This window comes from Rhincodon typus, chromosome 14 (assembly GCF_021869965.1).
Source record: "Rhincodon typus isolate 14 chromosome 14, sRhiTyp1.1, whole genome shotgun sequence".
Taxonomy (NCBI): Eukaryota; Metazoa; Chordata; class Chondrichthyes; order Orectolobiformes; family Rhincodontidae; genus Rhincodon; species Rhincodon typus.
In genome coordinates this window covers 56,211,788-56,283,876 of record NC_063345.1, presented here as the reverse complement: position 1 = coordinate 56,283,876, position 72,089 = coordinate 56,211,788, and positions in this window count along the sequence as shown.

The window sequence follows — 72,089 nt, the reverse complement described above, 5'->3', positions numbered from 1 at the left end:
TTTTTTCTTGCCCCGGTCTGTACCCGTATGTATGGTATGTATAAGAGGCAGCTTATAAAGGGGGTAAGAGTTTTAATTAGTAGAGTTACACATCAAAGGTTTATAATTGTTTGCCTGTAGCTAGACTGTATTTGTTTGTTATTCTTATTAAGTCCTGAAATGTGTTCTTCCGTCCACGTGGGTCTAATAGATGGATAAAATGGGGAATTTTGCATATTTTAAATAATTTTTTAATGACGCTGGGAATACCAGGGCTTGATTTCCACACACTAACCCGGTGAGGCGTAACATGCGAGAAACAAGCTAACGTTTTGAATCTGATATGAACAGAGGTTCTGAATGTGAGCCACTCCTGTTTATTTATAATTCTTTATGTACAGCTTGAGGGTAACATAAGAAGGCAGGTCTTCAGGAGCTGCCATATCTGATACTGTAATTGAATCTGTGCTGTTAGCTTTATTCTGTACCACATTCATGTCATCTATGCTACAGAACTAACTGCAACCCATATTGGTCTGAAGGCTATTGGGAGATTCGTGAATATGGATCTTGATACTACCAGACACTAAGATGCAATCAACCCACATTATCATAATATCATAAGACTGGACAAATCTTAATGTTGTCTCTACCATTGATCCTTCAGGACCATTAACTTAAACAACAAAGGGAGTATTTCCCCCTAACATAAAAACAGAAAGTACTGGAGAACTCAGCAGGTCTGGCAGCATCTGTAGAGAGAAACAGATTTGGTGACAGTCACTGAGGAAGGTGATATGGCTGTGAAAGTGAGTTTTGGCAAACACCTTATCAGACAATAGGAGGGAGAATGAAGGTGAACAAGCCAAAAGATTGAAATGGAAATCCTGTTGCAGTGAAGAGCAGAATTACTTCAAAATGGGCACCTGAAAGAGAAGTACGGCACATTTTCAGATCAGCGACTATAGTGGTGTTTATTCACTCAAAGTGCTTTGTTTAGTAAAGCAGCCACAACTAAACTAGATACCAGAGGATTCCTAGTGGATATTGGTTATCCAACTAATCTGAATTTTATATCATTTACATGTGTCAGAAAATCCTAATAATTTCAAGCTTGAAATGGTTGTGAATGCCATTGACATTTCAGATCAATATCTTGGCGGAGAAAAACAAAACGTTACTGCCGACAAAGATGATAAGAATGGAAATCATGTCCACCAGTCTTGTAAAGTCTATGGCGTTTTCTGTTAACAGTGTGAAACAAACCTCTTTTGTCAACACAAGTAAGCTCAAGTAAGCTCAACATGTTCCAGGTGGATTAGCTTGCAAGATTAAATGTATGCTCCAAGTAAGTTGCAACACAAAGAGAGTACAAAATGTGAAAATGTTTATGCAATTTGCAACCAACATTTCTCACTTTTGATCCTGAATACATGCCTTTACCTCAAGGCCCTTGTGGTTACAGAAAGATTTTGACTAGTTCCAGGAGAACAACTGGTTCAGAAACAAATCATTGTCGTCCACTCAGTCAACTACAACTGGTGGGAGATATCATTAAGCATCCCGGTGTGATGGCAGAACCCAAAAAGAAGAACCTATTGACTTATGTTGACAAAAGAGAATTGTTTCACACTGTTAACAGAAAGAACGCCATAGCCTTTACAAGACTGGTGGACATGATTTCCATTCTTATCATCATGGAAGAACACTCAGAAAACAAGGTTTCCCAGAAGAAGCATATAAGGAGAACAAAAAGGAATAGCACAACCAACTTGAGCTCAATGCTGAATCTTAGCCTGGAGTTGTTCATCAGCAAGACATTATACTGAACAAATTGATACAGCGGGTTTGACCTTGATGCTGGCTGATGAGTGAACACTAGTTCAAGAGCAACATTTCAATTCTTCATCTTTCAAAGAAGAGTTATCAGTACCAGTGCCAAAAATAAACCAAAGTCAGCAGCAGTCCTCCAATAACACAAATAAGGATGTGAAAATGTATAGATCATTAGGAGAACATCTACAGTGGGCAAATAAAAAACGTTCAACCTACACAAGTTGAATTAAAGAGTTAACAAACATCAATCCAGATATATCAACAGATAAATAGTAAAGATTTGTTTGAACAGAGTGGAACTGACCTGCATACATCTCCATGAAAGCCAGACCAATGATCTCAAAATCAAGACATAGTCAAAAAGAATGAATGGGCAGCACGGTGGCTCAGTGATTAGCATTGCTGCCTCAATGTGCCCGGGACCTGAGTTTGATTCTAGCCTTGGGCCACTGTCTGTGTGGAGTTTGCACATTCACACCATGTCTGCATGAGTTTCCTCCAGATGCTCTGGTTTCCTCCCACAGCCCAAAGATGCAGAGGTTAAGATGGATTGCCATGCTAAATTGCCCATTTGCAGGAATTACATCCTCTGTGAAGGACATCCGAGAAATAAAATATCCTACAGGAGAGAAGTGGTTTACAGACTAAGGCCAGGATCGGAATCAAATTCAACACTCAATAAGCAAAAAATTCCCAATCTTCTAAGTCCAAATAGAATGTGTTCTGCAAGAATTATGCAGGTTGCAGACCACCTGAAGTTGTGGAGACAGAGAGATGGGGCGAGTTGACAAAATGCTAAATGTGAACTATAGATAAAATAAGCCCTCAGATTCAGTTTAAAAAGGATTGGAAGCAGCACTCTACCTCAGAGACAAGTGGTTCATACTGTAATGTAGTCAGCGCCAGGGACCCGGGTTCGATTCCATCCTTGGGTGCAGTCTGTGTGGAATGTGCACATTCTTCCCATGTCTACCTGGGTTTCTTCTAGGAGCTCCAGTTTGGGGGTGGCACAGTGTCTAAGTGGTTAGCACAGCTGTCTCACAACACCAGGGGCCCAGGTTTGATTCCACCCTTAGGCGACTGTCTGTGTGGAGTTTGCACATTCTCCCCGTTTCTGTGCAGGTTTCCTCTGGGTAGCCTGGTTTCCTCCCGCAGTCCAAATATGTGCAGGCTCGGTGGATTGGCCATGCTAAATTGCCCATAGTGTTCAGGGATGTGTAAATTAGGTGGGCTGTAGGGGGGTTGGGTCTGGGTGGGATGCTCTGAGGGTCGGTGTGGACTTGTCGGTCTGAAGGGCCTGTTTCCACACTGTAGGGATTCTAAGATTACCTCTCCCTGCTGAACCTCCCTCATCAGACCTCTAGCCCTGTGTCCAAGAATCTGTATGGCCTCTCATTTGGTTCTCATGCCAATTCTGTGTATTAATATTTGATGTTTGTGTTGGCATCTTTAAACAAGTTCAAATAATGATAATTAATAATTCAAACCAAAGTAGAGAGCAAAATCGAGACTTTCAGACAGGCATTTCACCTTAGCATTGCACCAATTCAGCAACTTTCACCCTTGCATTGAAAGTCTTATCATGGGAATTACAGAGGAAATCCACTATGATCTAAACTTATTAAATTTCTTAAAAGGGAGACAAACTCAAAATACTTATGTTGTTGATGATACAATTTGAAATAAAATATTTTTAAAGCTTTAGGGAGGAAACTTTACATCCAATTGTGAAAATATAAGCACCTTCGGAAATCATTTCTAAACTTTCTGACATAACTATAAGATCTGGCATGTTTGTACATGTTTTACATATGTATAACCATAACTTTCATACCTCTAGGTATTATTCTCTTTCAATCCTGGCATACCAGCATTATAAGCTGTCTTTGTTCTCATTTTCAGGTCATGTCTCAAGGACCTTATGTATTGCTTAGATTTTATAATTTTGCAAATCAGGAATTCTCCTGTTTCACGTGTAGGTTCGAGATCATTTCTATTTATAGACACACAAAGATAGCAGTCTCCAGGTATACTGCCAAACCCACCCGCTGATTTTTTAAAATGAAATCAAGGCTTGGATCAGGAATGGGTTTGCTACAAGTTGGTGTTACCAACCTTTATCCTGACTTCCAGTCATGATCCTGACCCTGAGCTTTCACAGAGAGGCCAGCTCAGGTTTCCATTGGCTACCTGCCACTTGCTACTAATTGATTGTAATTATTGCTGAAAAGAATATTTACTGTTGAAGCTTTTCATCTTGAGTTCATTTGGACAGACACAAGAATAACAAATTCCAAAAGGAACAATTTATACTGCAGGAGAGAAAGGGCATTGATTGGTTGGCTCGTTTTTGAGTTCCGACATTTCCATGGAGAATGCACCAGGGAACAGTTAACCCCCAAAATTTTGCTTCAATTCAATAAAAGGCAAGACAGCTCTGATTGATCTAGGTGATGCTGTTTGCCATTCTAACCTTCCTTCCGATCAATTGAAAATTTTAATTTTAATTTAGTGAATTAAACTGTCAATAAACAAACTGCCATCGGTAAAAATGACTAAGAACTGATCAGATTATTATAAAAACACAACTGTTCAGTCAGGCATGGAAACCTGCCATTCAGACCAGACCTGGCATCAATGTGGCGTCAGTCCTATATAAGGTGGTTGATTCTTCAAATCTGCAAATTGCACTCTGACCATTCTAACTTAAAGCATCGGTTGCAATCTTTAAAAAAGGACCCATAGCCTGTAAGAGACACCAAGCGTCAGGCCTATTTACAATACCACTGACTCGGTTAATGGGGCGGTTTGGCTATTGACCCCATTTTTAAGTTGTTAATGCCTCATGGGATATATTCAGCTCTTAAGGGACGTTCCACAGTCGCACAGAGACTGGACTGGAAGATAATGAAGGTATTGGAGACTAATTATGAGTGTCACTTGGCCTTAATTACAACTGCAAAAAAATCTAATCTTCTGAGGCAGAAATAAAGGGCAAGCTGAAAAGATATATAGTGATGTGATAGGAAGCGTGCAGCATTACAATTCCCGTTGCCAGTGGTGATAAGCTTTTTACTGCACAAGTAAGAAAAATGCTGTGATGGTCTAACTGTAGCGATTGTAATGGGGTCAGCCAGTTTTGCCTCATAGAATATGAGTTCCCTAATTGGGACTGTTAATCTGGTTCAATCAGGGGACCCTGGCTGACAGATATAAACAGGAGTGTTCACTCTAAGAGCTGGCTCTGAGGGAGCCGGGTCAGTGTCAATCACTATCCATGTGAAAATAAAGGCTGACTTGGTAATGGGATACCAGCCTTTGTAGACTTACTTCAGTGGTGACAAGAGGAAAGCATAGTCTTGAAGAAATTTGCTCGCACCAATCGTCTTTGAGTTGGGGTAAGCATTTCTGGGCCCAGCTTTTGGAAAGAATGTGTTATTTTTGTCAGGCAAATGACGTTGGGGCTGACGTAAAGGAACGAATAATTCTCCTGACAGCTTGTAGACCTGCAGCTTTTTTGGTTATTAGAAGGATTATGTTTCCTGAAGCAGCAGATACTAAAACCTTTCAAGAGTTGATGGGTTTAGTTAAGGAATATAACGACCCCAAGCCTCCTTTAATTCTGAGGCGCTATGATTTTTACTCAGTAATTCAAGAACCAGGGAAATCCATGTCAGCATTTTTGACAAGGATAAGACGACTGGCGTGTGATTTGGTTTAACCCTTAATGAAATGCTGAGAGATCGTTTAGTATGTGGAATTAATAATGTAACCATGCAAAACACCTACTGGCTAAAGCCAACTGGACTTCAAACAAGCACTACAACTGCTTTATCATTGGAAAATGCTGCAAGTGGAGCATATGAGCTGGAGGGTTTGCTGATGGAAGCGGCCTCCCTCATAGAATTACAGAATCCCTGCAGCGTGGAAACAGGCCCTTTGGCCTAACAAATCCACACCGACCCTCAGAGCATCCCACTCAGACCCATCCCCATATAACCCACCTGATCGACACATCCCTGAACACTGTGGTCAATTTAGCATAGCCAATCCACCTAGCCTGCACATCTTTGGACTGTGGGAGGAAACCGGAGCACCCGGAGGAAATCCACGCAGACACGGGGAGAATGTGCAAACTCCACACAGACAGTCATCTGAGGGTGGAATCAAACCTGGTTTCCTGGTGCTGTGAGGCAGCAGCGCTAACCACTGAGCCACCATGCCGCCCCTGGCACTGTGCCTCGCCAGGCTGACTGAGGTTGGGGAACACCACTTGAGTGAAGGCAATTGCATAGCCTCACTCAGGACATATCCTGAACAGTGGGACTCTAGGCCAGCCCACAGCAAAACCCCAAAACAAAGACAGGCCTCGGCGAAATGGTTAAAACTTTCTTCAGGATCCAGGCCGACAAGCCATTGTAGTTGTTGCTGGTATGTGGACTTGAGACAGAAAAGGAATCCCACCACATCCAAATGGAGTAAAATAACACTTGGGTTGGTACTCGGGACAGTGCGCACCCTGGAAAGTCCACCTACATCTAGTTTGGAACAGTTAAATTGCTTAGCAACATTCAAACCAGAATCACATATCTCAGATATTAATTAATCAGTCATCTAAGATTAAAAAGAGATCTTGATGAATTAGGTCAATAGGATGAGGAGTGGCAAATGGAGTTTAATTTGGATAAAAATGATTCATTGCATTTTGTTAAAACAAATAAGGGCAGGGCTTACACAATTAAAAGTAGGGCCTTGGGTAGGGTTGTAGTACAGAGAGACTAGGGGTTCACCTTCATAATTCTTTGAAGTTTGCATCACATGTAGACAGGGTGGTTAAGAAGGCATTTAGCACACTGGCCTTCATTGCTCAGACCTTTGAGTTTAGGAATTTGTGACATCATGTTGAGGTTGTACGGTACGTTAGTGAGGCCTCTTCTGGAGTACCGTGCCCAATTCTGGTTGCTTGTTATAGGAAGGATAATACTCAGACGGAGAGGGTTCAGAAGAGATTTTCCAGGATATTGCCAGGAATGGAAGGTTTGAGCTATAAGGGGAGTCCGGATAGGCTTTCACCAGAGTGTCGGAGGTTGAGGAGTGACCTTATAGTGGTTTATAAAATCATGAAGGGTATTGATAAGACGAATGGCAGGTGTCTTTTCCCTAGGGTGAGAGATTTCAAAAGAAGAGGGCATATTTTTAAAGTGAGAGGGGAAAAATTTTAAAAAGACATGAAGGGCAATTTTTTTTACACAGAGAGTGGCTTGTGTGTGGAATGAACTTAGAGAAGAAGTGGTGGATGTGGGTGCAGTTACAAAGCTTAAAATACATTTGGTTAAGTTCATGAACAGTGAAGGTTTGGAGGGATATGGGCCAAGCACTGACAGGTGAGACTAGCTTAGTTTGGGATTATGGTCGGCATGGACTGGTCGGACCGAAGGGTTTGTTTACATGCTGTATGAATCTATGATTCCATAATCAAAATAAACATCTGGTTAAATGGTCACCCAGTTCTAATGGAAGTCAATACCAGAGCTGCCGTTTCAGTGATCGCAGAACCAGTCCTAAACAAAATTTGCTCTGGACTCCAACCCTTAGATTTGCACAATACCTTGGCTGGACTGAGAACCTATACTGGGGATTCTTTACAGAGTAAGGCTCCAACTGTGGTTCTGGTCTCTTCGGAGATGAAGCTGGTTCAGTTATCACCGGTTGTAGCAAAAGGCTCAGCCCAAGCTTGATGGATCAAAAATGGTTGAGAAAGATTTGTCTAGATTGAGTCAATATTTTTCGATTAGAAAATGGCTGCCTGAGTGAAGTCCTAATTAAATACCTGGAAGTTTTCCAGGAAGTTCTAAGAACAATCAAAGGCCATCTTCCATGTTGACCAGGAAGCAACTCCACGATTCTACAAGGCTCACTCAGTGCCATTTGCCTTATCGGCAAATGTAGAGGCAGAAACCAGAAGGCTGGATAGTGAAGGAAGCATTAAACCAGTCCAGTTTGCAGAATGGACAGCACTGGTCATTCCGATTGTGAAACCCAACGGGTCTGTTCGCCTTTGTGGGGATGTTAAATAAATGGTAAATTGCTTTTTGCAGCTGGATAATTACCCAAGCCCTTGCATAGAGGATTTTTATGGAAAGCTGACCGGGGGTGGGGCGGGTGCGGGGTGCTGTCCTTCACGAAGCTGAACATAAGCCATGCGTATTTGCAATTCGGTTGGATGTGGATTCTGAGACATATGCTACAATGATTACCCATAAGGCTTTGTACCAATAAACAAGGACTGCCATTTGTGGTATCGTCAGTCTGTGTAATTTTTTAGCGGACGTTGGACGATTTTATAAGGCCTACCACAGTTCGCCATTTATCTAGATGATGTGCTCACAACAGGGAAGACCAATATGAAGCACAGAGAGAACTTGGGCATAGTCCTTAAACATTTCTCCCAGGTGGGCAAATGCCTTAGAAGGGAAAAATGTGTGTTCCAGACACCCAAGTGACCTACCTGGGCTACAAAGTCAACAAGACCGGGTTATACCATTGGAAGATAAAGTAAGGGCGATCGAAGGGGCCCCGGCTCCCACTTCTGTACTGGAGCTTGGGTCTTTCCTTGGGCCAGTACATTATTACAGAACATTCATACATAACCTGGCCTCCATCTAGCACCTTTGCATCAACTCCTGAAGAAGGGCCAGCCTTGGAAATGGTTGTGTTGCCAAACCATAGCCTTCAGGGAGGTGAAGAAACAGCTATCATCCTCTCAGTTGTTGGCACACTATGATCTCAAGCAAGATCTGGCACTGATATGAAATGCCACCTCATACAGCATCAGGGTAGTACTAGCTCATTGGTGGCCCAATGAAGAGGAATGCCCAATATCCTAAGCATCCATGACTCTGTCAAATGCAGAGCACACAAAGAGAAGGCTTGGTATAATTATAAGTTGAAACGCTGTCCAGGACACCGAGTAGTGAATGCGGATGCACTGAGCTGTGCCCCACTGGCAGACACACAATCACTGATACTGCCACTGGAAGAGTCTGCAATGGTTTAAAATTTTCTGGACACACTTCCAGTCAGTGCCGACAACATCAGGCTTTAGATGCAGAAAGATTCGATCCTGGCAAAACTAAAACTGAAACAAAAAACTAAAAAATGAAACAGCTAGTGGTGATGGAGGAAGCCAAAGGGCTGCCATAACCAGAACTGAAACTTCTTTGGACTCAGAGAGGCTAGATCATGGTAGGGAATGGCATATTATGATGGGGAACAACAGTGGTTGTCCCGAGCAAACGTTGCTGCTGAATGCTGGCTGAACTCTACGAGGGTCATCCAGGGGTTTCCAAAATGAAGATGTGGCCAGGATTAGATGCAGACATAGCTGCGTTAGTGCCAACAGGGTGACAACAAGGACAGAAATTACAGCTAGCAGCTTCCCCACATTCGTGGGAATGGTTTAGACTTGGTTACACCTCAGCTACACAGGTTCTTTCATGGGCTCATTGATCTTACTCATTGTGGATGCACACGGAAAGTGGACAGATGTGCACAGAGTTCAAATATCAAACATGGGGACAATGACAGAGAAACTGCACGCATCTTTTGCAATACATGGATTCCCAGAAGTGCTGGGCAAAGGTAACGGGCCATAATGGCCTGGTATGGCAACTGCTCTGAAGTTATACCATAAGAAACTACAGAAGGTGGTGTGCACAGTCCAGACCATCACAGAAGCCAACCTTCCACCCACGGACTCTATTTACACTGTTTGCTGCCGTGGAAAGGCGGCCAACATCATCAAAGACCCATCACACCCTGGTAATGATCTCCTATAACCTCTTCTGTCAGGCAGAAGATACAGAAGCTTGAACACACGCACAAGCAGGTTCAGAACAGCTTCTTTCCGGCTGTTATTAGACTGTTGGATGGACTCTAGCCACAAATAACGTAACCTGAATGCCTCTAAGTCTTTTTGACCTGTACATCCTTTGCTTGCCTGTACCGCTCATAAACAAAGCTTTTCACTGTATTTCAGTGCATGTGACAATAAAATCAATTTACCTCAGGAAATTTGAGTATTGCCTAAACTCAAATGGCATTTGACATATAAGGACAACTTTATACTATCCACTATCCAATCATCTGGCAGAAAGAGCAGTCCAAACTTTGAAGGCAGAACTTTAAAGAAATAGCCGACACTTCACGAGATACCAAACTGTCCTGGTTCCTACTTGATTGTAGGACCACGCCTAATGCAACTTCAGGGATAGCTCCAGCAGGATTAGTAAAAAGGAAACAACTCTACACCAGGTTAAATCTGATCTTCCTGGACCTAGTGGGGAGGGTGAAAATGCCTCAGGAACGCCACAAGACTCTGCAAAGCAAAAGAGACAGTTTACTTCAAGGGATGAAGTTTGGTGTAGGAATCATGGGAATGGCCCTGTATGCATGAGAGGCATGGTCGATGTGACCAGGTCCAGTGACCTATAAAGTTTGTTTAGGCGCGAAGGTCCTGAACAAGACTGTGGGCCATGTGAAAGCTGCAAACGCTCAAATGGTGCAGGAGCAAATTGTTCCCATCTCCTTGACAGCCTTTCCGACTGTTCCAGACCCATGGGTTCTCCCTCTCCGTCAAGCGTTAAACATACCTCATGATCTGAGATGGACGCAGGGTATTTCGCTGCCTCAATGCCTTTGCCAAATAAAGAAGAGAATGAATTTCATTTGAGATGCTGTGGGTGCAAGAAGCGAGCTACTGTACGTTACATGCCGCCCGTATCACAGGCAGAGTTGGAGGAACCTGACACTGTGCTAAAATGCCCTAGGCGAAGCTAGAAAAAGAAAAGAACTGGCCTATGTCCCCAGACCTGGAGGTGGAGGGGTGTAATGATTGTAACAAAGTCAGCCAGGTGGGCCTTATACAATATTGGGGCTGTTAATCTGGTATAATCAGGGAGCCCTGGCTGACAGATAAGAACAGGCGTGTCAAAGGTTCTGTTTACTCTGAGAGCTGACTCTGAGGGAGCTGCATTAGTATCAAGGTCTCTCCATGTGTAAGTAAAGGGTAACTTGGTGATGGGATACTGGCCTCTGTGGAGTTATTTTTGCAACAATGAAAATTAAACAGTCTAACAGCTCAACATGTTAACATGTCTAACTCAGATTTCCTTCTATCATTAACTGAAGCAAAATAATTCACTGAGCCCAAAAGAGGTGAAACGTATATTTTAGAAATCTTGAAGCTGATTTTACTATGTTTCTTCTTGTGCTTACAGAGCAATAACAGCTTTAAACTATAGCCAATAGCTTTAAAATCCCATTAGTTCTGTTGCTCTTTAGGATAATTGTATTGTGCTCTCTACTTGCCAGTTTGATGTAAATGAAGTCAACTCCTCAAATGAGGTCAACTCCTCAAATGTGAGACTCTATCATTGGTACAGAAACAGACAATTAGCCAAAGATTCTGTCAGTTACTTGCCAAAAGTCAAAATCAATTCACTTGAGTTTTGCAGTTATATGATAGAATTCATGAAATGAAAATTGGATGAATCAAAAAGCCATTGCTCAGAACAGAGATACAGCTAAACCAACATATATCTCAAAAAATAATATAATAACATTTGACAGAAGCAAAAAATGCAGAGGGCTAGAGCTAATGGCTCAATGATTACTGAGGTTTGGATCTTACTAAAAAGTTAACAAGTGTGATCAAAGGTGGTGCTGCAATTTCATAAAAATACTAATTCCCGCAAGGTGATCTTCCATTCCATGAGTGAGAAAACAACTCATCCAGCAACTCCACACAAGCTGAGTTTTACTTTTTGCACTGATTATTATTTCATGCCTTTCACTGAATAAAAATATCAAACATGCCTGAAGGATAGCTTTTGTTCTACAAGCATGCCAATTTATTTTGCTGTATGACTATTGCACATGATGAAGGTTGCTGCCACCATCCTCTTTAAGTCTGGGAAACTACACAGACTACTTGATCCAGTGCAGTCAAAGAAATCACTTCCTGGCCTGACCTAACAAGAAGAGTCGTTTGTAGTTGTCAAGGTCTAATTTATCGCATGTTGACGACGAGTTACTGGTTCCATCGATATGCTAAACATTGTTGCAGAAACTTTGAGGAGGACCACTCTTTCAAAACCTTCAGCTTTGGCGTTTAATGGCAATTCACAATATGAACAGTTCAGCCCCTTTCAGACCCATAAGCAACATTTTCTTTCAAGTAAACACATCTGTGAAGAGAGAAGTAGAACTAATGTTTCAAGTCCATTATAAATCTTCTCCCCTCAATCTCTTTTCCTTATTTTTTGTGTATATTTTCCATTACAGCCTCTCCACTCAAGTCTAATCAACAAATCTGGGTGACTTGGTGAATTCATTTTTCTCCTGGAGCACATTTCCTTTGGACTTGGTGAACTGAAGGTTTGCTGGGTGGCACACCAGTTTCTTTGCTTTTCTTGCTGGCAGTCTGAAGTCTTTAGATCCCTTTAAATTGAAGATATTTCATGTCTTATGTACACTTACAGAGAGTGTCTTTCCTGTTGAAAAAAAAGGCAATTACTTATTTACAATGGCCTAAATCTTCAAAACTGACAATTTTGTCCTTGAAGTAATTTGAATCATTGGACATTGGTTATCTCTTCTCAGTAGTGATTCTACTGAGTTGTAAGCACTACCTATTCAATCTGCCTGTAGCTCTTAGCTGAGACATGTAGACATTTCACTTAACATGGTGATTGCTTTGGACTCTCTTGTGCTCTCAGTGATTGTATTTATTGGAGAAACCAACATATTCACTTCCTCAGTTGTGCTATTTGAGGATTACTTTTGGCTTGGCATGGTCTCTGACAGGGTAACTGGAGATTCTTCTGAATAAGGAGGTAAAGTAAAGGAGTCAATATTCTGCTGGAACTTATCTCTTCAGTCACCTCAGCTTCAAATGTCAGACTTGAATCTATTTGTTCACCAAGCTGTGTTGCACTCCAGGTTACATCAGTTGCAGATTCATCAGTTGGTTCAATCGGCTCATTAGCTATCTCATTGCTTGTTTTCTTTGCAAACCTCTTTGACTTTTGCAGGCTGAGTTCTCTTCAATGTTGATAATTGTTTCAATCACTCGTGCCAATCCAATATAGTCATTGACCGTATGAAACAAAGTTCTTATGCCATCAAAACTAATCTCAATGAATTCTGGCTTTTTTAGGTTTCACCATGCGTCTAGGACACCCCACGAACTCTTCTACTAGCTGTCCTTTGACTGGTTGTTCCTGGACAGCTGTTCCTTAGTAACTATTCCAATATGAGACATTCCTTACTTCTGTATGGTGTAACTCTGTCCATAGTTTGAAGATTAAGGTCAAGGCATGACTTACGACTCAGGAGCGAGAATACTTGGTTATGAGGTACATATATATTTACTAATATTTGGTGTCCCTGTATTAGAGAGCTGCTTGTAGGATACGTTTAACCTTGAGTGCTATACCTCCTGAACTAAATAGATTCTGGCTGTGCACCATGTCACTATCTGATAATAGAATAACATTGACCTTAGTGTCTAACTTGAAATTCATCAGATAATCATTGGCATAAATATCAGCTTGACAAAATGTCAATGATAAAATGGATTACTCCCTTCATCTATGAACAACTTAGATTTCTTTTCTCTGCTCCATTTTTTTGGCCTCTTTGTATGGTAGCTATTTGATCATCATTTTCTGAAACTGAGTCTTACTTGTGCACATTTTCGGTAAATGGCCTAATGTGTGACAGATGAAGCATTCACTTTTGAAGGATGAATACTTTCTGTGTCTGTGAGGTTTCTTTTCTACAGCAGGTTGACAATAATGTTTAGTATCTAGTGCCTAATCTACATGTTTCTCAAATGTTCTTGAATAAAATTAATACTTCCAAACTTGCAGCAGCAGATTCTATATCTTTGTTAAGATCCAGTTAAAAGGAGTGGGCTGATTCCTTTCCTTGTTCCACTCGCACACTGGCCTCAGTTTGACTCTTAAAAGGGAGGTGATGTAGCAAATGATATAACACTGCATTTAGATCAATGTCAGAAACAAGTCAGCCAGATTCCTTTAGTTAACAGCCAAAGAAATAAATTATTTTAAAAATAAATATGTAAAAATGATCCAAGGATTATTAACAAAATGTTTAAAATGTATAGGGTCAGCACAGTGGTAGAGTGGTTAGCACTGCTGCCTCACAGTGCCAGGGACCGAGGCTCAATTCCAGACAACAGCAATTGTCTGTGTGAAGTTTGCACATTCTCCCCGTTTCTGGATGGGATTCCCCCCGCAATCCAAAGATGTGCAGGTCCGGTGGATTGGCCATGCTAAATTGCCCCATATTGTTCAGGGATGTGCAGGCTAGGCAGATTAACTATGTTAAGATGTGAGGTTAGAGGGATAGGGTGAGATGCACTTTAAAGGATCAGTACAGACTTGATGGGCTGAATGGCCAGTATCTGCACTGTATAGATTCAAAACTATGTTTCATAGATATACTTCTTGAAAAATAACACGAGCACACACATACACAAATAAATGAAACTGCCGAGTATTATCTTAAAAATACTTTTGTCAAGTAAAAATTTAATTTTGGGAAAAAGATTCAGTCACAAGTTGTCCAAATCCTGGTCTGTAGCCAAAGTCACTTGTCACACAAACTGTTGACAATGTGGTTTCTTCCTGGATCAGTCATGAATTGTCAAAATCTCTTTCGCTGGAGACAGTGGGATAGGTTCAGATTTCTTTAAGAACCTTCCACATTCAGTGAAGTCTTCCAGTGGATCTTAAAATCATTTGAATAGAAGGGTTTCAGAGAAAGGAAGAGCAAAAGCTGTTTGCCCTATGATGAGTTCTCTCTGTGTTCAATATCAATATATTTATTTACACCACAAGCTGTCATGTCACCTCTCTCTCAGAGTTGCAGACTTCATGCCTCTATCCAAGCAGGTTGTTCTTTATAAATGTAACATTGTTACAGTCAACATCCGTTGCTTTGCAGAGAGTTAATTCCAAAAGATTCAAAATCTATTTAACTATATTATGGACTATATTATGGACATTACACATCTTCATACAGTAGAAATTCTTTACCAACACCCTGAGACCAAGAATGCTGTAGCATAGCGAGAAACAGCAATATTAAGCAGAAGCAGCAAGTGAATGAATTGCAACTTAGAAGAAAACAGCAAAATGGAAAAATAATTGCCCCCTTACCAGAGCGCTTCTAGAAAAGTGCAGGTGTAAGGTGAGGTGTGCCTGATATTTTGAAAAAGATTTATGAGGCACCCTACCACATCAGATCCTGCTGCAAAATTAAGCAGCAGACAGTTCAGTACACTGCTGCAAGCTCATAGTCATTGTGCAGACAATATCCTAGTCAGGCGAGGGATTGACAGGGAAAATGCTCCACATGACAAAGCTTTAATAATATTCAATGTCTATTTCAGCCTCCAGAAAAATACCATTGTTGAGCAGGCAAAGTTTAATATGTAGACCTGGAGTCAGAGGGAAATTGTTCATACATTTATCAATTATCTGCACAGGCTGGCAGAAAATTGGACACGGCAGCTTAAAAGCATAACTAATCAGGAACAGGTTTGTTGTCAGACAAAACATGATCAGACCTTTTGCATTCGAAGGATGACGACATTAACCAACGCCATTTATTTGAGCCGGCAGGTTGAGTTTAGTGATTCAGAATGATAAAGAAACGCATATTTTAAGAAAGGAGCAATTCAATGGATTTTAGTTTAAAAGCAAATGACTATCCAGAAATAGGGAAGTGTTAAGAGAGTTTACCAACTACTCCTGCTAGCTGCTATTGGCAAGGCGAGGAAAGGCAACAACACGAAAGTCATACTGACGAAACAGCAGAATGCCAATTTTGTAAGGCACTTTAAAGTGACAACTGGGAGATTATACTGTGCAAGCAAAGGGAGAAACACTCAGATGATAGCAAGATCCATGAAATAAAAGATACGATTGATATAGAGACACTATTTGTGAGCAAGCTTAAAAGATTGAGTGAAAGTTAGTGGAGTGCTGAAATCTTAGTCCATGGACATAAGACATGCTTTAAATTAGATACTGGCAGAGTAGTTTTGGTTCTTTCTGATGCTGAACCGTGGTAAGAGAAAAATTCTCCCAAGCCATCATGAATAAAACTACACTGACCAGGAGGCATGGATTTATAGTCATGGAAAAAATTGCAGAAATATTATATGTGGTCTAGAACCAGAGGTGATCACTTTTAAGTGGAAAGCTTGCATCAATTGATAGCTAATATACAAAGTAGAGCAATTGGAATGCTAAGAACTTCCACAGCTGTTCACAGGATTAGGGAAGCTGAGAAAAGCTTATCACATTGCTTTGCTTCCTGAAATGAAGCCAGTGTGTTTGTTTACACCCACAATCATTCCTCACTCAGTTTGCCAAGGTAAAGCAGGAAATTGATTCAATGTCAAGGTAACAAGTAAGTTCACCTGTAATGAAAAGCTGGTGCCCAGGATGGTCCAAGTCCCAAAGCCTAATGGGTCGATGAGAATCTGCACAGAACTTACACTGCTGAACAATGCAAATTAACACACTATTCATCCTATTTCATCTGTGGATGAGAGTTTAGCAAGGTTGGTAAAGAGTGCAATGATTACAAAGCTGGAAATTAATAGTGGGTTTTGACAGCTACCTCTTGATGAAGAGTCTAATTTGCTCACAATCTTCATCATGCTATATGGGAGATTTTGTTTCAATAGATTCATCTTCAGAATCACATCACTGCCAGGAATTTTCCAGAGGCAATTTGATCAATCCTCAAAGGTTTGGATAGATTCAAATGTCAATGGATAATGTCCTGATCCATGGATTCACTCAAACATGACATGGTACTAGAGTGTGAGCTGTACTACAATATCCTCAGGAAGCAAGTGTTATATTCAATAATAAATCAGTGTTCTCACACCCAGCTAGCAAGTTTCCTTGGCATGTTGTAGGTACATATGGTGTCAGATCCACAAAAGAGCATCAAAAAATTTCTAACTCCTCAGGACAGCACAGCACTTCAGAGATTTAAAGGCATGTTGAACCAAGTTGGAAATTTTATTGTTAACGAGACATTGCATCTGTTGTAACAACAAGGTTGTGTATAGTGCTGGGAAGAAAGAAAAACAAATCCATGTTAATATTACCTGATATATTAACTCATTATGATTCAGAAGGAACTGCTATCATCACTGCACATGCATCTTCAACTGGATTAGAAGGTATACTTCAGTATAAATGGGACGGACACAGGAGACCAGGTTTCTATGCAACTCATTCACTGACATACATGAAACAAAGGTATGTAGTAGTTGCTGCATAGGCTTGTGAAAAGTTCATATGCTATATCTTTGGACTTCCCTTCTTGAATGAGACAGTTCATAAATGTTTAGTTAATTGCATTAATGCAAAGGTATTAGCAAAAATGCTGCTAAGAGTACAATGTTTCCAGCTGATAAGATTTGATGCAAAGACTAAGCATGTGCAAGGAAAACAACATAATTAAGGAGATGCTTAAACTCATATCCCTGTGGTAAGGCCTGAGCAAATGGATATAAGGTGGTCTGGAAGGTGACCTCCCTGATTTGATTTATTTGAGTTGATTTATTGTCACATGTACCTAAGTACAGTGAAAGGATTTGTCTGCGAGCAGTACGGGCAGATCATAGTAAGCAAGGACATTCAGATCATATTGTGAAAAAAACTTGGGCAGACTGAGGCATACAGGTTATACCACACAGGACAAGCACGAGGCAAGATCAACATTAACAAGATCAACATTATTTGAAGTTAGAGAGTCCAGTCATCTTTTTAATAATGGTAGCATAGAAGGTGTTCTTGAGCCTGCTGGCGTGTGTGTTCAAGCTTCTGTATCTTCTGCTCGAAGGAAGAGATTGTAGGAGGGTGTTACCAAGGTGGGATAGGTCTTTGAATTGTCCACCTCCTGGTGGACCATCTTATTAAGCACTGCAAACAGCTTCCTGAGGTGCAAGCTACAACTAAAGAGCCCACAGCAAGGGGAGACAGTGGCACCAATGGTAGAGCTGGTCACTGCTAAGGCAGGAAAGCAAAATGAGTGATGTTACATCAACTCATGAATATCATATTGTCTGCTGTTGTTGTCTAATAATATTCTTGGTCGTTAGTTGTTGCCAAAGAATTACTACAGAGTCTGATGAGGTGAGTGAAAAAACTTTTTGACCCAGATGTTCCGAGAGTTATTGGAGTGGCGTAGATTAGGAGTTGCACATCAAGCCTACATGTTAATCCCGACATAGCTGAATCTGACAGAATTGCCTGGGAATTGAAACTCCTCCTAATCTAATTATATTCCTAATCTACGCTGCTCCCATAACTCTCAGAACATCTGGGCTAATGAGTTTTTTTTTTAACAGACATCAGACTCTGTAGCTATCCTTTAACAATAACTAATGACCAAATAATGACATCACACACAGATCAGAACGTGCATGTGCTTCTGATGTTAGGAACCTTTGCTTGCCAGAAGATGAGGAATTCTGTTTCTCTCCACATGGATGCTGCCAGACATGCTTAATATTGCCAGTATTTTCTGAGTCTGTTTAGACATAAGGGAGAGTATATTTAATGCCCTCCTTGGCTTTTCCTTGTTTGATTTTAGATTAAAGTAATGGGGCCAGGTTGAGCTCAGAAAAAGCTACAAACGGAGAAAAGCCAACCGTGAACTGTCAATTAGGAAATTCAACAGGTGCTAAGCAACAAGATAGGGGTCAATGGGTGAATGGAGGGAATTGGAAGAATCTACCATAATCCTATCCAACTGGGATTAGAGTTTGTGAAGTAATTTTCCTAAAATCTAACCAACATCAATCAAAATTCCCCTGTTCTGACAGATAGCCTTGCATTATACATAATTTTATGAGGATCACATATTAAAAAATGAAATAAGAAAATCACCCAAGGATTATGTACTACTTTATTTCAGAACTTCACAGAATCATAAAGTTGTTGCAGAACAGAAGAAAACCATCCAGCACATCATGAATGCACCAACTCTCCAATTGACCAATTTATTAACTGTTATTCTTCCATCTTCTTCCCTTCACTGGAAAACATACTCCTCATCCTCATGACCTCATCCTCACCAATCTGTCTGCCACAGGTGCATTTGTCCATCACAGTATCAGTAAGAGCGAGCTCTGCACTGTCCTAGTGGAGACGACATCCCATCTTCACATTGAGAATACCCTCCATCATGTCATGTGGCACTATCACCGTGCTAAATGGGATAGACTCTGAACAGATACAACAACTCAAGACTGGGCAGCCATGACCATGTTGTGGGCCATCAGCTGTAGCAGAGTTGTACTCTAAAATCTCATGGCCCATTTTTCCCTCCACTCAAATGTTACCATCAAACCAGGCGGTCAACCCCGCTTCAACGGAGAGTGCAGGAGGGCATGCTGGGACGTCAGGCATTGCTAAAAGTAAGGCAGCAACCTGGTGAAGCTACAAAACAGATCTACTTGCATGCTTAACAGCAGAAGCAACAAGTGATGGACAGAGTAAAGTGATTTCCCCAGCCAAAGCAGCAGATCTAATTTTTGCAGTCCCTTCACATTTAGTCATGATTTGTTATGGATAATTAAAGAACCCATGGTAGGAGGACGCTCCACAGACTTTTCATCTTCAAAAATGAGAGAGCTCAGCAAAACGTAAACATGAGCATTCACAGGTATCTTCAGCCGGAAGTGCCAAGTGGATGTCAACCTCCCCCAAAGGGTGCCAGCATCATTGATGCCAGTCTTCAACAAACTCACTTTACTCCATGTCTTTTAAATGTTGTAACTATATCTGCATCCACCACTTCCTCTGGCAGTTCATTCCATAAACAAACCACCCTCTATGTCAAAAAGTTGCCCCTCAGGTCCCTTTTAAATCTTTCTCCTCTCACCTTAAAAGTATGCTGTCTAATTATGAACTCCCTTCGCCCTAGGAAAAGACCTTTGCTATTCACCTTATCTATGGCCTTCATGATTTTATGAACTTCTATAAGGTCACGCTTCAACCTCCTATGCTCCAGAGGGAAAAGGCCCTCGCCTACCCAGCCTCTCCTTATGACTCAAACCCTCCAATCCCTGTCATATCCTGGTAAATCTTTTCTCCTCATGACAGCCTTGGACAAAATGAAGGAGCTGAATTCCAGATGTGAGGAGAAATTGACTGCCCTTGACATCAAGTCCACGTGTCACTGTGTGTAACATCAAGGAGCTCGAGCAAAGCTGGAATCAATGAGACATGGAGGGGAAGGGGGGGATCTCTTGACTAGTTGGAGTCATAGAATCATAAAGTACAGAAGAAGCCCTTTGGCCCATCAAGTCTACACTGACAAAAACTATTCAAAATCTACACTAGTCCTAATTTCCAGCACTTGGCCCATAGTCTTGAACATTATGACATTTCAAGTATTTGTCCAAGTATTTTTTTAATGATTGTTAGGTTTCCCACCTCAACTCTGCTCCCAAGTAGTGCATTCCAGATTCCCACCACCTTCTGTGGGAAAAAAATCCCTCATGTCCACTTTAAAGTTCTAAATTTAAAATTATACCCCCTTGTTATTGATTCTTCAACTAAGAGTAACAACGGCTCCCAATCCAACATGCCTATGCCCCTCATAATTTTATACACTTCAGTCTGGTCTCATCTCGGTCTTCTCAGCTTCAAAGAAAACAACCCAAGCTTATCCAGCCTGTTATCATAACAACACTGCTCCATCCCAGTCACCATCTAGGTGAATCTCCTCTGCGCCCCCTCCAGTGCAATCATATCCTTCCTTTAGTGCAGTGACCAGAACTGCAAACAGAAGTCTAGCTTCTGTACAGCTCCGACAAATTTTTCTGCTTTTAATCTGCATAATCTATGCCATGGCTGTTAAAGGCAAGCATCCCTTATGTCTTCTTATGACACTAGTAACCTGTCATGCCACCTTCAGGGATCTGATGACAAGCACGCTAAGATCCCTGTGTTCCTCTGAGCTTCCCCATGTCACTGATCTGCCCATCTGACCAATCTGACCAGATCCTTCTTCCTCACTGTCAGCCATCCAGTCAATCTCCATGTCATGTCATGTCAGATCATACATGGCCCATTGGAAGGTGGTTGTGATTGTTGGAGGTCAGTCATCTCAACTCCAGGACATCTCTGCAGGAGTTCCTCAGGGTGGTGTCCTAGGCCCAACCATCTTCAACTGCATCACCTTCCCTTCATTATAGGTTCAGAAATGGGGATGTTCACTGATGATAGCACAATGTTCAGCACTACTTAACTCAAAAGATACTGAAGCTGCCCATGCCCAAAGGCAGCAAGATGTGATCAAAGGGCTTGAGCTGAAAAGTAGCAAATGGCATTTGTGCCACACAAATGTCTAACAATGATCATCTCTCATAATATTAAACCTAACCATCATTGCTTGACATTCAGGACCGTCACCGTAGCTGAATTCTCCCATTATCAACATTGTGGGGGTTACCATTGATCAGAAGTTGAAGTGGACTTGTCATATATACAAAGTGGCTAAGAGAGCAGGTCAGAGGGTAGGAATCCTGCAGTGTGTAACTCATTTTGTGACGCCCCCAAAGGCTATCTGTCATCTACAGGCACAAATCAGGAGTGTGATGTAATACTCGCCACTTGCCTGGATGGGTCCAGCTCCAATAACACTCAAGAAGCTTGACACCATCCAGGACAAAGCAACCAGCTTGATTAGCACAATATCTATTCACATTACTCCACCATCAATACTCAGTAGCAGCAGTGTTTATCATCAACAAGGTGCACTGCTGAAATTCACCAAAGATCCTCAGACAACATCTTCCAAACTCACAGCCACATGCAATTAGGAGGACAAGGGCAGCAGATATGCAGGAACACCACCATCTGCAAGTTCCCATCCAAGCCACTCACTATCCTGACTTGGGGATATATCATTGTGCTTTCAGTGTCGCTGGGTCAAAATCCTGGAATTCCCTCCGTTACAGCATGGGGGGGTCGACTTGCAACACAGTGACTGCAGCAGTTCAAGATGGCAGCTCACTACTATCTTCTCAGGGATGGTAATAAATGCTGGCTCGGCCAGTGTTGCCCAAGTTGAAGGTAGATTATTTTATGATATAACCTCAGGGTTGGGTTAACAATTGTTTGTTTTGCCAACGTATTGGTAGACCACCAAGAGCAGGCTATGGCATAGAACTCTTCCCTCAGCAAGAAATCTCAGGTATTGATACATTGCAAGTGACGTAGACAATACATTGTTTAGACAGACATTGTGTTTTTCACACATTCCAGAATGACAGAGATACCTAATATCTCTGTTCCTAACTATTTTTCATCTCCTTCCGAGCCTGTGCTTCGTTCCCATCCTTGACGAAACCTTTGTCTTCAAAGTTTGGTACAGCATCAATCTCACACTCCATCCCGAAAGAAGGCCTCATGTCCAGTGCTGCTTCAGCCACATTGCAATTTTACTAAGTTCTGTCCGTCAGCATCTGAGCCTGCTTATCTGATTTAACTATTCCTTTTAACCTGACTACCTTTCTTGAATAAGAATAAATGGAAAATGAATTTTTTATAAATGATTTAAATAATTGTTGCTTTTCAAAAGAATTGAAGCTAACTACTTCATTCTAACCCACGCCAACTTATATTGTGTCCAATATTTCCCCCAATAGCTACATCCCATAAATGATTTTTTTTTAAATTGCTTCCTCTACTGTGCTAGTTTATCAGCCTGATTATCTTTTATGTGGCATCTTACTGAATGCCTTTTGGAAATCCAAATGCCATGATATTGACTGTGCCTTTTATCCACACTGTTCCAACCTTGAAGAACTTTAATAATTTATAAAGCACAATTTCCTTCTCACGAAAATGTGGTGATTCTGGCCAATCATGCTATTATTTTCTAAATACACTACTCCTATGTCTTAACTATTGGATTCTAGAACTTTCCCAGTGACAGATGTTAGGTTAACTGATCTGTAGTTTTCTACTTTCTGTCCCCCTTCTGTTTTGAACAGAGCAATTTTAGGGTTAAGCTTTGTTGCCATAGAATTGATAAACTGATGTGCCAAATGACTGCTCAAAATGTAGATTATAATGTCCATTAAAAAATAAACAACTGGCACCTAGGCACGTCCTGCAGCAGGTGAGGAGGGGAGTATTCAGGAATAGCGGTAGCTTTGAACAATAACAAAGCACTTTATTTTTCTGGGGCCCAGAGGAGTACTCAGTCTCTCCTTAACCCTAATTAAGTAACTAGATCCCTTTGTCCTCCATTCAGTTGGACTTCACCTGGACGTCCTCCAGGTGAAACAGGATACAGTACACCGTAATGGCTCCACCCAATTGCCCTCCAAAATGGCAATTATGTACCTATGAATGGTAGGAAGACCTGATTTTTAGAGTAAAGGGCTGACTGTCAGATTCAAACACGTGCTTCTGTCATCCAGCAGCAGCTTTGTTTTTAAAGACAGTGTCAGTAGACTGAGAGCAGGGGAGGGGTAATAAATTACACCTCATCATTTCATGAGTGTCACCATTCTATTTCTGACCCGTTGCATCATGGATTTCTGTTCCTGATGTGATGGATTCACAAAGCTGTCATCTGTGAATACACCATTAATGGTGAATTGTGAAAGTTGATGCACAACAGTTATATATGAGACGCAGCTTTGATTACCAAGGTTAAAGAGAAATTTCACAAGAGTTACTTGTTTGTTTGCCACTCAGGCCCACATTGTTCTATGTGTTTGAGATCAGGAACTCAACGGTTTCTCCGTTCCTTGGTATTTTACGTCAGTGTTTGAACATATTGATTCATACTTAAACAATGTGTCATTCTGATTCTAATGGTAGGTTTGACTACTGGCAACTGAACTCATTCATGAAGTATATCCTATACAGCTGAATGAGCTTATCCCTGTAGAATCCTATACATCTCATTAAGTTTAGCCTTTTATTGTTGCTTTTGGTTTTTTGATTTCATCCCTAGACTACCCTAAATACTTTATTAAGCTCTCTGGAGTGCTTCAACCTTTCCATTATATCATCAAAATGCATTTTGAATTTCCCTAATGTTTTGTTTCTTTCATCCCACCTGGCAAATTATTCCAAGCATATGTCAATTTTTGACATGTTTTTTTTGAAATTACTTTGCACTGATTTTTATGCATTTCCTCTAAAATGGACTTAATTTGACGTAGAACTTTGCTATTTTAGAATTAAATAAAGTTTAAAGCATCAATGTGTGCACCAATTTCACCAATTTCTCTTTCACCCGCTCTAAGAAATTCTTTGGAATTAATGGAGGTCTTTAAGCAACAATTTGGTTGATATTTCTTACTGTGTTAAATAATCTTGTCTGCATTGTGACATGTCATTGATTATAATAGTCTGTGGTTTTCAGGCAAAATGGATGGAACATTTTTTTAAATGAGTAGCCACCCTCAATGTTGTGCAATAAATTGATTTTGTTTTTATGTTTAACACATTAGCTTGGTCAACTGATACAATTCTCAGTTCTGACTAAGAAGGTTGTGTCTTATCATCCAAATGAAGGTTAACTATTTTCAAATCTTACTGATGCAGCTTGACTGAAGTGCTGTTCTTAGATGAGTTTTAAAATAAGACCCAACTCCCTCCACCCACCCTGTAAGTCCCTGCAAGCCCCAGTTCACAGTAAAAGTGGACATTGACTACCAAGTGAATATTAAATATTCATGTTTGAACACTTGTTACAAGATATGCGGGTCCTACATACTTTCAGAGCATTACAAAGAAACAAGAAAACAGCTCCAAAGAGTCCATCTTGGTTCTGATCTCCACATGAGTTGTCCTATTCATTTTGTCTACTTAGTTCCTCTGTCCCTTTACTCCATTCTTCCTCATCTACCTCCCTAACGTATTCTTAAATTGTACCATAATCTTTGCCCCAGTCCTTGCTTCTGACAGTGTATTCCAAAGCCTCTCAAATCTCTGAGTATAAAGATTTCTTCTCCCCTGTTCAAAATGTTTTATTTTTAAACTTTTATCTATCTCTCCTTGTTCAGACGTAACTGGAAGCAATTTATTTCCAACTGTGTTTCCCATCCCTTTGTAATTTTGACCACTTTGGGCAATTCACTATATAATCTCTTCTATTGGAACAAAGACAGCTTGTGGTCATCAACATGAAACGTAAACTTTTTTTTTCTGTCACTTTGTAAACGTTGCCTAAGCGGCTCAGTATTTCCAGGATTTTCTGTTTTAATTTCAGATGTCCAGCTTCTGCAGCATTTTAGTTTTGCAAAGTAAGAACTTCCCAGATCACCTTCAATTAGTATCTAAAAGAACAGGCAAACCTTTAATTTAATATCATAGAATCTCTACAGTACACAAAGAGGCCATTCAGCCCATCAATTCTGCACTGACCCTCTGAAGAGCATCTCATCTAGACCCCCACCCTATCCCCATAACTCTGAGTATACTATGGTTAATCCACCTAATATGCATACCCCTCGACTTTAAGGGGAACTTTAGATTGGCCAATCCACCTAGCCGGCCCATCTTTGGACTGTGGGAGGAAACCACAGCACACGGCGGAAGCCCATGCAGATACGGGAATATTGTGCAAACTCCAAAAAGACACTCACCCAAGGCTGTGATTGAACACAGGTTCTTGCCCTGTGAAGCAGCAGTGCTTATAACTGAGCTACCGTGTCATCTGTTCAATGGATACCACCTCTGACAGTATAACATTCTTTTTGTCCAAAATTTGAACATTACACTACATGATGTGTGGGGTGATTACAGGATTGATGCCACCACTTCCTGACTTAGACACCAGATTGTTATCATTGGACCATGTTAACATTTATGTTAAACTAACATACCTGAGAGCCAACTTTGCCTTATTACCTCTTTCCAGAGGCAGGTGAACATAAAGCTTTGCACAGACTGAAGGCTACCACTTGCTGCAAGATGCCACTGTCTTTATGCATATTTCTTTGTGTTACTTGATAGGAACTCAGCAATTCTCATGAATCAAAGCTCCGTCAACTTGCAGTTGGTGTGCAACCATGAGCTGTGCACCTGGCAAGTAAATTGTACTTATCAGAGCAGTAGTCTCAATTCCTTCATTCTGTGTCAGTCCATTGTGCCACCTATATTTGAAGCTCAGTAGAGGCTGTTGGACAACAAGCACATCCCAGTTCGGACATTCCTCAAGACTTTTATATGGATCCACGTACAGGCCTACACTGAGAGCCATACTTCCACAGAGAACATTATAGAACACGCCATCACTGTGCTATGAGTCATAGAAATGTCCAAATCACCCATGCTGACCAGATATTCTAATTTAATCTAATCCCATTTGCCGGCATTTGGCCCATATCCATCTAAACCCTTCCTATTTGTATACCCCTGTCTTAGTTTTAATGTGTTTGACATTGGCATCGTCTATTTCTATGTGCTTTAGATTTCCATGTTCTCTTTTCTAGTTTAAATGATTCTTCACTTCCCTCACTGGTGTAGCAATGGTGAGAAAATTTGGGAAATGAGAAAAAAATCAGATTCTTGCATAAAGAAACGATTTCCCAATTTTTCTGTTCGGCCATTAATGGTGACTTTAGAATCTCACTATTGAGTGGCACCTACCTTATTGCCATCCATTTAATGGCCTGGTGTTATTATTAAGCCAGAGACCCTGGTAACATTTTGGAGATCTAGGTTTGAATCCTGCTATGGCAGCTGCTGGAATTTGAATTCAGTAAAAAAAGAAATCTGGCATTAAAAATCTAATGATGATGAGCAACTCACTGTCAATTGTCAGAAAAAGACATCTTGTGCACCAATGCCAATTGGGGAAGGAAACTGCTGTCCTTACCCACTCTGGCCTATATACAACTCCAGACTCGACATGTAAAGCAGAGTGTGTACCACTGGCTGCAGTTCACCGAATGCTTGTCCCAACCATCATGCAGCTATTCCTTCACAACAAATTGTACAGGATGCATCTTATGGCTTTTAGGTTGCTTTCTGAGCACCCACTCAGTTACCACTCATTTGGTAGCTGCCAGCCTCTCTGTGGGATGCACTGATTTCTTAGCACACAAGATATTTCTAGCGCAGTTACAGGCTGCCAATCTCCATGGTTTGCATTACTTTTTATCGCAAAGGAGAGGCAGCTTATTAATGGTAGGGAGCACTGAATAGTTAATGAGGTAGACATGTTGCTGTGTCCCACTGTGCTACATCAGCATCAAAACTCACGCTGTTCAAATCCAGGCTGTTTGCCACGGTCAGCCGTACTGCACTTCAGCCTCCCAGAATCCAGGGATCTATGCAGGCAGGAGATTGGGAAAAGGTCAGACGTGCAAGTTAAGTGCAAGCAGTCTAGGGATTGCAGGGAGGTTGTGCCTTGACGTTTGGAGTCATTAGTCCAGAGGCTTGACATGGTCAGTCAGGACTGTCCTGCCATGTCAGACCGTGGAGATTGGTCAATAACAGTCAGCACAAAGTGGGTAACTCAAGCTTGGGAATTAGCTTCATTGTATTGAGTCGTTGAGGGAAAGATCACTGAGATTGAAAATAATAGGGTGGGGCCTGGTAACGAATAGAATGGGATATGGTGGAAGGGATGATTCATACAGGTCAGAGCAATTCTTGCTCCTACGTGTATGGCCAAAAAAGACATGCACTCTGAGTTGAAGTGGACACATTGATATTTACACAGAGAAGCTCAATGGAAATGAAGCTGAAAGGTCTTTGGGGCCACAGGGACAAGAATGTAAGGGAAATGGAGGAATGGGGGCAAATTTGTGTATCATTGTTCAACCTGGAAGTCCCTCACACTGAAATTCGGGTGAAACTTTGCCATGTCCGAATGACATAGTAACTGTACAAAATGGTTGTCAGCGCTTATAGACTGGACACAGTAAGGTACATTTATTCCTTGGAATTTGGGCCCCTAATAGAAGTAATGGTAATAAAAATGCCTTCACTGATTCAGTAACACCTCCCATCTGGAATCAATTTGCACTTCATTAGCATATCTTTCTTTATCCAAGGATGCAAGTTATAGAGTCATACAGCACAGAAACAGACCCGTCAGTCCAACTTGTCCATGTCGACCAGATATCCTACATAAATCTAGTCCCATTTGCCAGGATTTGGCCCATATCTCTCTAAATCCTTCCTATTCATAAACCCATCCTGACAACCTTTAAATGTTGTAATCGTACCAGAGTCCATCACTTCCTCTGGCAGCTCATACCATACACGCACCACCCTCTGCATGAAAAAGTTGCCCCTTAGGTCCCTTTTATGTCCTTCCCCTCTCATCATAAACCTATACCCTCTAATCTTGGATTCCCCAACGCCGGGGAAAAGACCTTGTCTACTTACCTTATCCATGCCCCTCATGATTTTATAAACTTCTATAAGATCATGCCGTCAGCCTCCGACATTCCAGGGAAAATAGTCCCAGCCTATTCAGCCTCTACCTACAGCTCAAACCGTCCAGCTGTGGCAACATCCTTGTAAATCTTTTCTGACCCTTTTTAGTTTCATTAACATTCTTCCTATAGCAGGGAGACCAGAAATGCACATAATACTCAAAAAATGGCCTAACCAATGTCCTGTACAGCTGCAACATGACCTCCCAACTCCTATACTCAATTCATTGACCAATAAAGGCAAACATACCAAAATGTCTTCTTTATTAAAAATAATGGCCTCCAGCAATCATGACCATTGGATTTTGTGCACTAGTTGCCTCCTTGTCATGTCAGCTAAGCAATTGCAATGAGAAAAAGGCACTTAAATGTAAACTCAGAAGTTCCCATTTCATAATTTATAACAAGCACTGGAAGACATGTGGAAGCTGCCACATTTGCACATTGAACTGTAAGTATGGAAGAAAATTGTCAGTGTGAGGAACTTAGGAATTAGCAGCGGAAGTGGGCAGTTCGGCCCTTTGAGCCTGCTCCACCATATAACAGGGTCATGGCTGATCTCATCCTCGTTTCAACTCCACTTTCCTGCCTGCTCCTCTTAGCCCTCTATCTCACTTTTCATCAGAAACATCCATTTATTTCTTGGATACGTTGATTGACTGCCTCCACTGCACTCTGGGGCCAAGAGTTCCACAAATTCATAACCCTCTGAGAATAGTTTATTCTCAGTTTTGTACCTACCTCCTCTTACACTATATCTATGACCACTTATTCAAGACTGTCCCACAAGGGGGACATCTGTTCAACATCTACCTTATCAATCTCGTTTAGCAATTTGAATATCTTAATAAGTTTGCCACACATTCTTCTGAACTCCAGCAAGTACATGCCCAAGTTATCCAACCACTCCTCATACGACAGCCCTTTCATCCCAGGAATCAACCTGGTGAATCTCATATGATCTGCCTCGGGTGCCACCACGTTCTTCCTCAAGGAAGAAGACAAAAACTGGACACAGTACTCCAGGTGCCATCTCACCACAATCGGAACAATACTTGTTTACTTTTATAATCCAATAAATGCCAAGATTCCATTTGCCTTTCTTATTACAGCTGTACCTGTATGCCCACTTTCTGAAATCCTTGAACAAGGACACCCTGATCCCTCTGAGGTGTGTTGATGAAGGGACTCTTTTCTTTGGGCAAGGTTCAATTGTCATAGTGGCTTACACCAAATATGGCAAGAAAGCTTTGTTTGTGCAACATAAAATTGGACAATGTCACATTGTCTCAGAGCTTCTTCTCGATGCAAATCAATGACCTCACCCACACCACATGATGTGACAGCACAACTTGACGAGTCGTTGTGACAGGGCACAGGAATTCCTTAAATCAAGTTGCATTATCTTTCTGAAAGTGCCCTCAGATTATCTGCTTATGGATCTCACGTAAAGAACACTAGGGCTGGTGTCATTGTGGCCTTGGTGTGGTAAGCCAAGCAAGACCAGCAAAAACGGTAATCTCCAAAGGCTGCCATAAAGCTTCAAGAAGGAGAATCAGTGAAAGAACATCCAACAATGAGGTGCAGGTATACAATAAGAGCCTATTCATTGTCCTTTTCTTCAACTCTATGACTGTCGGCATGGGCTCTGACTAAAGATATCCCTGCACATCATCTTTGCACTATGTTCAGAGCAGCTGGAGCAGGACTTGTACTCAGAAGGACTGGATCACCATTGTATTCTGGTTGGTGTAAGGATCAAAGTTGCTCTGAATTTTCACGGTCAGAAGTCACACAACATTAGGTTATCGCCCAAAAGGTTTATTTGAAATCACAAGCTTTCGGAGTGCTGTCCTTTTGTTAGCTGACTTGACCATTCCATAGTCCTCAGGCTATACAGGGATTGTTTCTGTGAGACGAGGGCTACTCCTGGCAAGCATGGCTCAAACTTCTCAGGTGTAGAACAAAGATGAAACCCTGTTTTCACTTTGACTAGGGCCGAATGGAACAAACCTTAGACCTCCTTAGGATGAGGTTTTGATGCCTGGACAACTCTGGCAGAGTTGGGGGAATGCCCTGAAATGAGAAGGAATGGGGGATCAACAGCAATATTCTGTGGATGGAGCTGAGGATCACGATATTGACCAAGAGAGACATCCAAGTCAGCATAATAAAGCAATGCATTGCCAAGCCTAATTAGATGGCCAGATAGAGCTTAATCAAAACTAGCTTCCAGGAGGAATGAGCTGGCTTTCATTTTCACCTAATTGTTTCACATTCTGTTGATAATATGACAAGCAGCTTCTGCTTCATGCAAATGACGTGCGGCTCATGTTATTTTTGTAGTCCTTGCCCTTTTGTATTGCTGAATAAATGTCTCGTTTGCATGTGATTGAGGATTTTATATCTCTGGCTGATCCTTCTTTTAAGAATCAACACTTATATTTCCGACTGGCTATTAGGGAAAAATCTGCAGTCAGTGAGACAGTACCAACATCACAGGGGGCTAAGTAGCTCTGAAGGCAAATGAGAGCATATCATGTTCCAATGCTGTGTCATGAAATTTCTCATAATAGCCAGCAGGTTAAAAGGAATCCTGTGGACTCTCTTTTTGACCCTTCCATTAATGGAAACACTTCAGTGTTTTAGAGTAGCTACGTTACTCTGAAGTTCTTGAGCACCCTCTTGGATTGTATTAAACCTGTGAGAGACCGTGCTTTGTAAGGTTTTTTTTGGCAGACCAATGCACTAGGAGGTGGAGTGGACATATGTGCTGGCCATTGGACATCCACTCGACTCAAATGACAGTGTACTGCATTGAAAAGCTGATAGCGTGAACCTTTCCCTGCAAAGATTTGCAGAATCATTATTGATTCTGTACACTCACGCACAAGGTGCATGTAAATGTGGAATGATATGCACAGGCCAGGCCCTAACACATTTCCTGCGCATTACGTTTGGCCCCACTGCTGTCCATCTTAAAGTGCAAAGCCTTTTGTTGCAGTCATTACTGAAGAAGATCAGAGTGCCTGCAGTCAGGGAGTCAGTTGCTAGTGAGAGATGAGCAATATTTGGTCGCCCCAACATAGAATCACAGATCGTAGAATCCCTACACTGTGGAAACAGGCCATTCGGCCCAACGTGTCCACACCACCCCTCCAAAGAGCAGCCAACCAAATCCATTCCCCTACCCCTGTATTTCCCATGTCTAACCCACCTAACCTAAACATCCCTGGGCACTATGGACAATTTAGCATGGCCAATCCACTCATCCTGCACATCTTTGGACTGTGGGAGGAAACCAGAGCACCCGGAGGAAACCCACACAGACATGGGGAGAACGTACAAACTCTGCACAGACAGTCACCCGAGGGTGGGATTGAACCCAGGTCCCTGGTGCTGTGAGGCAGCAGTGCTAACCACTGTGCCACTATGCCACCCTAACAATATGCATATTTCTTAGGAGTGGAGTGGACTGGATGTCTTAGGATGTCTGAAGAGGGTACGTATCATTCACATGAGTTTGATCTAACCATTTCTTACAGCAAAAACATACGACACAGCAGATCTTTTAACAGCGAAAGTGAGCATATGGGGGAGGGGTGGTGTGGCAGAGGCCATCTGTAGTTAGTCCTGTTGGATTGGAAGACTTAGGCAGTTGTCCCCAGTACCTTTGAGCCTAAAGGGCTTAGGCCTGTTGAAGGCCTCCTCCCCAGATGCAGGACTGCTCTTCTCAGTTTGACCTGCTACAGGCTTTGGGATCACAGAAAATGTGTGAGTTGGAGGGGCTGAGAACCCTAGAGTGTCTGAAGAGAAAGATTCTATGGGTCCTGAAGATGGACCGTCTGCCCTATGAGTAAATGCTGGCATAACCCTGTCTCCCTTAGAGAAAAGGGCATTGGAAGTGAGAGCAAGTTTCCTTGACCCCTTTTCACAATTGATGCTCGGCGACTGTGGCTAGAGTACATCCAGCAGATGATGAGCGTGCTCGACCTGGCTTCCCATGATGGTGACTAATCTCTCCACGGAAACATGCATATTGGAGTCAGCACGATAATACTGGTGGATACCTCTATCCTCTGATCCAGCTCACTGAGTATCTGTAACAAAACTGCTTGCTTATTCCTGTGCTGGCCTGCACATTTTGACAATGTTATTAACAGCCAAGAATAGAGTCTTGACTTTGGCCTGGGGCTGAGCAGGTGCCTGGCCTCTGGCAGTCCTCTGGGTGTCAGTGTTTGGGGTATATCTTCCTCGAACAGTTAATGCCACATGCCATTGTTCTCCCAAGTCTAATCTAGGGTAGAATAGCCAATGAAGTGAAAGTTTCTGATCTGTTGGAGCTTTGCAAGTTCACTCTCTGAGGGATCGATGGCTTTCTCCTTAGATGTGAATCTGAGAGCTTGTAATCTATTTCCAGAGGTTCACTGACAGCCATCAGTGCCTGCATAAGAGAAGGAATTAGTTGTTAAAGATCAATAAAAGCTCGGGGCAGATTAACAATGAGTTCGTGCTGATGGTAACGGGAGAGCAGCACACCATTATGACACTCACTGGGTTAGTTGCCCACTGTGGTTTCTTCTCCCTCACATGACTGGTTTTACTCTTTGTTTAACTGAATCCAGGATTTTGTCATGTTATTCTCAGAGACAGTAAAGTGTTTGGTTGTGGGACAAATGAAACAAAGGGAGGGATTGGAAATGTGGAAGTGAATGAAAGAGCAGTTGGTGATGATGCCGGTTTCCCCAGTGAGCCAGTGGGTAGGGTTGTTCGTTTGAGAGGGTGAGATGGGTGACAGCCATTGAGAGGACATAATGCACATGCTCACTTGGAGAGCTGGCCGACATGCATTGGGCTGAATGGCTGAAGAGCAGAGGATTGTGCGAGAAAAGTTGCTCCAAGATGTCACAGATCAAGTGCAGTCAATCTCACTCGCTAAGACACTTTAACTGGAAATGGGAAAAATCAGTCCTGTAAGCTGAGGCGGCCACCCAGCCCCTCAGTTTGCCTGCCAGAAATGCCGCATCATTTCCACTGCCTTTCGCAGACATTGAAGAATGCACACTCAAAAACCAACCAAAATGTTCAGATGCAGCGACATTGTCCAGCCCCTATACACTGTGGTAGTGGTCAGGAACCTTTCTTTATTGCGAAAATATGCTTTGCTGTAACGATAGCCTTTATCTGCATTCACAGGTATGAAAGCAGTTGTGTACAGTCTTTGCATATCAAGAAAAACAAAGATTGGAATTTGACATTCCCTGCAGTTGCAAAAACCAAAGGTATTTCTTACTCATGCAGGAGAATATTTCTATCCAATGAGGCATCAAAAAGGTCTGATAACTGAAACAGACCCTGGTTAAACTTTGGCAGAAAGATCTCAGATGGTGGTCAGAAACAGAGATCTGAGGTGAAATGCAGCTTTTGCTCTGCTACACTGATGCCAGTACAAAGGGCTTGTGGTCTTTTTTGAGTAGGATCTTCAAATTAACAGTGACCAACCAACATTTTACAACATAGGGTGCAATGCTGGTCGGTTGTAATGACGACCCAGCAAATTATCTGCCTATGGTGATAAGCAACCTGTGTCGGTATCTTCAACTGTGAATGCTCTCAACAACACTGTACAAACATAGCATTATGCAGACTGCTGCTACTTGTTTAACCTGAATACACGTGTCATGAATAATTCATACATTTTGTTGTCAACGTTGCATATTATTCGTTGTGAAAATTAATAGAAAAAGCTGTGCCTAGTATTAATTAAAACAGTGAGCAGATGCTCCTAAATTCAATTGATGACAGACTACAGTGTGCAGCACATGAGATATTTGTCAGAATTCATCTGTTTCCAAATCAACATGAAATAGTAGCATAAAGTACACTACAAAAGATGCATTAAGAAAAGCGACCTAGTTTCCAATTGATCAAGCACTTCATTTTACAGACAGTTGGATTTTCAAGTTTCCACAATCTACAGTATGCAACTAGCAAATAGTTTACAGGCAAATCAGCACCAAGGTGTCTGTGTGTGCTGTAAAGGTCAATTGAATCCCTTATTCCCACTCTGTTTGTTTTCCCTGTATTTTCTAGTGCAAGAGATACCGTCAATAAGGGGTGATGGAATGCTTTCCCACTTTATGTTAATCCACTGTTGATAGCTAGTATTCCAAGCACTGCCCCAAGTATGTGTTTCATGGCAGACTGGAAAATAATATCCCTTATTATGCCAGTGTGTCATTTCCATTTCTCAAAGACAATAATTTAACATTAAACAGTGCTGAATTGTAAGCCGTTCTGTGCAATGCACTAAACAGGAATTGCATTAAGATTTTCATTCATTACTCCTACAACTGACAGCTAAGTCTTTATGTCCATCATTCTGGGTAAATTTCAGCTTGCTGTGTCTTAGAGATAACACATATTCTTGCTCACTGCTATAGTAAATGTGAAAAGAGATCTGTGGATGTCAATAAACTTGCCATTTGAAAAACTATATCAGCCTAAGAACTGTTAAAATAATCTGTAACTGTTGAACTACACATAGCCCAATCTGTACAATAATAAATCCGATAATGTTATGCAGCAACAATTCAGTTCACTGGTCAGATTGCATTTTAACCACTAGATCTAACTTTAGTCACCACGCCACAAGGATTAAGCTAGTTCTGATAAAAGTTGGTTGATATGAAGAATTAACTCTGTTTCTCTCAACATATACAGCATGACATGAAGACAGGGGCTAAGCAGGGAGTGAAGCAATCCCCTGAGTGGCAAGCCATTCCTCTGCATTGGAAAGTGCTGAGAGTGAAACCAGCCGGAATCAAGGTCACAGGCGTGCGTGATCCAGCTACTTGGGCTGGAGGAAGAAGTATGGAAGAGCAATAGTGCTGGGAGATTGGTTAGTGAGAGGAGGAGACAGGCACTTCTACAGCTGTAGAAATGACACCAGGATGGACTGTAACCACCTGGGTGTCAGAGTCAAGAATGTCATGGAATGGCTCCAGGGAATTTTGAAGGGGGTAAGTGAACAGCCAAAGATTGTGGTCTATGTTGGTAACAATGACAAGGAGAAACGAGAAATGAAGTTCTGAAAGCAGACTTTACAAAATGAGGTAGAAAACTGAAAATCAAAACTCCAAAGGTAGGAATCTCTAGGTTACTCCCAGTACCATGCAGTAGTAGGTAAAGGAATAGAATGACAGGGAACATAAATGAAGGGCTATATAATTGATGGAGAAGGGAGGGCTTTAGATTCCTGAGGCATTGGGACCGTTTCTAGGGGGGGGGTGGAAAATGTATAAGCTGAACGTGTCACATCTCACCAAAAACAACCTCTTGCAGAAGTTTGCTAATGATGTCGGGTGGATTTAAACTATATTAATGCAGAAATATGATCCTGACAGGTAGTTCAGAGAGAAAAGATAGTGAGATGGAATTAAAAGTTAAAACAATAGGAAGCGAGCCTGGAAGGCAGAAATAACATAAGGTTGGTTAGAAAGAAGTGAGTTAGGTAAGGAGAAATGGAATATACTTTAATGCAAAGGTGCCTAAGGAATGCAACAGATGTGCTGATGGTGCAGATAGGCTCACGGAAGTATGATATCATAACCAAGACTGAAATATGGTTGAAAGATTGGCAACTCAGTATTCCTGCTTTTAGGATATTTAGGTGTGATAGAGAGAAGGAAAGAGAGGAAAGGATTGCCACAATTTTGATCAAGGAATCAATTACAGTCGTGAGAAAAGATGATATATTCGAGAGATCATTAAATGAAGCCTTAAGGGTAGAAATTTTAAAAAAGCACCGAAAAGTGCAAAACACTGTTGGGTGTGCACTTTAAGCCTGCAAACAGCCAGGCAGAGATAGAGGGTCAAATTTCAGAGAAGTGTAAAAATAATAAGTCTGTAATATTAGGGAATGTTAATAGCCTAAATATTAACTGAAATAGTTTTAGTGTGCAAGGTAGGAGACAAACAAAACTTTTAAATTGCATCCGGGAGAACTTTTGTAGCCAGTATGTACAAAGCTCAACAATGAAGTGTGCAGTTCTGGACTTTACCTTCTGAAATGAACCTGGACAGGTGAAAGGTATATCAATGAGGGAAGATTTTGGACACAGTGACCATAACTCCATTTGATTTAGAATAACTGTCAAAAAGGATAAGGATGGACTAGGAATAAAAATTCTAAACTGTGAAAGGTTAATTTTACTAAGCTAAGATACAACTTGGCCCAAGTGGATGGGGAGCAGCTACTTGTAGATAAAACTACGTAACAGCATAGAGAGACGTTCAAGGAGAAAAAAGCAGGAGTACAGGACAAATGTATTCCTGTAAAGTCAAATTGTGGAATCAAGACTGGAGAGCATGGATGTCAAGGGACATAAAGTTCAGGATTAAAAATAAAAGAGAAGCTTACGGCAGAGTGCCTAGAGAAGTATAAAAAGAGCAGGGGATCTCAAAAAGGCAATTGGGAAAGCTAAGAGAATGCATCAAAGATTGTGGTGGGTAGAATAAAGGAAAACACAAAAGGTTTCTTTTAATGTCAAGAACAATAGAATATCTAAGCAAAGAGTAGGGTCTATACATGACTGTAGAGGTAGTCTGTGTGTGGACACAGAAGGCACAGGCAGAGTTCTTAATAAATACTTGCATTGGACTTCACAATGGGAGAGAGCCACTCAGGTATAGTCATCAGTATGGAGAACTATGAAATATTCTGATAGCGAGAGAAAGAGAGAAAGAGAGATAGCCTTAAAAGTAGATATATCCACAGGCCCAAATGAGATGTATCCCAAGCTGTTGAGGGAAGCAAGAGAGATTTCAGGACTCCTGGCAGTAATTTTCAAATCCAGTCTGGTCACAGATGAGATGCCAAGAACGAAAGGACTGCTAAAATTGTCCGATTATTTAAAAAAGGAAGAGGGAATAGAACAGGCAATTACAGACTATTCAGTCTAACCTGAATGGCGGGGAAGTTATTCAAAAAGGCTCTGAAGAACAGCATATACCTGCTCTCAGTGGAATTTATCAGGAATAGTCAGTACGGATTTGTTATGGAAAGTCTTGTTTGAGAAATTTGATTGAATGTTTCAAGGAGTGTTGACAAGGATAATGCATTTAATGTAGTCAACATATAACTGGCAAGACTTTTGATAATGTCCCACATGGCAGGGTTGTCAATAATGTAAGAGCTCATGGGATCCAAGGCAAAGTGGCAAGTGGAATCTAAAATTAGTTGAGAGGCATGAAGCAGAATGTGGTGGCAGAGAGATGTTTCTGTGACAGGAAGCCTGTATCCAGTGGGATTCTGCAGGGGTCGGTGTTGGGACCCTTGCAGTTTGTGGTGCTTGTTAATGATTTAGACTTAAATGTATGATCAAGACATTCGTGGATGTCATGACAATTGGCAGGGTGGTACGTAGTGAGGAGGATATGCATAAACTGCAGGAGGTTCAACAGACTGGTCAGACGAGCAGTGCAGCGGTAAATCAAATTCAACACCGAAATATCTGAGGTAATGCACTTGAGGAGGGCTAACAAAGCAAGGGACTACACTATAAGTGGTAGGACCTTGGGAAGTACTGAAAATCTGTGGGGCCTTGGTGTGTATATCCACCAACACCTGAAGGTAGCAGGCAGGTAGATTAGGTGGTTAAGAAGACAAATTAGATATTTGCTTTTATTAGTTAAGGCATGTAAGACCCGATGAGGGAGGTTATGCTGGTTAGGCATTTTTATCTAATATGCTGGCTAGGCCACAACTGGAACACTCTGTACAGTTCTAGTGACCACATTATAGGAAGGATATGTGTGATTCCGCCAGAAGGGGTGCAGAGGAGATTTACCAGAATAGCACCTAGGCTGAGGGCTTAGCCAAAGAGGAAAGATTGGATAAGCTTTGGTGCTTTCCTTGGAGCAGCAAAGGATGAGAGCAAACTTGATAGAGGTGTATAATGCTATGAGAGATATAGATAGTGTGGATAGAAAGGCATTTAGAGTAATACAGCATGGAAATGGGCCTTTGGCATAAACTGCTGTCCATGGTGCCCACTCATCTAGTTCCAATTGCCTGTATTTGGTTCATATCCCTCTAAACCCTTCCCATCCATGTACCTATACAAATGCTTTTTAAATGTTGCTATTGTATCTGCCTCGCTGACTTTCTCTGGCAACCCATTCCATACATGCACCACTCTCTGCGTGAAGAGGTAGCCATGTTAATAACCAGGGGACATTGATTTGAGGTAAGAGGCAGAGGACTAAGACGGATGTTTGAGGAGAATTCATTTCATAAAGATAGTAGTGAGAGTCTGGAACTCATTGCCTGAGAGGGTCATTGAATCAGAAACTCTTGAAACATTTTAGCAATGTTTAGATATTCTCTTGCATTACCATTGTCTGCAGGGTTATGGGCAAAGAGTTGGAAAATGTATTAATGTAGTCAGGTTTTTGTTGACTAGCATGGACACAATAAGCCAAATGGCCTCCTTCTGTGCTGGAAACATCTATGAGCTTATGAAACTGGCTGAATGTTGAACATTTTCATTTTTACTCGAGGTTTCCAGAATCCACAGAATTCTGCTTTTATAACACCAATAACCCTGACTGATTGTTTACTGTTTTGTAGCAAGAATACTATCCATTTTGCTGCTTGTCTGTTGATTCCACATGTTATAACATTATTTGTTAATCAGGTAAGCAGTATTTTGTCAAAGGCTCTTGGAGATCCAAACATATTACATTTACTTCATTATACATTTCAATCCTGGTTGTTATTTCTTCAAAGAATCCAAATGTTTGGTCAATGTACAGATATACCCTTCAGCTCTCTCTGCCATTCAATAAGGTTATGCCTGATCTGATCTGTCTTTGATACCCATTCACTGCCTTGCTTTTCCAAATGTATCAATCTCTCCCTTAAAATATTCATAGACTCTGCTTTCAAGAAGCTAGTTCCAAAGTCTCACAACTCACGGTGAGAAAAAGTCATAAATGGGTGAAGCTTTAGATTTGAATACTGAACCCTCGTTCTAGATTCTACTACAAGATGAAACATCCTCTCCACATCCATCTTATCAAGGCCCCTTAAAATCTTCTATGTTTCAATCAAGTTGCCTTTTACTTTTCTAAACTTCAGGGGACACAAACCTAAACCGACCAATCTTTCCTCAGAAGACAAGCTGCCTATTCCATGTGTTAAACTAGTAAAACATTTTTGAACAGCTTTCTGAAATGAGGAGACCAATACCACACGCAACCCTCCAGATGTGATCTCACCAATGCATTGTACAATTCAAGCATAACTTTTCCATCTCTGTTGCCAAGTCGCCTCACAATAAACAATAACATTATATTAGCTTTCTGAATTATTTGCTGTGCCTGCATACCAGCCTCTTGTGATTCTACCTTTGCTTTGAAATATGTACTATCATGCCCAATGTTGTATTTTCAGTTTCTAAATCCCACTTTTGATCTTTAGGACCCAAGTGCCAGGCTCAAATAGTCGTCAGAATCCTGCATTATACAGGGAACTGTCAATGACCCGTGACTTTCCATGAATTGACCAATTGACACCCAGAGGCTGAACTCATCATCGACTGAAGGACAGTCGGTAGGCTTGCAAAGCTTGAGGGCCAACAGCCATCTAATTGGAAAGCAGCAGCAAGACACCATTGAAGTTGGAAAAGGTGCCCCAAAATAAAGGCACTTTTTCTCCAAACTGTTCAAATTTTAAAGAATCCTTTGGCCGTAGAAACCTCCTCGACAGGGTGGCCTGGGGATGCTGCCGAAACCAGACAGGCAAGGAAGATCTGCACAGAGTGCTGCCCACCCACCATCTCTATGCCCTTGTTCCCCCCACCCAAACCCCTCACCATTCCAGTCTGCCATAACGAAGGCAGTTTCTGGGCAGATGCACCGTTCCCCACTGCCTGATAGATCGTGGAGACTGACTGGAAAGGCCCAGTCAGCTTCTGATAACAGGCCCTCATAGGGTATTGAAGATAACAACTAGGTCACCATTTCTGGGCAGCTGGTGTGACTACCTCTCCCATCATAGCTCTTGAAAAGCTGACACAGGCACAGGATGAAGGCGAGGAAGCAGCCCACAAGTTGGGGAGGAGAAATTCCTCATTCGCCCTTCTCTTTCACTGCAATTGGTTGGGCTGAATTCCAAAAATCCGTACTGCATCTTTAAGTAAAGACTCCATTATCTTTCCTGCCATTGGCATTAAAGTAATTGCTCTAACATTGCCTGGACATGTTCTATCTCACTTTTTTTTATACATAAAAGAATCATCAGCTGTTCACCAGTGCTCTGGCACTTGTTCCTTTTCCTGATGTATTCTTATCTGTATGTAAGTCTGTCTCTGCTATCTTTTCCCAAACCTCTTTAATATGTGCAGATGCAATCCATCCAGACCAGACGTTTATCTTCTCCAGGTTTGATTAGTTAATCAATTATCTCTTTCACCCTGTTTAAATTTTATATGTCTTTTTTATTCTCTTCATTCATCTCACTTCGAATGTCATGTTCAAAATATTAGTCTTCCCTGTAAATATCAAGATAAAGTAATTATTTAACCTTTCTGCCATTTTCTTTTTATCTCCTGTCATCCCATAGTGGCCCTATCCACGTCCTAACTTTATTTCTGTTATCAGTCGAGATTAGTTTATTGTTATTTGTTACAATCCAAGATGATTCAATTTTGTTGTTTCACTTTAAGTGTCTGATTGTTTTTTGACATCTCCTTAATCTGTTCTTATGCCGTTTTGATATCCTTTCCTTTGTTGTCTTTATAATTAACATATCCCTTTATCTTAGTTTCAATTATAGAGTCATAGAGATGTACAGCGCAGAGACAGACCCTTTGGTCCAACTCATCCATGCTGATCAGATATCCTAAATTCATCTAGTCCAATTTGCCAGCATTGGGCCCGTATCCCTCTAAACGTCTTCTATTCAGGTACCCATCCAGTTGACTTTTAAATGTTATAATTGTAGCAGCCTCCACCACTTCCTGTGGCGGCTCATTCCATACATGCACTAACCTCTGCATGAATAAGTTGACCCTTAGATCCTTTTTAAATCTTTCCCTCTCACCTTAAACCTTTGTCCTCTAGTTTTGGACTCCCCTACTCTGGGCAGAAGACTTTGGCTATTTGGCTTTGGTGATGTGGTGGCTCTGTGGTTAGCACTGCTGCCTCACAGCACCAGGGACCTGGGTTCAATTCCAACCTCGGGCAACTGTCTGTGTAGAGTTTACACATTCTCCCTGTATCTGTGTGGGTTTCCTCCCACAGTCCAAAGACACGCAGGTTAGTTGGGTTGGCCATGCTAAATTGTCCACAATGTGCAGGCCAGGTGGATTAGCTATAGAAATGTGGGGATACTGGGGTAGGGTCTGGGTGGGATGCTTGTCAGAGGGTTGGTGTGAACTTGATGGGCTGAATGGCCTGCTTCCACACTGTAGGGATTCTATGATATTCACCCTATCTCATGATTTTATAAACCTCCACAAGGTCACCCCTCAGCTTCCGATGCTCCGGGGAAAATAGCCTCAACCTATTCAACCTGTCTCTATAACTCAGACCCTCCAAACCTGGCAACATGCTTGTAAATCTTTTCTGAACCCTTTCAAGTTTAACATCTTTTCCATAACGGGGAGACCAGAATTGAATGCAATATTCCAAAATGTCCTGTACAGTCACAACATGACCTCCCAACTCCTATACTCAGTAAACTGACCAATAAAGGCAGGCATACCAAATGTTTTCTTCAATACCCTGTCTCCCTGTGACTCAACTTTCCAGGAAGTATGAATGCTCACTCCAAGGTCTCTTTTCTCAGCAACCCTGTCAGGACCCCATCATTAAGTACTTAAGTCCTATCCCGATTTGCCTTACCAAAACACAACATCTCACGTTTATCTGGATTAAACTCCATCTGCCACCCCTTGCCCATCTGATCAAGACTCCATTTGACTCTGAGACAATCTTCTTCACTGTCCACTACGCCACTAATTTTGGTGTCATCTGCAAGCTTACTAACCATTTCTCCTATGTTCACATCCAAATCATTTATGTAGATGATAAAAAGCAGTGGACCCAGCACCGATCCTTGCGACTCTCCCTGGATTTGCTAACTAGTCTACCAACTTTGCCTTTTTTTCTTCATTCATCCAACATTTGGCATGACTGAGTAATTTGTTGAGGTGAATAGCATTGATGAATTCAACGGGAATCTAGACTGACACATCATTGTGAATGACATGGAAGGATATATTGATTGGATTAGTTGAACTGAATTACATGGAGGGAGTTCGTAAGCATGAATGCAGGTATGGAAATGTTTAGCTGAGTTGTCTGTATCTCTGCACCAAATGCTTTCTCTAATACTTACCACAGATTGATAAGGATCATTTACTCTGGCTTAGTTCCTCATATTACTTGTGGTGTTTGAAAATGTTTGACTAGCAGAAACACTCACCCAAGGCTGATCCCTTCAAAAAGGTTTTACAGTGTAAGTTTGGGAAAATGTGCTTCAGGCATGTCCAATTACCTTTGTTTAGTGCTGTATTTTGCTTAGTTTGGTGCTTAAGACTGTATTTTGTGCTGAAATTGAATCCAAAGCACCAAGACTGAAGATTGGAATACGTTCTGGCAAAAAGCATTTCTGTGTGCTGATTGCAACTACTTCCTCACAGTTAACTTTTGATGAGCAGCTGTCAAGCATGAACTAGTTAAATAATTTAATTTAATTAATCCTGCACTATCGATATCATTACAATTCAGCAACACAGAATGGTTGTCAGCATTCATTGGAGTACGTTTCACATTGAACATTGGAAACGGAAGGAGCATTTTCTACCTCGTTGTGCGGCATGGGAAATAGCTAAGCAGTAAAATGCCTGGGAAAATATGGCAAAAATGACAAAAACAAACTAGATTTCTCAGCATTGAGAAATAATTGTTCTTTACTTTTACTTTATGTTTAAATAGCAGGCTTTGAATTTTGATGAAGGATGGCGATTGTTTTATTTCCATGTATTTGCATCTCAGCGTTAGATAATCTTGTTATGTTTCAATTTCTCTCTCAATTCTCCCTCCTTCTGTAAGAAAGTAGATGACGTTCTTGCCTGACATGTAAATCAGAAGAGTTGCCTGATGGCAGCTGCTCAGCGTTTGCTTCTCTGGGTATTCATCCAACTTCACTGTCACCACAATGTCCCTGCATGCTCCATTGACATCATCTTCCTGAACCCTTTGTCCATGCAAGTTAGCAATAGCAAACAACCAGCCTCACCGCATCAATATACCTTCCTCTGTAGCAACCCTGGCACCAACTCAGCCCTTCAGAATCCACTTTGCAGTTCAATGACACATGTCCTGCCCGCTTCTGCCAGGTCACATTGCACATGCAGACACATATGTACCCGATGCGGTGATGTATCCTCTGATTCCTAGATTCATTTCTTAGTGCTGATTCACTTTGCACTTACTTAGAGGTCACCAGCCTCGTGGCTGGCTTTGCTTTTAGCACAGAGGAGGAAGTGGCAACTTGACATAATCTGGAGCATTGAGCAGTAAACATGGTTGACATGAGATAGTAGGAACTGCAGATGCTGGAGAATCCGAGACAACAAGGTGCAGGGCTGGATGAACACAGCAGGCCAAGCAGCATCATAGGAGCAGATGTTGCTTTATCGTGCTGGACTATGTCATTTTCACACCTATAGCATAGAGCAGCAGCTTACATATCACATGTAGGTCAAACCAGGTAAACTTGGTAGCATGGTGGCTCAGTGGGTAGCACTGACCTGGGTTCGATTCCAGCCCCAGGTGACTGTCTGTGTGGAGTTTGCACATTCTCCCCGCGTCTGCGTGGGTTTCCTCCGGGTGCTCCGGTTTCGTCCCAACAGTCCAAAAATGTGCAGTGAGGTGGATTGGCCATTCTAAATTGCCTGTAGTGTTCAGGGATGTGTAGATTAGGTGGGTTATAGGGGATGGGTCTGGGTGGGATGCTCTGAGGGTCAGTATGGACTTGTTGGGCTGAAGGGTCTGTTTCCACACTGTAGGGATTCTATGATAAAAGGTAGAGTTGATGATTCCTTTCTCTGAAGGACATTAGTGAACCAGGTGCATTTTTAGAAAAATCAACAGTAGTTACATTGGGCCATTTTTAATTCTGGATTTTTACTGAATTTAAATTTCACCAGCTGCTACAGTGCAATTCAAACCCATGTTCCTTAGAACATTAGCCTGAGGTTCTGGACTACCAGCCCGATGAAATCATCACTCTTCCACTTCGTACCCAAAAGGTCAGTCAAGGTGCTGTGGAGACATCCATTTGGGCAGGAGGTGTCAATTTTTCCTGCAATGACAAACCAGAGGGGACTGAGTCTGATGCCAGTCAATGGAATAGCTGCTGGTGGTGATGCAGGGACAGCAGAAGTGGTGAGCTGTCCTCAGATCAGCATCTCTAGAAGATGGCATCAGAGTAGGTTCGTCGACTCAGTCTGCTCTTCTTCTTCCTTTCCATATTTCTTCTTTTCTCATTTTTATTTTAGTTTCAGTTTTCTCTTTAGTTTTGTTTCTACCTTCTGCAGACAGCAATGGAGGTAGTGGTATCGTGCTCATTGAATTTGGCAGTTGGCTAGATGTCCATTGCAAGGCAGTAGCTAGGGGCCTGACCCTGATGCCCAGCTCACAGACCGAAGGCAAAGCTAAGTCCCAGCGTGTGGATCAAATGTGAGGCCGAGGCCTAACACAGGTAGTGCCTGGATTGGGACTTTTGCGGCCTGGTGTGTGGCAGAAGCTGAAGGCTTAGATTGGGACTTCAGCGATCTGAGATCCCAGAGTGAGCCCAGTGCAGAGATAGAGGCTCCCCTGACATCTGCAGTGACCATGAGAGCAGGGGAGATCGAGCCAGAGCGGGGAAAGCATGCCAAAGTGAAGATCAAGCCCTCATAGGAAGTGTGGTGCCAGCATGGTTAAGGACTTAAGAAAGGCTGCAACGTTTGAACTTTTAGCTTCAGTTCTTTATTTTTCGACTTAACACTAAGAAGAACTGTAATGTTTAATTTTAGTTTTGTTTAACACTATACTAAGAGTGACTGTAAATGTTGAACTTTTAACTTTGTTTCTAATTTCTTTCTAACATGTTCTTGACTTTTTGTACCTAGGTACTTGTATCTAAGATGACGCCTTGTGTGGCAAAATTAGAGACTTTTCGCTGTAACTCCTGTGTTTTTGTTCTTCAGTACATGTGACAATAAAGTCTAAACCTAAATCTAAATTAGACAGCGAGTAGGAAATGCAGATGGCAGGAAGGCTTAGTAGTTTGGGAGATAAATTGGATGGGAGTTGTTGAGTGGGCATGATAGTGACAGTTGTAATCCATGAGCAATGGTGAAATGGATATGTAGTAGCAGAGTGGTGGCTCTCAGTGTGAGGTAGCAAAGAAAAGATTCCAAAACACAAAAGATTATTTATCTTCCTTGTGCACTGTTGTGAATTACCTGAATGGCTGTAAGTTGGGAGAGGGGAGTGTGCAGTAGGATCTGGGTTCCTTGCACACCAGTCGCTGAAGGTAAGCATGCAGGTGCAGCAGGCGGTAAAGAAAGCAAATGGGATGTTGGCCTTCATTGTGAGACATTTCAAGTCCAGGAGCAGAGATGTGTTGTTGCAGTTATACAGGGCCTTGGTGGAATATTGTGCGCAGTTTTGGTCTCCTTTTCTGCGGAAGGATGCTCTCGCTCTCGAGGGAGTGCAGTGAGGGTTTACCAGGCTATTCTGGGAATGGTGGGTCTGACTTATGAGGAGGAAATAACTAGGTTGGGATTGTTTTTGCTGGAGTTCTGACAAATGAGGGGGGATCTCATAAAGACTTATAAAATTCTAACAGGACTGGACAGGGTAGATGAAGGGAGGATGTTTCCGATGGTGGATGTGTCCAGAACCAGTGGTCACAGCATGAGGAAACGGGGTAGACAATCTAGGATGGAGATGAGGAGACATTTCTTCACCCAAAGGGTGGTGACCCTGTGGAATTCATTACCACAGGAAGTAGTTGAATGTATTCAAAATGTGACTAGTTATAGCACTTGGGGCAAATGGGATCAAAGGTTATGGGGAGAGAGCAGGATTGGGCTATTGAGTTGAATGATCAGCTATGATTGTGAAGAATGGCAGAGCAGGCTCGAAGGACCGAATGGCCTCCTCCTGCTCCTACCTTTTACATTTCTAGTTGCTATGTATTGCATTTCACCCAGCACATTGAACTGACCACTATCTTGGTCCAGAGATAGTAGGAACTGCAGATGCTGGAGAATCTGAGATAACAAGGTGTAGAGTTGGATGAACACAGCAGGCCAAGCAGCATCAGAGGAGCAGGAAAGCTGATGTTTCGGGTCTAGACACTTCTTCAGAAATGGGGGAGGGGAAGGGGATTCTGAAATAAATAGGGAGAGAGGGGGAGGCGGATGGAAAATGGATAAAGGAAAAGATAGGTGGAGAGGAGACAGACAGATCAAAGAGGCGGGGATGGAGCCAGTAAAGGTGAACGTAGGTGGGGAGTTAGGGAGGGGATAGGTCAGTCCAGGGAGGATGGACAGGTCAAGGGGGTGGGGTGAGGCTGGTAGGTAGGAGATGGGAGTGGGGCTTGAGGTGGGAGGAGGAGATAGGTGGGAGGAAGGACAGGTTAGGGAGGCGGGGACGAGCTGGGCTGGTTTTGGGATGCGGTCGGGGGAGGGGAGATCTTGGTCCATGCTGGTTGTGTCTGGTGAAGTGATCTCCTTTTTCCATGAGCAGGATATAGCACTTTCTTCCTCATCACCTCTCCATCCACCTATCCACTAGTAGCTCCAAGACTCAGATGGCAAACTGGGGCGTTGATATGCCTTTCTGGGCCATTTCTTCAAGAATAGCTTTGAAGCACCAAAGTGTGATGGCACTTTACTGCCTGTAGGGAGAGGTGATGGCCTGGTGGTATGATCACTGGACTGTTAATCCAGAGGCCCAGATAATGTTCTGGGGACCTGAGTTCGAATCCCGCCACAGCAGATGGTGAAATTTGTATTCAATAAATATCTGGAATTAAGAATCTAATGATGACCATGAATCCATTGTCAATTGTCAGGAAAATCCCATCTGGTTCACTAATGTCCTGTAGGAAAGGAAAGTGTCATCCTTACCTGGCCTGGCCTCCATTTGACTCTAGATCCACAACAATGTTGTTGACTCTTAACTGCCCTCTGGGCAATTAGGGATGGGCAATAAATGCTGCCTGGCCAACGATGCCTTAACCCATGAATGAATGAAGTGCTGTGGAACTGGTGTTTCTATATGGAGCTAGTGGTGTGAATATCACAAAGTCCTGGCAATGATGGACACTTCCACTTCTCCTGCCAGATGATACCAAAGAGACAAAATAATTAATGAAATGAAGGCAGAGGATTGCATGAGAAAAGTCACCCTGAGCCATGGGAACCATGGATTGCATGTAGAAAAATCACTTGGCTAAAAAAATGAGAAAATTTAGCCCAGAATTATAAACTCAAATAATGAATACTGTGAGAGTAAATTCCCAGATGTGAGATCGCTCCGTTAATCTCTTGATGCTGCTAATTATTTTTCAACTTTGGTTTTGAACTTCCAAATCATAGATGCAAAGCTCTGTCCATGTCATTGTGGAACAGGATTACCACTTTGACTGCACACACTAATGATGAGCTCTCCTGCTGTTTTTTTAAAGAATGTAACACCTTGGATCATGTTTTTATGATTCTGATAATCAATCACAGGTGGGAACAAGAGAACAAAACAGGGTCAGCTGGTGTCTCTGTCTTCTATTTCTAGCCTTGCTCATTTTCATGAAGGCTCGAAACGAAGCAGCTCTTGGAATCCTGCCTGTTCTGATGATGGATGAAACAAAGTGTTTTGATTTCATTGAGAACCTGCCCCACATAGTATTTTTTTTAAATGTCTAAGGAGGCTGCAGAGGGTTTTGGTCTTTATGCCATCTGCATTAACCATGGATTGGAAGTGAGAAGAGTTTATAAAAGTAAGTGGAAAGTTACTGCCTCCCTTACAGTTCATCATGAAATGCTCCAGCCTGAGTTATAGCTGAGCTCATTAAGGTGAATTATGACAGTGATTTGATTGGAAGATGTAACCACCCTTTAACTATTGATTTTGATTTTCACTCCCACGATGGGGATTGGGGGTTTGGGATTTCCTAGCTAGCTTCACCCCATCAACTGAAAATGAACTGATGGTGAGAACTTCAATTTAGGGGATGCTTTTGGACATGGGATCAAGTCCATTGAGCATTTCCAGAGATGGATTGCTGGTCCCGCAGGGCTATTGAGTTCCAAGGCAAGCTGTTTAAAGGGTATTCCACTATTTTCCTGGACATTCTTCAATTGTTTTCTTAAATGTTAGGCCCTCACATCTCACAACTCCACCACTACGTCATGCCCATCAATGCCAACTCGTGCCCCAACCATCCTTGATGACTATAATACTTTCCATTTCAGCCAACATCCCCCACCCAACCACAACAGCTCTCATACCCTCCATGCCAATCCTGTCCCTCACCCATTATCAATTTATATCTCCTGAGTCAACTTGGTGCCAACTCTTGACCTCCCACACACCATTCATCTCCCTTACATCCACTATGCCACCTCACTCAGTATCCACCATAAACAGACCTTAGGTAATATTCTGAGATGGAATATAATAGTGTTCTCAATATCTATTGCGGTTTTACTTTATTAAAAAAATCACCAAAGTTTGTTCAATACATCTAAATTGCCTCAAATGCTTAGGCAATTTTAAAAACAAACATTTGTATTCATAATCCCCACATCAAAGACAACTAATACTTTTCAATATTAAACTTTTCAAGCTGTTCGTCAGACCGTGAACCTAAAGAAGAGTGGAGAGGATAAGTGAGTTGAAATTCAGATAAAGGTGAGGGCAGTGGTGGCTGAGAGCAAAAGTATGAGGATGACGATAAGAATGTAATTGTGAGGGAATTCAGGGAATGAGGAGGTTGAGTGAGAGGGTGAAAGGGCTGGATGGACTTAAAGTGGCCAAAGTTCAATTATATATGCAAAGCACTGAATGCCTCAGATGCAGCAAGCTGAGAATTTCTGGGAATGTATCCACTCTGGGCATGGTTCTTCATTTCTGCCTTGAACCTGCCACTTTTGGCAGCATACCCACCTCCAACCCACTTGGGACCTGAGCCCCGAACTACTGGCATTATGAGACAGAGGTTAACTCACAAGGGCTGGATTCCGCTCTCCAATTCCCACATTTGATATGAAAATCTAGCAGGAGATAGAAAGATTGAGATATAACATTGAGAAAGAAGGATGGTCATGAACAGCCTTGAGTGATGGGACAAGTTAAACAAGCTGAATGGTCTTTACCTTTAACCTTTTAACACTCCATCAAAAAGAAAGTTAGCTTTTGCACAAATAACTAATTTTAAAATGAAGTAGAATTGGTATGGCATTATGAGTTGCCATCTGGACAGTGTAACTATTGAGTATTGAGCAGTGTTGATTTGAACACTAGATTTTTAACGCGCTATTTTCATTTAATTGCCTTTGGGGGATCAGGGAGAAATCTGTGAGAGTCTCCTATTCTTGGAAGTTCTGCCTGTGATTATTCATCTCTCTCAGATGATTAAGTAGGTTGGAGAGAGTCCATAATAGTACAAATTGTGCTTGGTCTGTCAGAAGGATTCAGCATTATGGGCCATATGGCCTTCTCTTTTCTTTCATGGTAAATTTTTATTATTGGCTATATTATTGTTTTGACTCTGTGAGAAATGAGAATACAATTTAATAAGATGGGAACTATCAGAGCACTGATGGAAATTTATTTTCATCAAGATTGAATATTTTAATTTAACTGTTTATATTTAAAATCATTCAGCCATAAAATTTATTCAATTGCAGTAGTAGGTCTAAACTATTTTTTGCACTGAGATTACTGAGGCTTGAATTTAATTGACAACTATATTTAGCACAAAGTTTTTTCAATTTTGGAAACATCCTTTCAAAAAGTTGATTTTAATTTTGCCATATGGTGAGAATCATGGTTTGTTGATGTTATAATTGTTTTTATTTCTGATTGTTTTATTGCATAGATTGATCATCAGGACAATTTTACTGACCCAAACTTTGCATTAAGTGTGCAGTGACTTTGCTTATCGTTGAACTTGAAGAAGATAGCCCAGAAATTTCCAATGATATCTATGATGTTGGCTTCAGCTCCCCTGATATTAATTTCACTGTGGTGCTGGCTATAAGGGATCCCTGGAATCCAGCAACGGTGATCTCACCAAACATCCAATTACTTTCAAGAATACTCACAGGTAGTAAAGTAGAAAGTAACAAGCACATTTTATGGTAAACGTCTTACTAAGGTCACAGAAGCAAAATAGAGATTGGATATACACATGGTAGTTAGAAGGCATATATTAGAATGAAGACTGAAGAAGATGGAATACAGGAAAAATACATAGGTTTGTCTACTTCAGATATTTAGTAAGAAAAGATGACAGGCATGACACAAAATAGCCAAAAACATTGTTTTGAAAATTAAGTCTGAGTTATCATAAGAAAATTCAAGCTTATAATGATGGGAAAAGATTTGTAAGATGCTGCATTCTATCATCTTTCCTGTATAACTCAGAAATCTGGGCTGTATGTAACTACCTACAGAAGAACATAAAGGCATTTGAACACTAAGACATCTGATAAGAATGTCCTATACTGACAAATGAAGAAAATATGCAAATACAAAATGAACTTTAGAAAAGTGACATTGAGAAAAACAAAATCCCAGTCTTTTTGGCCATTTGATCAGGGCTGAAAAGTGACAGAGATCTCTTGCAGAAAGCAAGGTGGAGGGCAGCAGAAAGGTGGGTCAAGCAGAGGCAAATAGATGAGTGGTTGCAGACAAGTTACAGTGGATATCTGAAGATGACCCAACACAGAGATGGATGGCACACAATGACAATGGGTTTCTTGGCATGAGTATTTACAATCAGCATATACATGGGATTAAGGTAGAACCTGAAATATCATAAGGCAAATTTTTAAAGAGAATAAAATTCTGGCAAATTTCTAGAATGAAGTAGAGAAATTCATAGTCCACTCATTACCAAATTGTTTATCAATTAGAGTGAACAATAATTATGACTTAGTACACATTGAAGCAAAATCTTTACACTTCATTCAACAACAAATAACTTCTTGATTTTTAGTGATTTCAGTGATTTCAAACTGATTTCCATCTATGAGAACTTTAATGATATGGTCATTGCAAATATGGGAAGTCACCAACAATAGCTTCTGAATTTATATCCTTAACTGCATATGTGCAGATTGTAGATTTATGGTCAGTTTCAAACAATAATGCTGTCAAATGCTGGCAATATTGCCAACAGTATAGCCACAAATTCCAGACTATTGCATTTTCTCAAGTCTTTTCTAAATGTGAATGAACTTAATAAGATGTGGACATGAAATTTAATACTAAAAACTTCCACTAATATGAAATATCAGGTAATTAAGAAGAAAGACAGCTCATTATTTAAAACTGCATTGTAAGTATAAAATTATCACATTTTTAAATGAACTATGCCATATTCCTACATCATGCAATTGTAAATTGATTGTATTGCTCCTTCTGCATAGGCTGTTTTTTTTATTATCACAGGTGTAGGTGACCAAAGACTGCAAATTATAGTCATCCCTATCCTTACCATTACCTTTTTCCTATGGACCTGCCATGCCTTGATTGGTTCAGAAAGATGGTAAACTTACAACTCACTTATCACCCACTAGAATGAGTCACTTCAATGATTAAAAGCATTTGAGCAGAGTTAATGCTACTCTGTGTGCTCAAGTATATGTTTAACACAATGGTAATTACTGAGTACTGTCTATGAACTGTGTATACACAGTTATATTACATTTTGTGGGCTAATGGGAGGCTGGGGGTTTAGATCTACTTTACTCAATGCATATTTGTCATTTTTAAATGTTAATCATTTTATAATGTATTGAAAATAAAGGGATTATTGAGCAAAATACAACGTCACAATCATTCGTTAGATTATATGTAGGGGCTTTGGATAAGCAATAAGGAAATAGCTTTGCTCATAGGAACATTGTTAACTGTCTTTAATGAATGAGCAGGTTTATAACCATCAGAGATGTAATTACAGGACCAAAGACATTGTTAGTCTCGGTTGCAGAAGGTTTCTCAGTGACTCAATTGTTCTGAAATCATTAAATTGTTGCTTCTGAGTTATTCCAATTAGTGCTTCAGATTGCAACAGCTTTCTTCAAAGCACCATATCCACCATAGCCACCTCTCATGTACAACATTTAACTGCACCTCTTCTCCAGGATTGGTACCTCCCTCAGATTTTCACGCAATCTCTTTTAAAAGCAATAAGTAATGGAATGTTCAAACCTTGAGTACACATTAGGTCAAGCCCCCACGCATCAGTTTGTAAAACAGATATTTCCAAAATGATACATAAATCTTCTAGAGCGATTAATAAGTTCACACTGCTGGGAATAAAACCATATTAGATTTTCAGACCAGGATTTTTTGGCACCTTTACAGACAGCCCTGGAGACAGGGGAGTGTTGTCAAATTGCATGGGAAGACTTTGGAACAGGGAGTCAACAACATCATGTCTTGTGCAGATTAAATGACAGACACCATATCCAGCAGAAATGACACATGAAACTGAAGAATTAAAGCACTTAAAGTGCCAACAAACTAAGATTTTAAGGGCCCGTTTCCATTTTTGCAAGAGCTTCACTGTTGTATAATGTAATGGAGGAATTAATGTTAAATCTGCATTATCTCTCCCCAGGCTAATGATGCAATGCAGTTTTTGGGTGGAGAATCAATCAATCCAGCACTAGGTGCTGCTAGAGATGAATATGTCATCTCTGAAGCTGTTACTTATAATTATGAATCAATAGTTAATATTATTTGTACCTACTGGTATCGTGAAATAAGCAACATCTCATTATGTAAGACAAGTGTCTCTTGATGATACTCTTCAGCGATTTATGGAATATAAATCCTTGGAAGACACAAGGAAACTGCCCTTTGTTGGTGATCTTGGGAGTGGGCTTATTGAGGGGTTGGAGTCAACTGGCAGCTCCAAATCATTCCTACGCATTCAGTGTAAGAAGGAATTAGGAGCCAAAGGCAATCGCTTAGACATGGAGGTGGCTTGCTAGAAGGCACTAAGGATGACACGGATCCATTGTTCTGGTCTCCTTCACTATGTTCCTCTTTATCCCCATTTTCAAGACTAACTTCGATCACAGAGATAGAATCCAGCTGGCTTTGGACTGCTGGCTTGATTTAATGGTTTTCTCCTGGTTTGTCCAAGCAGATCAAGAGACTTCTGGGCTGGAGTAAAATGAGAAGCAGCAGCTTAAGACGTTTGTCACTGGATTCACTCAACTCCATCCATAGGTTAAGGGGCGCTTGTGATGGTAAGACTTATCTGTTGATATGAAGGTGACCCAAGCTAGTGTCAATATTAACTTGCAGCTGGCAGATACAGCTCAGGTTTTGGAATGTCTTGTTCTTTAAGAAAGGGAAATATGTGTTGTGTTTCCTTCAGAAGATCCATATTCTTTCGGGAGGTGACGCTACTTGACTCCTAGGGTGGCAGGCAGGGGTCTACATGAGTCAAATAGCTCAAAAGCCTGTAGGGCAGTTATGTTGGTGGTTCTATATTTTCAGAGAAGGTCTTGATGATCAAGGAGCCTGTGGCAGACCTTTTGCTTCATCTCAAAAGGATGAGGCATGGTGCTTTATTTTCTGAATGTGTACATTCCCCAGGCAGGAGCACAGCAAATGAAGTGCCTTCTCTTGTCAGCTCAAAGATGTGAGTATATATTACTCAGGGAGAAGGTTAATTTGCACCCCTGAGGTGAGCAACCATGGTGTTATCCAGCTCAGCTCAACATTGATGGGAAAATTGGGGGCCTTCATTAAACTTTCGACTTAGTGGACAAGCAACAACATCCCAATCACTTTCAACTTTGTGAGGTCTGGATTCAAAGCATCTAGAATCGACTGCTTCTAAGGTATACATTTCCTGCTTTCCAGTGATACCTCTATGGTAGATGCTATGCTCGGTTCACAGCTTAGTGTGGCCAGAACTCATTCTATCCAGAACTCGGTTGGTGTCCACATGTAGGCACTTTCACAACTTGCTGCTGGAGGATGAGTAGTTCCAGAACTCATTCTGTGTTGAGTCACAGTCAACAAAGAGATGGAAATCTGGGATCAAGTAATTGGAGAAGGAAGTGCTCAATCTGGAGTCACATCTCAGTCAGGTCACCAAGGACTGGTCCTGAGGGAATGGCATGAAGAGAAAAAGGTCACACTGAAGGACCTGCAAATCTTTGGAGCCCAAGGTGTGCACTTGAAATCCAGGGTCCAGTCTTGCAGTATCTGGAGTGCAGCTCCCCCTTCCTCTACTTGGCTCGGAACCAGAGAACATCAGAGCTAAAACACGAGCCTATGACAGTGCCATGTTCTCTCCAGCTCGTCCCAGCAAGAAAGCTGACAGTGTTTTGTTGGAGGACCTGTCACCATTCATCACTGGGGCACCAACCACTTGTACACTCCAATTGGCCTGAAGGAACTGATTGAAACCTTCGGTCAAACCTCAAAGGACAAATCCCAAGGTCTGGGTGGGGCTGATTCAGGAACTGCAGAGGACACTCTCGGACATTTTTGTCCATGACTGCATCCAGGTCCTGGAGAAATATTGAACAAAAAGGGAGATAGTCTTCTCATGTTGCAGGGCTGTGTTAGGTGAGGCGGGGGAGGGGGCTAATCTCTGCCTTCTTAAAAACTGGCATCTAATCTCTCTCCCTAGTATTAACTAAAAAGACTTTGCAAGGGTAATGTTTTCTCACCTTGGCACCATGGTGGATCTTCTGGCCAGTTTCCTGGTCTTAAAGGGGCTTTTGTTATATTATTGGTTGCCTTTCAACCCACAGAGAGAGAGAGATTGATTGATTGATTGATTGATTGAAATACAATGAAAACATTTGTTTATGAGTGGTATAGGCAGATCATAGTATGCAAAGGATGTGCAGATCAAAAAGGCTTAAACAGAAGCATACAGGTTACATTGCACAGAGCATGCGCTAGGCGAGGTCAACATTAGAAAGATCAGCTTTATTTGAGGCTAGAGAGTCCATTTGTCAGACTGATAAAGGCCTGATAATGGAAGAAGCTGTTCCTGAATCTGCTCGTGCGTGTGTTCCGGCTTCTGTATCTTCTGCCTAATGGAAGAGGTTGTAGAAGATCATTAGATTGGAGGAACTTCTCATGGGTCTGCTCCTGGGTCTTACCAAAGTGGCCATTAACAGGTACAGGTAGGAGGCTGTGGACAGTGTTGTTGAATCCAATTGCCTGCCTCTCTTCCATGGTTATGTCCACGCCCAGGTGTTGTTGGCGAGGGGTGCATGTGATGTGCTCCAGTCCTCTTCAGACCTTCTGTAATCAGTGGGCACCATGGGGACAAGAGTGCATCAATACCCTACAGAACAATATTTTACTTTACATTTCCTTTGATATTTTGATTTTCAATACAGTGGCCTGTATGGGATGTCTGTCTAAATTTTCTTTGATTTTGATTATTTTAAAATTGTGGAAAGGCAGCGAACTATTCCAATCACACATCACTAGTGGCAGGTATCTAGACAACAATACAATATCCATGAGGTCATTGTGGGATCAGAGTTCGAACAGGTCTATCAGGGTAGCAGATCAGGTCAGTCAGCTTTTGCGAACTGTCATGAGTCAGGACCCTTTCATTGGAAGGCTGGCATAATACAACCAAAAGTGAGGAATGGAAACCAGGTTCCACGGTTTTAATGTCCCCTCTAGCAGCTTGTCACCAGGGTCATGTATATATCTGTCATGCTCCCATCGGGTTGTGACCCTGAATCTAAGCCCATCTGTACACCTACCAACATGTGGATGTCTACATTAGGTGGAGGCTATGGGGAATTATTTGAAGCACAACCCTCTTTGACACTCTTCCCCTCAGAGCGGGGACAACTGTGCACTGGAAATGTACCTCTTCACTCCTGTGGGTTATCTGTGTGGGAGAACAAATAGATAACAAGCCTGTTCGCATGCCCACATGTCTGTCCTTGGCATGCTGCAATGCTCTAGTGAATCACAGCGTAAACTGGAGGTTCAACATCTCATCTTCAGACTAGACATTTTACAACCTACTGGACTTAACATTGAGTTCAACAACATTCAGATTGTGAACCCCCTCTCATTCCTTCCCTTCCTTTTAGCTTCACTTGTTATATTCTCTGTTACCATTTCCTCTCTCCCATCCCCCCAACCCAGAAGGACTGTCTGTTCTTTCTAGTCTGGCAGTTAGACACACCATTGTTCTGCCATTCTCAGGTTCCAATCACATTATCTGAACTATCAACATCCTTCCTCCCCCAGCACTTCACCCTCCCACACTCCACCTCTCCCATTGTATAAATGTTGTCCCCTCCGCACTTCATGTCAGCTCTGATGAAGAGTCATCTAGACTTGAAATGTTAGCTTGCTCTCTCTCCATGAATGCTGCCTGACCTGCTGTGATCTCCAGCAGTTTTTTTTTGTTTTCAGGTAACAAGACTCTGACCTTCCAAACAGAAACCTTGAGAATTGGCTAGGGTTCAGATCAGTCTCTGTCCATGAGAAGACAACAGGACATCATACATTGTGGCTGCCTGAGGTGCCTACGGACACAATTATGAGACTAAACCTAACCTACTCTTCTGCCACCCCACTCCTGGCTCACCGCCCATGTAAGAGTGGCTGCCATGCTGTCCTTTCATTTCCAGAGCCACAGCATCCATTGGCATGAGGATTGTGGTACAGCTGTCAATCTGAGCCCACTATTGTAGGCTCCATGCTCCTCCTGATAATAAAGAAAGGGAATGCTATTTGACAGATAATAACTTGTGCATTATCTAAATCCATTTGAATACATCCATCATTCAACACCTCTGTAGTGACAATGCGGGTATCACCGCTGACACATGAGCAGCAGTTAACTGAATTTCATGCATTCCTTTTGCAGAATCATTGCACCCTGAGCCTGTTGCCACTGACTGGGTGGGATGTCCCTCACCAATAGTCATACCAATACCAGTACCAAAGAGTGGGATACTCACCCCAGCAATGTGGCATTCTGTCGGCTTCTCTGGATGGAGGAAGAAAAGTCATTTCCGACTGAGCACATTCACTCTGTTACTCTCTCCACATGTATCTCCAGCATATTCTGTTATTGTTTCCAAATTTCCAGAATCCACCATGTTTTGCTTTTATTTAGCAAAATTAGAAAATTGTGGTTGATCTACTTAATATACCAGAGTAAGTATGCACAGCTACCCTGATCACTAATGGGAAGAGAGTGTTTCAAAGTGTATCCCATCCCAAGTCTCTCAGAAGAACAAAAAAAATTGCAGAAATTTTGAAAATCTTGAAAGGACGCTTTGAACCCAAAGCAAATGTAATTTATAAAGGTTCAATATTAAAGCCCAATGCGTAAAAGAATCCATTGATCAATATGTGATTTGATGAACTCAGCTTGCGGAATCCTGTGGATTTGTTCAATTAAAAAAAGGTCAATCTAATTAAAGACAAGATATGAGAGCTGGAAAAGAAAGGAATAATCAAGTTAGTGACAAACTCCTGCGGAATATACGAGCAGTTGGTAATGGTGAAAAATTCTGGAGAGCTGAGAGTATGCATTGACACAAAGGATCGAAATGAAGCTCTGAAGGGATTTCACTCCCTCACGCCAATTGCTATACCAATTATCAAGGGAATTTTGTGTCACCTTGCAAAGGTAAAAGGTTTCATTGTCATTGATGCAAATGATAGTAAATAGCAAGTGAAGCTGGACAGATGCTTTTCAACTACACAGTGTGGATCTGGAGGTACACAGCAGGCCAGGCTGCACCAGAGGAGCTGGAAAGCTGATGTTTTGGGTCGGGACACTTCTTCAGAAATGGGGAGGGGGAAAAGAGCTGAGAAGTAAATAGAGAGGAGGGATAGGGCCTGGGGAAGGAAGCCACCAACTCCCACAGCTACAAGCTACATGGAACAGTTCCTCTTCTGCTGTTGCACTGGCACTATTCCCCAACTCTACCTCCACTACATTGATGACAATATCGGCGCTACCTTGTGCTCCAACGAGGTGCTTGAGCAGTTTACTAACACCTTTCACCCCAACCTCAAATTCACCTGGACCATCTCCAATACCTCCCTCTCCTTCCTGGACCTCTCTGTCTCCATCTCTGGTGATCGCCTCAAAACTGACATCTACTTCAAGCCCACCGACTCCCACTGCTACTTGGACTACGCTTCCTCTCACCCACCTTCCTGCAAGAATGTGATCCCCTGTTCCCAATTCCTCCACCTCTGCCGCATCTGCTCCCAAGATGGGGTGTTCCACACTCGCACATCCCAGATGTCCTCCTATTTCAAGGACCCTAACTTACCCCCGCCGGTGATCGAAAATGCCCTCAACCGCATTTCTTGCATTTCCGGGACTTCTGCCCCACCCCACCCCAACAAAAACAAAGAAAGAATCCCCCTTGTTCTAATGTATCACCCCACTAACCTCTGCATCCAGCGTGTCATTCTCTGCCATTTCCGCCACCTACAATCCAGCCCCACAACCAAAGAGATATTTCCCTCCCCACCCCTATCTGCCTTTCGTAGGGACCGCTCTCTCCATGACTCCCTCATTCACTCCACACTCCCCACTAACCACACCAGCCCCATCACCTTTTCCTGCAACCACAGGAAGTGCTACACCTGTCCCCACACCTCCCCCCTCACCTCCATTCAAGGCCCAAAGCAAACCTTTCATATCAGATAGGGGTTCACCTGCATATCTGTCAACTTGGTCTATTGTATCCGCTGCTCCCAATGTGACCTCCTTTGTGAGACCAAGCGTAGACTCGGATACCGTTTCATAGAGCATCTGTGCTCTGTATGCGATAAATGACAACACCTACCAGTCACCAATCATTTTAACTCCCCCTCCCACTCCCTGGACAACATGTCCATCCTTGGCCCCCTCCAGTGTCACAACAACGCCACCCAGAACCTGGAGGAGCAGCAACTCATATCCCGCCTTGGGAGCCTACAACCCAATGGTCCCAATGTGGACTTCACTAGTTTCAAAATCTCCCCACCTCCGACCTCATCCGATGACCAACCCTCCCTCTCATCTCCACCTCCTTGACCAGTCCGTCCTCTCTTCAACCTATCCGCTCCTCCCACTTCACTGACCAATCCCCACCACTGCCTACCTGCACTCACCTATCACCATCCCACCTACCTTCCCCTGCCCCACCCCTCCTCTTTCTATTTATTTCAGAGCTCCCTTCCCCCTCCCCCATTTCTGAAGAAGGGTCCCGACCCGAAACATCAGCATTTCTGCTCCAATGATGCTGCCTGGCCTGCTGTGTTCCTCCACCTCCACATTGTGTTACTCCTGACTCCAGCATCGGCAGTTCGTACTATCTCAAAATTATGAGAAAATTTGATAAACGCAGATAAAACATTTCCACTGGCATTCAATTGAAAACATAAAGTATTAATTGAATCACCGGAGAAGCAAAATACATAGAATGGAATTGCTAAATTATTAAGACTTGGAACATGTTTTAACAGAGAATTTCAAAGGGAAGCCAACAAATATTGACAAAAGAAAATATTTAAAAGAGGCTGGAGAAAATGCAAGGTAATAGGTTAATGGGAAGCAATCTTAGACAATCAGGAATCATACAATATAGTGAATATGAACCATGAATAGAGTTCAATCTTAACTTACTTAAACCCCAGTCTCTCAAGTTTAAAGTAAGTTTATGATTCTATTCTATAAAATTAATTACATCAACTCTTTAGAAGTGTAGATTTTGCTACAATATTGCCTATTTCTGAGCTTTTTTTGTGCCAAATTGATGGTACTTGAATTATTTTAGTTGTCCATCCATTTGACATGCAAAGATGAATACTGAGGTTTTTCACCAAATTGGCAAAGCATCTATAAAAGGTAACATATAAATACAATTATGTGTATAACTATCCATCTATTGTTAACTCACATAGTGAACTTCAGCTAGTACAATTTTATCACTTGATAGCATAAACTACTAGCATTTCGAATTTTTTCAGAACGTTTTATTCTGCAGCTAAAATTCATTGGGGCAGTGAAATAATGACATGAAAATAATGTAGCAGAATTCAGTGAACAATTTTGTTAACTGGGTATATAGAAATAAATACAGTGGCAAAAACCGTGAAGGTATTTTTTTAAATTTCATCTATGAAGCTTTCTTTTAAAAAATTCTCCAAAAGATCGGTCATTGTTCTCAGCACTGTTTATAGATGTCAAGTGTGATGACCTTTGAACCAGATGCCATAAAGTAAGGGAAATTTGTAATTTTTCTACTGTCTTGGGAATCTGTGATTATTTTAAGAATGTTTGAAAAAGGACTTTTAAAGATATATCAATTGTGAAGAAATCAATTATAATTTTCTTGGATGATAGGAAATATTTCATGTGACCTCACAACCTTTGACTTGGAAACAGTAGCAGCAAGGATAATGTGAGGACATAAGTCATGTAACCAGCCTCAAATGAGAACTATAAGCAAAAGATCTAGATTGGTGAAGCACTCAGAGGAAGGGAAAGTAGACAGAGAATGAAGAAGGAACAGAATTCATGTGAAAAGAAAGAAGCAAAGATGTATGAAAATGTTGATTACCTTTTCCAAAATATGGAGAAAAGTAGAATCACAAAAGCTCTCACAGAAACATTATGTAAGTTACATAGATGTTTAATGCGTGGTGGGTTATAGTTTTAAAAAAAAACACAGAAGAAAATCATGTGATTTTGATGGTGGGCAGGTCACTGAATTGTGTGTGATAACACTTCTGGGCAGAAGAATAAAAAAAGAAAGAGATGAAGAGAAAAATAAAGCAGACGCAGAGAAAAAGAAGGTAAATCAGACCCAGGTGATTGTGCTTCTGGGTATATAAAAAAAAAATAAAGCAGAGCAGGCTGAAGTGCGAAGCCACCTCAAGTCAGGGCATTGCAGATAAATCAGCCCAAGGTTGAGAAATGGATACAACTGAATTATATCACTGCTCCCAAATTGGCCCCAGTTAAGAAAAGGTGTGGGTAAATGGCCAGTCCCTGGACATGGAAGTAGACATAGGTACTGCTGTATCTATTGTTGGGGAATAAACGTTTAGGAAACTCCAAAGGGGCATCTTGCCTTTAAGCCTGTGAAACACCAAGCTGGACTGGCCACATACACTGGACAGCCCTTACATATTTTTGGACCCGCTGTAACTGGTGGTTTAAGGACAAGGTCCTAACCTTTTGGTAAGGGACTGGCTACAGAAAATTCAACTGGATTGGCAATGGATTTTTTAAATGGTACCAGCAGTCTCTTTAAAGGCATTGGGAAGTATCCCAAAGTATTTCAAAAGGGCCTCAGGAAGATGAAAGGCAGCAGGGACAAGATCTATATGGACCCAGAGGCCCAATTTAAATACTTCAAGGCATGGCCAGTCCGTTATGCCCGATGTAGAGATAAAGTAGAGGCAGAACTGGAACATCGAGTGACATCATACTCTCAGTGCAATTTGCTGAATGAGCAGCACCAGTCATCCAAGTTTCAAAACCTGACAACTCAGGCCATCTCTATCAAAATTATAAATTGACCCTCAACTGAGTTTCCGGCTTAAATAGATACTCTATGCCATGCCCATAGAAGACTTGTTTGCAATGCTGGCTGAGGACCTCACATTTTCTAAAGCGAATATAAACCACACCTACCTCCAGCTGGAGCTTGAGGGGTCATCCTGGAAGTAAGTCACCATAAATACTCACAAGGGATCATATGAGTACACTCACTTGCCGTTTGAGGTATGTTTGGCTGGAGCCATCTTTCAAAGGGTAAATGGTGAACATCCTCCAAGAGGTATGAGAGTGGCACCCCTTATCTGAATGATGTTCTAATCTCAGGAGCTACTTCAAAGGAACATATAATGATTTTGGAGCAGGTCCTACAGAATTTTTCCGAGGCCGGCATAGAAAGGAAATATTGTGTGTTCCAATTAAACGAGGTAAGGTACCTTGTGCACAGAATTGACAAGGACAGATTATACCCTGTCGAAGAGAAGGTGAAAGCCATAAAAAGGGGTGCTGACTTCAAGAAGCACAGCAGAGTTCAAGTTTTCCTTGGTTTCAAAAATTACTAGGAGGAGGTACAGTCCACATAACGAACTTCACTGATGGCTCTCCAGGGATTCCGGGAGTTATCCTTAAATAAACAGGACCAGTATCATACATAGTCAAAAGCAGGAGAAAATTGCAAAAAAAAACATAATTGACCACCTCCAGCAGGAACCCTTCACAGAGGTGATTGTTTCGATGGATACATCAAAGAAGACAAGCCACAGTTGTAATTCTTCAACAGTCTTCACAGAACAAACACTTCCATACTTATAATATGCCCCTCAAACTTACCTAGACAGCAACAGCAATGGGACATGGGTAAAATGGTACAAGAGGCTCTATCATCACATGAGTGAGGGGAATCCCTCAGACTCGCAGGGTGGGAAATGTCATAATTCCCTACAAGGCCTATGGGAAATCCTTAATTAGTCTTCTGAAGGAGCTCATTGCCTCATACCAAAGGAACTCATACTCAATGTCTTGCCCAGTTGGAACTCATCACCTGAGCACTTTTATGAATCAGATGCCAGGGATAGGTCTGCAGAGCTGTCCATCCCAGGCTATGACTAGCCTACATACACCACAGGTAGTAGCTCTATTTTGGTTCGCCAATAAATGATGTTCCTTTCCAGTCAGGGGTCCTGAGTTATTACAACAGTGCACAGCAAAAATTCACCAAGGCTCTTTAGAAAGCGTATTCCAAACCCAGAATATCTACCATCCAGAAGGTGAAAGGCAGCAGGTAAATGGGAACACCATCAGTTCCCCTCCAAGCCACTCACCATGCTCAGCTGGAAATGTATCACTGTTCCTTCAATGTCGCTAGGTCAATATTCTGGAATTCACTCCTTAATATGATCCTAAAACTATTCAGTTTTCTCTCTCTCTCTTCTCTTCTTCTCTGTCTCTCTCTTCCCCCTCTCTTTCAGTTCCTGTCCTCCTCTGTCTTGTCTCTCTTCTCTGTCTCTCAGAGAGAGAGAGTTTTCGTGTTCTATAGATAAAAATAATTCTGTGTCCCATATATAGATTAATTTATTACCATAACAAAAGAAATTAATTTATAGATGACTAATACTAGTTAAATATTTAACATATATAGTAACATAAAATGCTAGAAATACTCATGAGATCAGTTTGTATCTTGGAGGGAGAGAGAAAAGTCAATATTTCAGTTCTGAGACCTTCATCAGAATAGTGGAAAGTTAGAAATGTCATGGTTCTTGACAAGAGAGCTGTGTGAGAGTAGGAAAAAACAGGAAGATCAATAAAAGAGTTGAGAACTGAAAAAAAATTTAATGGTTCAAAAGCCAAAGGAAAGGGAATGGACCAAATAAAGAAACAGTTAATATGTCCAGAGGAGGTGTGAATTGTAGGATAGCAGCTATCAGAATGTGAGGTAAGGGAATTAAGAAAGAAACAAGACAAAGAACTACATCAGATTACAGGCAGTGGTTACATCTAAAGTCAACACAATTTTGAGTCCAGGAAACTGTAATGTTCCAGAATGAAACAGGTACTGTTCCTCAAGCCTGCACTGAGATTCATTACACCTGAACAGACTAAGACATCAAGGCCAAAGTGAGAACAAGTTGGGGAATTTTTTAAAAAAGCAACAGGAAGTTTAGGGTCCTGTGTGCTGACAGAACAGAAATGTTGTACAAAGTTTTACCCAGGCTGCATTTGATGACTCCACTAAAGAAGACACCACATTGTTAACAGCAAGTACAGTATCTTAAAGTGAAAAACGTACAAATAAATCACCTATTCATTTGGAAAGAGTGCATGGAGCATTGGAAGTTGAAAGGGGAGGGAGGAGGTAAAAGGCAGTTGTTGCATCTCCTGTGTTTGCATGGGAAGGTGTTGTAGGAAAGGCATGTGGGATTCAGGATGACTGAAGAATGGACTAGGGTGTTGTGGAGAGTTTAGTCCTTTTGGAATGCTGGAAGGTGAGGACAGGTGATCTTGCATTATGTGGGCATTCCAAATCTTATCAAAGCTAAAAGATACTTAGAGCGGATGAGAATAAAGATATATTGCTCAAACCTTTATCTTACACTTATTGAGACAAATACATACTAATCTTCTGTGAATTGTGCAATAAGATACCCAGATCTCTCCTCAACTGTTGTCTTTGTGGCAATGCCTCAGTCAATTAAAGTCAGCTTGCCAACTAATCAACATCCTTTTGCTACTACATAAGTATCCAGTATAAACTGATCATTAGATATGTGACAATTTTAGCTTCATTCTGATAAGTCCAAGACAAAAGGTTTGAACACAATACAGCATGAAGCTGGAGGAACACAGCAGGCCAGGCAGTATCAGAGGAGCAGAAAAGCTGACGTTTCGGGTCTGGACCCTTCCTCAGAAAATGAAAGAGGGTCCCAACCCAAAACATCAGCTTTTCTGTTCCTCTGATGCTGCCTGGCCTGCTGTGTTCCTCAAGCTCCATGCTGTGTTATCTCTGACTCCAGCATCCGCAGTTCTTACTATCTCTGAAAAGGTTTGAACAACACTGTTTTCAGCAATGTTAAATTTCTGTACTATCATTTTTATGTTTCTCAAAGATACAATGCCTCAGTGGAAAAGTTTAACCTAACCAATTTTAACCTAATTCACCAATCAGAAAACAGGACATTCAAGTCAACCTCTATTTTTATTTTTGCTTTACCTTATATGGCTAAGTTTGCAAAGGACCTCAGTCTTGTAGTTTCACAGAAGTATTGGGAAAATTACACAATACATCAGTCATCCTTGGTCTGGTACATGTCAAGAAAAATGTCTTTATATGTAACTCCTATCTCTTTGACTGATTAATATGTCAAGTCCCCTTGCACCAAAAAGCTTGTGCAAGTAAGACGTCTTCCAGATTTCTCTGATATAATTACTTTATTGATAAATTTCATGGAATATTTTAAAACATAATTCCATCATTTTTAAAGATTTAATTATACCATGCTCAGAGATGATCAACTCAATGGCTGTGGTAAAATTCCAGCTGCATTGCAGGATTATCTCTAATTTAACTTTATCGTCGGTGGACTCGAAATGTTAACTCTGCTTTCTCTCCACAGATGCTGCCAGACCTGCTTAGTTTTTCAAGCAATTTCAGATTTTGTTTCTGATTTAATTATCTTATTTGGTTGCCCAACTACATAAAGCAGGCTGCTGACCTTGCTCTCAGCCCATCTCTGGGTATATGGCTACTGCCTCTAACCCAATCCTCATGGAGCCAGGGCAAATTCAGCCCATTTTAATACACTTTGTCTTAACATTTGACTCTTTAACTCTGTAAATAATATAAAATCAATTTTGGAAAGAGAGAAGACTTGAAGAGCAGGAGTTTCTCTTCAATATCAGCTGATGAGCTGGAAAATGCAAATCTAAGGAGCTACAGTTCCCCCACTGGGGGAAGGTATAATTATGGTATGATGAGTTTACATTGGCAGTTTCCACTATAGATGTAAATGGGGGAATTCTTAATTGAAATAAGTTGACACAATAGTGTATCCAAATAATAAAAATGAGAAAGGAGGAAATTTGAGACAGAAAAACATACTCAGATGTGAATGGTGACATATTATAAAGTAAATTATTTATTATCTTTGTTATAACCTTCATGAAAATAAAATTGTCATTGCAGTACAACATGTGCTGCTCATTTAAATGGACCTCAATCTCAGAAGATGCAAAATCCTTATGTCACAAGATCAGTAATGGCCAAATAGCTGAAGTTTGGCAGCACCAGTTAGTGTGTTGGCAGCACTACAGATGTAGCAGTATCCAGAGATGTATTGTTCTGGATTGCTGACAGATTTGCTTTTCTCACCAGGAGTGCTTGCTTATATTTGGCCACACACGTTAATGCTAAAGCTCTCATTGTTCACCCACCGATTCAAATGTGAGCAGATAACTTGTGGTGCCTGGGACAGATTTTTGTTTGGCTCCTGATTTTAAATGACAGCTCTGCACACCACTGCAAAATTGGCTATGCAGTTTGCAAACAAATTATAGAAATAAACCTGGTTCACTCAGACCTGACTATAATCTCTTTGTTGCCCTCTGTTCCCCTAATCCTAACTCTGATGGTGTGGTGGAGCTGGAGGCAAAGGTGAAACTGTGTCTTAACTACCTTCAGGTAGGAGTGTAGCAAAGCAAAAGCAATAAGGTAGAAGGAAAAAGTAAATCAAAGGAGCAACAACACACCAATTAATCTTAATTCATTGTAATGATTTGTTTTTAAGATGTACTAATAGTCCTTCTCAGGACCATCTGGAAAATGCAAATCTCCCTCACGTAACACTGATCTCAAGGAAAAAAGAATTAATTATCTGTAGTGTGGGGACTTCTGGTGCAATAACCTTTCAGTTTCAGCAGCAAAACTGTGAGCAAATGATTATGCGCTACTCCTCCTGAACAGGCCAAATGCCATCCAAGGAACTGGTGTAAACAGTGTACCCATGGCAGCAGTGGCGCCAAGAGTTGTAGCATATATGCCAGATCTAAAACTACAAGCAGATACTTTTCCTGCAGCTCATTTGCAAGGGAAAGTGAAACACTTCCGTGCTCACTGACCTGTGAAAAGTCTGTTACAGTGATTGGGTTATTGTGGCCACTAAACACAGTTGTCTGCTCATCCGATGTGGTGGGATTATCCATAATACAAACTGGGTCGTTTCGACAGTGCAGTCAAGCTTGGCTCTGTTATATCAATACAGCGTCAAAAACAACTTTCAGAAAGAGATCATTCACCTCGTGTCACTCGAGATACAATATTATTAAAACTGTCGGCTTACGTTATAATAAGCATTTTAAGACATGCATTAACTATTTTATGGTTCATCGTGGTGAGATGATTAAGAATAGTTCATAGAAACCCCCAATTGTTCAGGCATACCTGTCAGAGGCAGTAACGTCATTGTTTAGGTCAACTCAATAATAAGACTAAGAGAAATATTTTCTTTGTCCAAGTCATGAGGGATTATTTAGCAGGATCTTTTTGCATCACCAGTGTCCATTAATTTTGTGGACCGATTGTTCACCCACTGAGTACTTTTATATTCTTACTTAGATTGTTTTGTTTTGATATGTAAATAGACAGAATATGATGTATACATAGGAGATATTCAACATGAAGTTATTGGCTTCAGGCTGTGTCCATTTCCTTAAGTATATGAAATTCTTTATGAATGATTTAGCAATCTTTCCAAACCATGCGCAAAAGCAGCTTTTACTTATTTGTAATCGAACAAAGATTGTTCACATGCTGTATTTGATAGACCGAGATTGTGTGACGCTTTGTCTTCAAAGTTTAAGGCAGTGGTTCTCAAACATATTTGGTTGAAAGATCATTTCTCAAGTGGATTAGAAAACTGAACTGTATGCTCCCAATGCAAAAATGACTGCAGTGATCTCTCTGTGCGTGCTCTGTCGTACAATGACATCACGTGCAATGACATCACGTGCAATGACATCACAGTCAATACAAAGTTGCACACTCAGTTGACAGGAATTAGAGATACATGACTGTCAGAACTCATCAGATTCAGTCTTTCTCTTCCCAGTCAATCCACATCTCTTAAATTAATTCACTTTGATATTCACCCTTCACCTGCAAAAGTTGAGGACGCAATATTTTGTTCCTTTTTAAATTTTTAGCGCCATGTAACTGGTGACACACTTCTGTCTTATATCCTACTCTAAATCACGGCTATCATTCATCCTGAAAGATGTAGGTTCAAACACCAAAATACTTTACCACATAAAAGCCCTACATTGAAGTCTTTGAATAATGTTTTTATGATAACAGGGTCACAAAATTCAATTCCATAATGCCACTGAGTTTTGATAGTAAGGAAATCTCATGAAAGCAGAAGATGCGGTGGGAGGTTCACTGTCATTGTTGTCCAATGCAGCTTGCGCCAATTGTCATTCTGAGGAAGCAATAGTGCAGATACCCCATGCATATGATTATAGTGGGGATCAATTAGCACAGTAAGTTGATCTGCAATACAAATTGATGCTAACAAAGTGGGTTCAATTCCTACGTTGACTGAAGTTACCATGAAGAAGTCTCCTTCTCAACCTCTCCCCTCACCTGACGCATGGTAACCCTCAGGTTAAACCACCACCAATGTCTCTCTCTTTCTCTTTACGTTTTATTGGAAGTATTCAGAATGGAAAATTGTAGTGTTCTTTTGGCACCCAACTTGCATTTCTGGATAATTTATGGATAAATTCAACATTTGTGTAGTTGCATTAGAGATGTACCCCAATCTCTGCCCAGCAGTGCCATTAAAGGCTTCATCATTCACCTTTACAGTGAGACAAATTTTACTTTCTATTTGTTACTGGCTGAAATCCTGTGTTGTTGAAGGAGGTGATAGGGCACTTAGAAGGAGGGAAAGAGTACTCCTTGGCCTTCTCCTCATTAATAAGTGTCTGCTGTGGCAACATTACATCGGGGAGTTTGTTGCAGGACTATGTCACCTCCTTGAACAAGATCTCCAGCTACAGCACAGGGCGATAATGTTATTATCGGTAACCTTGGAGGTCACCCTGGCTCTCAATTTCTAAACCAGCGATCCTTCCTTGCCGGAGCCATCAATATCACCAATATGTCACAGTTTATCTCCAAATGTTATAGATTCTATGAGACCACTGAGGCTCCTTAAATTGAAAGGAGACTTCTTTGTTTTCTTTCTAAGCTGAAAGAAGTGGAGGACTGGATATCTGACATTGCCAGAGTAACCAGCTTCCCAGTGGTGCAGGACATTATTGACTATATACTGGCGTGGGGTTGGGGGGGTGGTGTTGGTCTCTGAGGGCATCACATCTTGAATGAAGCCATATACCGGAATTAGCTATTCATGGAGCTGTCAGTGCACGAACAGACATAAAGAATTATGTCAGGGAATGTTTATAATGAGATGTTGATTGGTGTTTTGGTGAAAGCAAAGACGTAGGTCATCAGATGCTGCTTGTCAGTCTGTAGACATTCTCATGGAATTGGCAAGGATGGGCTATATATTCCTTGTGACGTCCTATGTGCAAATTTGGAACCAGACTCCTCCATGCTTCTGGACAGGGACAGCAAGCTGCCTGGCAGAGCTCATGCACAAGCTTTGCTGTATGTATGCACATCAACCTTCTTCTTTACTTCGCACCATCAATGTCCTCAGTTAAGTCCTCTGCAGCAGAACTCAATTCTACATTGTCCTGCAGTGAGCTGACACATGTGCAATCCTTTCCCTTCCCCCGGCTGCAAATTTTGGAACAGCACAGGCTGTCTTCAAAGTGGGCATAATGCTGTTACTTGGATGGTTGCTTCGAGTGACTAATGAATTGGTAGTGCTTCACCCTTAGAGAACTGATGCACCTCTGGGCCTATATCCTCAGGTATCACTGCCTGGCCAAGTGGTAATTCTTGACTATCTGAAAGCATAAAGTCATAAGAGAGCAGTTGAGGTGATGGGAAGGGAAAGGGGCAGGAAAGCAGGAAGTTCTCTAAAGTAATGGTTCTAATGGAGTTAATGCTCACGTTACATTGAGGTCCACCAATCTGATGATATCATACAGTCTTTCGATAGAGACAGTTGAATTCCACTGGAATACCTAAGGGAGCAGATGTATTCTATTTAACTCCTGAGAGCCCAGAGTAATTATGTCTAGCAAGTTAATATAAATTGTATCTATTGTTATCACATAATTACCTAAACTACCTTCCTAAGGAAGAAAAGTATGTATTCTGTTTAGACATACCAGTGGTCTATCCTCTAAGACTGAAAATTATTCAGACCCTAGACTCAGATAAAGGATGGTAGATTGATGACAGCTACCTATTGAACCTTAATACACCAGTAGGACATGCAGACATCAGTGAATTCTGGATATACAACAAGTTACAACAGTCCAAAGATGTGCAGGTTAGGTCGGTTAGCCATGGGAAATGTGGGAATAGGGTAGGGGGTGGGAGGGGTGGGGCGGGGGCGAGTTCGAGTTGAGTGGAGGTCTTTGTCAGGTCAGTGTGAACTCAATGGGCCAAATGGCGTCTTTCCACAAGGTAGGGATTCTATGATTAAATCTCGTCGTAGCACATAAAAACAGAAATTGCTGGAGAAATCAGCAGGTCTGGCAGCACCTGTGGAGAGAAAATACAGTTAACATTTCGAGTTCAGTGATCCCTCTTCAGAGCTGTTTACCTTCATTAATCTGGTACTCTGGATGGTAAGCATCAGTTTATTAGTACAATTGTTGGGAATCAGTGCTGGTGTCACAGTCCTTTCTTTAAATCTAGCTCTATGCAGTCATGCCTTCCATGTGGGAACAATGGAAGGTAAGTTTACCCTATTATTACTATAATTCTTCTAAAGTTATAATTATAATTCCTCTCTCTACTTTGAAGGCTCTAAATTGTACTATTGTCACCGATCACCTCTGTCATCCCACCATTCTATTCTTCACACATATATGTCCACGTGTCCTCCTTTTCCCTTTCAACATCCATCTCCATTCTTCATACCCTCCATTCCATGGTATCTCTTCAATCCTATCACTAGCAAACAGATCTGATGGCAGGCTTGCCAGTGCTAAGGTGAGAAATTGAATCATGGTTTTCTTATGCCCTAACAATATTAGCGCGTGAAAAGCCCAATTCCGATTGCACTGATGAGTCCAACAATAATGGACAATACCCAAAGCTCAAGGCCCATTGCCAAAGGGTCAAAGTGGATGGGTCAGGATGCTACAGAGCAGTGAGAATAGACAGAGGGAGGACAATGGTAGGTCGGAGTAAACGGGGGGCTGGATTGAGTGTAAGGAGGCTTTATTGGGAGTATTGTGAATGGGACATTGTAGTGATAGCAGCACTCAGAACATCAGGGACCATATATTTTTAAACACTGCTGGAAACCAGATTCTAGGAGTACGTTGGCAACAGTGCCACCTAACTTGGCAAACAAGTATTTCAAAGCTCAATTCCATTTAGGACTCTGAGTCCAGCCCAGGTTGTAACAATATTAAATATTTTAAACAAAAGTCATGTAGGACCCATGATAGAACTCATGTCAGTTGGAAATGAGGCCACTGAATTTTTCACACAATACACAGATGCTATTTCATGAGAAAGAGCAGTTGTTCACGAGTTAACAATGTATTGCTGCAGATAAACTGGTTCCTGCTTATTTTTCTTAGAAATTTAAGGAATTTCCCATAAGCTCTAATTGATGCAGCGTTGAAACAATTCATCTTTGAATCTTTTGGCTGATGTGATTCCAGATGCTTAATTTCTGTAAAGTCCATGCCATTTAGCTGCAGAAACGTTGTTAGATTTTTAAAAAAGTGTCATGTTCTCTGTGAAAT